Raw genomic sequence first — 60,948 nt, forward strand, 5'->3', positions numbered from 1 at the left:
AACATCCTTTTTGTCCAGTATGTGTTGCTGGGAATATCTGCACGCAGGGTCAGGACTTGCTGTAGATACTGATGTTTATATCTAGCTTTTATATATTCATTTGGTCTCCTGCAGATTGGGACGGGCCCAGCAGCAATGGGTCCAGCTGATTCTTCTTTGTATCATCGCTTACCCTGACCAGTCATGTTTGTTGTTTAGGTTATCCACATAAGAAGATAACCACTATGTGAAATGCCCGGCAGTGACCCTGGATAGCTGAGTCTTCCATAGAACTCAGCCTTTTTCCTACTGACACTATAGAAAACCACATTGACTATAAATCTCTATAATGCGTTCTTAATTCCTTGCTGTTTCTTTTCTTTCTTTCTTTTTTTTTTTAAATATATTTTTCCTTGCCATTTCTTAAGCAGGCTGTGCTAACTATTTTGGAATCAGGGTCATAATTACAAACTTTACTTTCATGAGCTGAGACCTGAAGAGCTTATCAAGGGCGTACAAGCAACCACGCGCTTCTCCGCTAACTAACTGAGGCAGCTAAAGGTCGCTAGCTCCGTACGTCCCTCACGTGTGCGCACGCACCTGGTCCTTTTTCTTCCTCCTCGTCACTGTCACTGCAGCCTGCCTTCCCCAGCCTTCCTCTTAGTTCATAACCTCTCTCTTTGTAGTATTTCATGCACGTACTCATTGCTGCTCTGTGTAATTATTCCTCATCCTGCCAACCGTCAGTTCTGTCACATCTTGATGCTAGGATTCTCTTTCTTCCAGCACCCTGCCTCACTAATCTGAACTGTTTAGCACATAGTACTTTAAGAGAGAAATAAATGGACCTCACTGGAACTAGCAGCATAGAGTAGTCCCTACATGTAGGGACTCTTGGCTGGCCACTGGCCTTTTGTGCTTCTCAGTTTATACTCAGAGCTAAATTAAGTCAGGCTTGAGTTTCTAATAGATGAAGTAGAGGGGGGAGTATTTTGATTCTTAAGAAGATTGACAGTAGGGCTCATCCTTTGTTTTTGTTTTTCTTTATTTTATAGTGTCTTCTCCAGTGCCTTTCTAGTGCTTTGAATGTGTCAACTGCCTTAACGTTTGTTCATGTGATGGTATTAGTTAAGTTCATGAATAACTGAACTATCTCACCCTAGATTTAGACAACTAGTGTATTAAGTCATAAGTCATATGATTTTTCTAGAACAAGGGTTGGCAAACTTTCTTAAAGAACTGAATATTCCTGGCTGAGCAGACTATGATGTCTCAGTGGCAACACCCAATTCTTGGTTTTGGCAGGAAAGCAGACACGGATGTGTAAGAGACAAGTGTGACAAGAGACTGGTAAAAACCTGTTTACAACGGCGTTAATTATTTTCATAACTACAAGATTGTACTGTTTTCATTGCCTTAGCACCCAAGTATAGCTTACTCTGTGGAACATACCAAGATGTAGTAAAGCCACATGGAATGGCCTCTGCAGAAACTCTGCTGCATTTATTACTTTAGAATAAAAATTGACAGCATCTCAGAAATGACTTGCCAGTGACACTTGCCTTCTACCTTCTGTCTTGAGGACAGCAAGTAAGATGTTCAAGCTGACCACACTTCGTTGATTCTGATAGGATCAGGAAACCTAGAAAACAACTCCCAAAAGAGCAGAAGCAGACTTTGCTCACTACTCAGAAATCCTAGGTTTAGGTGCAAGTGTCTTTGGGACAGTTACAGGAATGTCGATGACTAGTTAGGTCTGTCTTCTGCTGAATTGCCTGAGGATGTGGCCCTCATTATACTAGGCTAAGCAACTCTGGGCATACTCAACACAAAGAGAGTGCTGACAAAAAGTGACATAAGAGCCCAGAGGCATGGCTCCTGGGGTGGCAGCTCCTCCTGACCATCAGAGTCCAAACCCCTGACCCACATAGCTAAGAGAACTAACCCCTACAAGGTGTCCTCTGAACTCCATGAACGTGCTGTGGTGTGCACACATGAATGCACATACACACATGCACACACACAGAGGGAAGAATACTGAAAAGAAGAAGCGATTTGGAAGTTTTAAGGTGAGGAATATGGAGAGAACGGGTAGGTGGGAAGGATAAAGATGAATGAGCACCCAGCAGGTGACATAGGCTGCTGGAGAAATGAGAGAGGAGCTTTAGGAAGCTCAGCGTCTTCACACTTAAAATGTTCCGTACCATTTCTACACAGACTCACTATTAGAGAGGGCAGGGTACTTTTGTCATTGTGCTTATAAGTGGTTCAAAGTGAAAATTGGCCATCTGTCACCTTGTGCAAAATTTTTCACAGATGCCAACCCCTGTTCTGGAGGTAGCATGGTTGAATGCAAGTATCCAGATCGTTGGGTGTGATCAACCTTGGTTGTACAGTGTTGCCTAGTTTTAATTAACCTTAAATAGTACATAATACCTCAGTTACATAAGCAGTGTATATGTTATGTTGTTAGCAGGTAAAAGTGGTTTTCATTTCTTGTTCTGTCCATTCTTGCAGCTTTAAAAGTTACGTATCATTAGGTCTATAGAGTTGTGACTCCAGACTTATGGCATTAACTATAGTATCTTATTTTGAAATCTTATTTTGTTTACTTCAGCATACCTCATCTCAGAACTAGAAGCTGCCAGAATGCTCTGTGTGAATGCTCCTCCAAAAAAAGCTCAAGAAGGAGGCGGTAGTGAGGTCTTTCAAGAGTTGAAAGGCATATGTATTGCTCTAGGAATGTCCAAACCTCCAGCCAATATAACTATGTTCCAATTCTTCAGCGGGATTGAGAAAAAAGTAAGACCTTTAGTACCGATTGTAGCGTATTAAAGGCATAGTCCTACGTTTGTTTGAAATGAAACATTAAGTTTATTTCTCTTAATGGGAACCTAATGTACATATTAATAAGAAATGTTACTAAATGAGTTTTGGGTTTTAAATCCTAGTACCTTAAAGAGAAATCAATATTTTAGTCGTCTTTTTGGTTTTGTTATTTTTAAACATTGACATGTTTCTTTTTCAAAAATGAAACTTTATACTTTGGTTTAAAGCTGAAGTAAGCTAGATATAAAGTAAAAATAACTAACATTCTTAAGGCCTTTATAAAATGATTCAACTTTGAGGCGATTTTTATAGTTTTTATCATTATTACTCTGCTTCCCCTTACTGACTGGACAGAAAAGGACATTAATAAATTCTGTTTTCTAATCCAGTTGCTTTGGGTCTGTATAAACTCAATTTGCTGCCTACTAACATAAGTTAGTGTGTGAAAAATGTAATTCTTTTTATACCACACATTATCAACAGAATACTGACATATATATTTATATAAACAATTAGGAGCAAGCAATTTTGATTTAAAAAATGGATGAGTAAAAGAAACTGGTATTTGTTGTATAAAGTTATTTCCTGTCTGAATATCTGCGGGACTCAGTTTCACTGTGGGGTGAACGCTGTGGGGCACAACAGTGTGTCTGTAGTCCGTACTCTCTGTGTTCCTCCATCCATTCAGCTAGTGCTCATTTGGTGCCCACTGGTGTCAGGCACTGTTCCAGGTCCATTGAAGGATCCGTGCTTCTCTAGTTATGGAGGAGTGGGACAAGCCAGTGTCTTATCTCATGGGTCTTTACATTTATGTTTCAACCCCACCTGCACCTTTGCCTCCTCTGGCAGGAGTCTTCTTTTGATGGCAAGAGATGATGGGAATTGGGAAATGAGGAAGATAAATATGACTTAAAAAAATTTTTTTTAATTCATTCATTTGTTTTTGTGTCAGTTAAAGGAAACATTAGCAAAAGTTCCACCTAATCATGTGGGAAAGCCGCTATTGAAGAAGCCGATGGGACCAGCCCACTGGGTGAGTTGTGACCCTCCTGCGTCAGCTTCCTAAGGAACCATCATTAACGTCAGGGCTTGACTGTCTGCCGTCATAGCCCAGGTTGGCCTCTAACTGGCGGCAGTCCTCTTGGCTCAGCCAAGTACTGTGTTTACATCCGACTTAAATTACATTTTTCTGATACATGGTTTGCTACATAGACATCCTTGAAATCATTTTGGGGAACCTCCAGAATTATGGAGAAAAACTATTTGTGTACGATTCGAAGTACTTACCTCATAATTGGTACATATTTCATGTACTTATTGAATAAATGAGGTTTGGTATGAATGAAGCGTTTTTCTAATTGCCAGATGGATTCAAACTTGACTGAGCCGAACCAGCTTCACACAGTGAATTATGGGAAAGCTAAACAAGAATTTTTACTTTATATTTAGTATTGTTTTGAGACTAACTTTTCTGTCCTGTCACTTTCATCAACATTAGCCGGTAGGAAGGACCATGTGTGGTGAACGCTGGGGAATCACTTGTGTAAACAGCAGTTTCTGCTTTAGGAACATGGGATGAGACACATGTGTGAATCCTAATCACTTTGTTAAATTTTGTTTCAGGAAAAGATAGAAGCCATTAACCAAGCCATAACCAATGAGTATGAAGTTCGGCGGAAGCTGCTAATCAAACGTTTGGATGTCACTGTCCAGTCCTTTGGCTGGTCTGACCGAGCTAAGGTAGGCTGAAACAACTGTAGACATAGTCCCTAATCACCTGACAGGAAAGCTTCCAAGTGACCCTGGCCACGCCTTCATTCCCGGCTGCTGCGTCAGCAACTCTAGCAGCTGTATTTGTACAGGATAATTCCTAAGTACAGGAAGCAGTACAGAGTGGAAAACTTTTCCCTACCATTTGGAACTCAATAACCTTCTTAATACGTCTTTAATGTTTTTCACTTGTATGGTTCCCTGCACCATTCTGAGTATTTACGTTTGTGTTTGAACACTTTTGTTTCAACAGAGTCAGACAGAAAAATTAGCTAAGGTTTACCAGCCAAAGCGTTCAGTCTTGTCTCCTAAAGGTAATATTTCCGTTGCTCATCTTTTGGCTGCCAGACAAGACTTGTCAAAGATTTTAAGGACAAGCAGTGGGTCCATAAGAGAGAAGACTGCCTGTGCCATCAATAAGGTGACTAGAGCACTTTTGATTTTCTTGAACATGCATTTGTCTGTCAGTAGAATGAGAGGTTTCAATTGTCTTTCTTATCCCATAGGTGTTGATGGGCAGGGTGCCCGACAGAGGTGGTAGACCCAATGAAATTGAACCTCCACCCCCAGAGATGCCACCATGGCAGAAAAGACAAGATGGCCCCCAGCAGCAAGCAGGAGGCCGAGGAGGAGGGAGAGGTGGTTATGAACATTCCTCATATGGAGGACGAGGAGGTCATGAACAAGGAGGGAGAGGTGGACGTGGTGGCTATGACCATGGCGGCCGAGGGGGAGGAAGAGGAAATAAGCATCAAGGAGGCTGGACAGATGGAGGGAGTGGAAGTGGAGGTGGCTACCAGGATGGCGGTTATCGAGATTCGGGTTTCCAGCCCGGTGGCTATCATGGTGGCCACAGCGGTGGCTATCAAGGTGGTGGCTATGGTGGTTTCCAAACATCTTCATATACAGGAAGTGCATACCAGGGTGGTGGGTACCAGCAGGACAATAGATACCAAGATGGTGGGCACCATGGCGATCGAGGCAGCAGTGGTCGTGGGGGAAGAGGTGGCCGAGGAGGCCGGGGTGGACGTGGAGGCCAGGGAGGAGGCTGGGGAGGAAGAGGGAGCCAGGCTTATCACCAAGGGGGTCAGTTTGAGCAGCACTTCCAACATGGAGGCTATCAGTATAGTCATTCTGGATTTGGACAAGGAAGACACTATACTAGTTGAGGCTACAGAAACGTATAACTTACTAGAGCTCAAGTAATAGAAACTTAGCTTCTGAACCCTGAACCCAACATCTGTTTCAAATGAATGTAAGACCACAGGTGTCAGGCACACTCCTGCTTGGGACAGCCATTTGCCGGTCTTCATTCAGTTCTCTCTTTTTATTATTAAACAGTTTTGCATAACACTGTTTATTTAAGAAACATATCTCTTCTTTCTATGAAAAACAAATTTAAAAGGCATTTTAAATTGCCTTTAATTGACCGGTAGACTAATCCAGTTAGAAGATACATGCTTTTTTGAAGAAATTACTTGAATAAAATAGTTTTCACGTTTTCAATATGCAAGTTTTGAAAATGAGGATTTGCCTAGACTTTTTTTATCTTTACTGCTGGGAACCTTCCTCATATTAACAACTCATGTGTGTTCTCCGTAAACTTCTGCTGTCTGTTCTCCGAGCATAGCTCTGCCCCTGGTTGGCACTTTCTTCAGAGAGGTTTGGTCACATTTCTCTGTGACAGCCCTGTGGGTTCGTTCCTATTGCATGAGCTCTGTTGCAGATAGCACATTCAGTAGCCTTACCCTGTTGATGGAATAGTGTACCATATGCTCCTCCAAACACCATGACCACGGCCAAAACCCATAAAAATGAAAAAGCAAACTAAGTTGTGACCCTGTAGTACCTGTAGGCACTTAGTTAACTATAGCAGCTCAAACAGACCTGCATCCATCCGAGACAAAGTCCCTCCTCCAACCTTGTTTTTACTTGAAATTTGCTAGAAGAAATGGCAAGCAGAAATCTGTCTTATGCACGAGTTCATGCCACTGGCTCAGCAAATACAAGTTAAGTTTGCTTTAGGCAAGAGACCTTTTTGTGATGGAAGTGCACTACAAAGTCAGGTCGAGTGCTGCTCAGTGCGGGAGGCCCTTCATTATTGCTGCAGAAGACAAAAGCCTGGCTCAGTCACTCTCCACAGTTTTTCCTTTACTGAAATCACACGATGCTTGCTGCCAGATTTTTGTACATGTAAACACTGTCAAGCTGTGAAAGAAAATGGCAGGAGGTGTGTTTTGTGTGAGAGGTGAGCAATAAAGTATCTGTACATCCTCTCCTTGCTGTGAGAGTTTTATTTCAGCTGTTTTTCACACTAAATTGTTCTGGATATTTGTGCCTGGCTAATGGACTAAGGCTTCTGTTCCCAAAGAGTAGTTCCTGAAGTTAAAGGTAGCCCTGTTTCTGAAAGCTAAAACGAACTGGGGGTGGGCAGGGGGAGCTGTCTCTGAATTGACCTTATTTATCACAATATGGCTAGAAAGCTTCCTCTGACTGTCCACTGGGTGTAGCTGTTGCTACACGTTTTAGACAAGATACACCAGTGCCCCTCCCTATTCTTTAAGAGGGTTTGGTTTTTCATTCTTCCTAAAAACAAGAGACTTGGTTTTAGTTTTTGTTTTGTTTTGTTTTTAAAGAGGAACTAAAAATTATAAAGATATTTATTAGAAGAAAAAATGTCAGAACTTCTTTAAAGTTTAGCGTGGTGTATATGATATGTGTGAATGGGGTGCTAAGGTCAGAGGACAATTTTCAGGAGTTGAGGGAATCAAACTTGGGTAGAAGTCAGGCCTGGGTAGCAAGTACCCTTACTCTGAGCCATCTCACAGCCCCTAAATGGGATTTAAAAAAAAAAAAAAAAAATATTCCTTATCAAAAGTACTTTACTATTGAAATAATGATTTTCTGATAATTAAAACTATCCTCAAGACCACCACGGCCCTTTTATTAATTTTAGCAAACTTTAGCTAGCCTTTATGATTATAAGATGTTGCATGTGCTTTATTAAATGAATTAGAGTGTAACCTTTCCCTGAAGCAGCAGTGAACACACAGGGTTATTGTGTGTAGGTGGTTCCTATAGAAATGAGAGTTGTCACAGCCACCTCTTGAAATAATACCTTAGGTGGACATTTGCTATAATTGCTTTCATAACCCAGGGCTGTACAGTATTCCTACTAGACTTGCTCTTGACAAGTAGAATTTTGATTTATTCTTACTAGGCTGCTTTCTCAAATATGGTCGTGTGTGAGGATAAATGGTGGATTTCTCTACAATGGACCTAAATTTACACCCTTGTGTTTCACTTAAACTAGACATTGTTCTATGCATCAAGAGGCCATAAAATAATTTAGTTTCTACCCTTCACCATAAATTCTCTAGATAAGATAGCCTAACCACCAACTTTACTGTATTAGCATTCTTGTTTTTACGCAGAGTGTTTCTTTGATCAATGGCGTATTCGGGTTTTGCTTGTGTTCTTTGGGGTTGGAATCTCAGTCTATTGTTCAGGCTGTCCTCAGACTCTTGTGTTCACCTCAACCTCCCAAATACATTGGTCTATAGGCAAGTGCTACAACCACGTCTGCCTGATCTTATAGACACTCTTAAACTTGTCGTGGGTCAGTAGTCATTTACCGGAATAAGGTAGATGGGGATTTCCTCAACAATCAAGATGGTAGTTAGCTTGTTTGTTTTTGTTTTTAACATGAAATCCTAGGGCATCTGGAACAGACTTGGTAGACCTCCAAGGCTTGTTCCACCTGAGATCAAGAGCTAAAACTAGGAGTCAGTGCTGAGAACTCTTAAGACCTGCCACCAGACCTGGTCTTTTATGCTGTATCACCAACTTGGCTGATGACCACCTCTACCAGACACAGATTCTAGCTGAGGGAAAGACTTGAGACCATTTCTACGTGCATGGAACTGATTTCCATTGGCCAAGTCACCTTTCTCCTTAAGCATTACATGTTTTTATTTTTGTTGTATGGATTCTTCCTGGACTCTGTTCGTGTCTTTTTAACAATAGATTTTAAATGAATGTGAATCACTCACCAACTTACCTATGGTGTCTGGTTGTAGGTTTTGTTTGCTGTTTTGATACAAGGTCTTCCGTAGCCAGAGCTAATCTAGAACTTTACTGTTTAACCCAGGGTGACCTTGTACTGACTCTCTTCCATCTAATTCAAATGCCGAGGTTCCCAGGCATGCACTACATCCTCCTGCCTTGTAAAGGATCATTGGGTTTACCTAAGTAGAAAAACACATTCACGCTGTGCTCCTTACCTCATACAGTGCTCTGCTCTGTAAGACTTCTCCCTGGTTTCCTTATCATTTTATTTCTCATTAGCATGATTATAATTAGAAACACCCATTCTCCTGTTCAGTGACACAGCAATAAAACTGGTATGCACCAATATGGAACCCGTATACTTCATCTAATTCATGGGCTAGAGTAGGGAATAGGTTAGGAGGCACAGCCTGAAATCCAACAGACTGGAGCTTGATGCACTTGTGTAACAGAACTGGGAACACTACAGACTTGGGCAATAGATGGCAAAATGCAAATTTGTTAAAAAGATGCTGGGTGTGACTCTTGTTGTTTGGCTTGACTGACTGCTTCTGTGTCCCTCCTATGTAATGATGGACGCCTGCATCAGGCAGATGGGAACGGGAGCAGCTGACACCTCTAGTGTTAAAAGTGTGTGTGTAGCCCTTGGCAACAGCTGCCATTGCCCACTCCAGGTGGAGGCTTGTTACCAGGATCTTTCACCCCCCAAGAGCAGCTCCCAGGCCTGGGCTATCTGAAACCCTTGGCCCTAGAACAACACTCTAGAACTTTCCTAGTGACCACAGCCTGCTGTTTCTCTGGTTCCTCACAACCTTCTGACCTTCAGCCTCACCTTTTCCATCCTTATTGCTGCTTCTGCTGTTGTCGGCCCCCTGACAAAGACTCACTCTACTGGTGGCTCAACCTTGCCTCTACCCCTCAAGCTGCTTCCTTGGCTAGATGCGCTGGCTGCTCTTCTGCTTCTTTCTTCATGATGGCAGCTCAGATGGTTCTACTAAAAGCAACATCATTTAGGAAGTCTTTTGTTGAGTGACCCTGCCACATTGGGAGAAGGAGCACAGGAATGTCTCTGCCTAGCTCAGTAAGCTGAAGGCCTTTCTCACATGGCCACGAAAAGGGTGCTTGTACCCAGGCCATCAGGAAGTGATCCCCTCTGCCTGAGGGGAAGATGATAAAGAGCCATCTAGAGTTCTCCAAGGTATGCAGTAGGAAAAGCCCGATGCAAACTATTTGAAGAAACCATGGCTGTGGTTGCACCTTCAGAAACTGGAACAAACAGCTGTAACTGCCCTGTGCAGTATTCAAAACAGCAAGCCCAAGTGGGCTGCCTAGTTTAACTGACACTTATTTTTGTTCAAGGCTTCTAGGACAGAAAAGAGGAGTTCAACATCTGTCAACAAGGGGGTCAAAATTCCCCACTCCCCAAATGTCCACTTATTTACAAACAGGAAAATGATTACCAGAAGGAATGCTTATATTAGTAATCATACCATTAGCAATAGTGGTCACAACACATTTTTTCTTAATATTTTTTAATTTTTTACATACACATTTATATTATACATATATAAGATAAACTATGTAGAGCAAGAAGAACCACAAAACAATTAAGAATTATATTAATGTTACATTCATAGTATTTTGGCTATTTGTATTTAGCCACCTTGAAGAAAACATTTTCCTATTTTGGTGAGTCTAAAATTCTGAATGTAGGTCACTATCTGTCATATCTCATCTCTTTTTGACACTTAAACTTGTTTATACTTAAAACATCTATCTAGATCTAAAAACATCTTGACCTCTAAACAACTAAGCTTAACTGTAAAACTAAACTATCTCGTCTTCTGCCCCATCAGAGACTTGAGAAGGAATAGAATTAAGCACCTGAGTATACAGAGAGTGCAAGTTAGCAGCTTCTCAAATGAGAAGATGACAGAGACAGTTTGCTGCCTGAACAGTCACTCAAAATTTTCTATTAACATTGGAGCATCATCTTCAGCCTTCTGCCCCAATATATCTGACATACATATTTGTGAGGCAGGAACTATTGGGAACTTGCTTACCCTGTCTTGGCAGAGTTTGGCTGTTAACTCTCCCTGCATCCAAGGTTGCCTATTTTTTTATGGTTTTTTTGAGGCAGGGTTTCTCTGTGTAGCCTTGGCTGTCCTAGACTCATTTAGTAGACTAGGCTGGCCTCGAACTCACAGGGATCCGCCTGCCTCTGCCTCCTGAGTGCTAGGATTAAGGGTGTGTGCCACCATGCCCGGCTCAAGCTTGCCTATTTTAAGCAGGATTCTGTCAGTGGTTGAATTGAGGACATTTTGCCCAGTGGCTGGTGTGCTATATTTGAACCTCCATAAGGAGGTTCTTTGATGTTCACCATCTTTTTTGAAGTAGCCTGGGTGTTGCTAGGAGTTAACCTGTCTTGCTGTCAAAGAATCCTTAAAACATTAAAAACATCTATAATTGCCACATTCTGTAGGACTCTGAGGCTTTTGAAGACCTTATCTAACTATTTTACCTTATCTGTCTATAGAATCATACCTATCTGTTACATCTAGAATGTATATTCTTGTGATATATGTAAACTAATAATTGACATGACCATGATTTGATCAAGTGACAACTTGTCTAACTTACTTATCCAAAACAGCCTGCAATAGCACTTTCAGGGTATTGGAAGTAAACCTTGTATTCTACTTGAGTGGTATGGGTACATTATTCATATTAGAGTAGAAATATGGACTGGAGAGATGGCTCAGAGGTTAAAGCACTGACTGCTCTTCCAGAGGTCCTGTGTTCAATTCCCAGCAACCACATGATGGCTCACAACCATCTATAATGAGATCTGGTGCCCTCTTCTGGTGTGCAGGTATACATGCAGGCAGAACACTGTATAATAAATAAATAAAAAATAATAATCTTTAGAGTAGAAATATATATATATTTGTGTGTGTGTGAAAAAGAATCTTAAATCACACCACATTTTTAACAATGCCTTCATGATGTCCTTAACACCTGCTGAGTGACCACCCACAGGGTAGGTTGAGCCTCCCTCTCCTGTCTCAAAAGTGATTTATTGTAATAAAAATGTAATAGTTCAGAGATGCGTTTCATCTGAACTCTCAAAAAAAGGCTTGGAAAGGCTTGGGATTGGCTGGGACAAGGATCCAAAGACTTTTCATTGGGTTACATATGTCAATACTTAGGATTCACTACCAAATTCTCTTAGAAATGAGGGGAAACATAATGGATCAGATATATAATCTTGAGGAATCATGGTTTATAGGACAGGTGGAAGAGAGTTAGGGAAGGAGGAAGACCACAGTGACATGCTAGTCTAGGTTTAATGGAAAGTACAGTTTTTACTATTTATTAAGGTTATTGAGCTCAACCTTAACCTGTCCACTGTAGTTGGGTGATAGATACACAGCCCAGAGCAGCCTCTTTCCTCAGTACACTGTATCCTAGCCTGACACAGAAATAAATTGTAACTAAACAGAGTAAATCCTTATAGTTCAGCGACTCTTAGCCAATCACAGTTTGTATCAGTGAAAGGCAAGGGTCTTTCCAGCCAGTCAGACCTCCCTGTGTCTCTCCCTTGTCTCTAGTTGTAAATACGACCTGTACTTGTGTTGGTGGCCAGGAGCATTGTGCATTCTGCACCATTTGTCTGGAATGCTTTGGAATTCTACACACACACACACACACACACACACACACACACACACACACACACATTAATAAAGTAGCTAAACACAAGCAGCTTTGTGATAAGCATTTCAAAAACAAGGAAAGGAGTACGTTGCAGGCGGAGAGACTCCTTATTGATTCAGGTTATAAAATCCCTTAAGTATTTCTAGAATTTTGGGGACTTTTGTTTTTGTTTTTGTTTTATAATCATCTGAACAAAGCTGAAATACGGCTTTTTGCCTGCTCATGGCTGTGAGTTCAGTCCTCGGCACTAGCATTATTAGCTGCTGCATCGGATGGTGTGGGTCCAGTGCCTTACTGTTGTGTACTTGTTGGTTGCTTATATCAAGCTGAGTAACATGAAAATAAATGCTTTATGTTATGGATTTCTGTGTTTGACTTCTGTTTACTGTAGTTCAGGGCCTGAAAAGACCTGGCATCATACAAATGGTTTCTATCTGCCAGAGATGCAATGTCTCTCTATCTAGTGAACAGAATAGTTGCAATGGTTATGGTTGTGATGCACTTGCCCTGTAGGACAGTATATTCATTGTCAGTGGTGTAGCAAGATACCCTAAAACTTAGTACATTGAATGAAGCAGTAAGTGTTTATTACTGATGTGGTTTGTGTGGGTTGGGAACCCATCAAAGCTACTTAAATTCTTGGAGAAATCTGAAGAACAATTTTTCTGTGTTCTGCAGCTGTTTGTTTTCTGTGAGATGTCAGATGTTTGTGCTTCCTCAGCCAACAGCATGATTTCTGGTATGCTCTGGGTGCTTGTCCTGTTTTAATTATGAGCTTTTACCCAAAAGTACAAGCGAGAAGGATTAATATTGTCTGTTCTGTTTGTTGGCTTGTTAAATAACACAGCCACTGAGTCTGTGTCTACCAGAGCAACTTCTGTGCACACCCTCCTGCAGGACTCTCTCATCAATACCTGACTTGTGGCCATCCTCTCCCCTGGCTCGAGACTGAAGCTCGCTCGGATTTTTGCATTATGCTCATTGCTACTCTAAAGCTGATTTGTAGTAAAGAGAAGTGTGTCTTTTCCCTGAAACTGTTTAGAAATAGGCATTTCCAGAAAAGTCCTTAAACGTTTTATCTGGAGTCAACATTTTAAAATTGTGTCATATTGCTTATCACACTGTGAAATAGAAACATTTTTTTTTTTTTTTTTAATTAGAGCATTTAAAAGTACTTTCATCGAGGCATACCAGCTACCTGGTAGTCTTAGCTCTGGGAAAATAACAACGTGCTGATGTTGATGCTTCTTCTATAAATAGTCTACAGGTGACTCCCACATAACCATAAAGCCATTGTCAAATTGAAGGGAATTAGGATTCACTCACTCTTTCATGGTATAACATAAAGTTCACATTTAAAATTTCCTAGGTACTATAGAAAGTATGACGTTTTGACCCAGAATATAACTATGGTTCCTAACACTGCATTTGAATAAGGCATTTGATTATAACTGCACCACCCCCACCCTTTTCCCCCCTGATTTTGTTAGATTTTATTTTTGAAGTGTTCAGGCCAGTTGCTTATCAAAATGCCCAAGTGTTGTTTTCCCCGGGTTCCTCTAGATGCACTCCTGACACTTACATTCCAGTGTGACCACCACTACCATCCAGAAGACAAGGTGTAGGTCGTGTGAGGTGCCCGTGTGCTCCCTAGTATTACCGAGCTCGGTCTGGTGCAGCCAGACGAGGCCGTTTCCTGTGCTTACCTACCCACCTTCTGTAATTCTAAAACTCAGCCCGCCCTTGGCGCATGGCACACTTTAATTTTGAAGGCTAATTTCTATTTTCCTCCTATCTCACTGGGAGAAGCTAAACCCTCTTAGCCTTTTAAACATATTTATGCTTCACACTGTTTACATGGGCACAATATATAGATTGTTCTCTAAACTAATTTACGTTTTACCCATTCAGTTCCTTGTCTTGGCCACCAAATTTCAAATGGGAAGAATAGACAGTTTTAGAGGAAAAAAAATATGAGAGAATAAAAAGCTCCTTTAGGCGCTTTCATTTCTTTTTTAAAAATATATTTTATTACTTTATTCATATTACATCTCAATTGATACATCCCTTGTATCCTTCCATTCCTCCCTTCCCATTTTCCCCTTCCTCCTCTCCCCTATGATTGACTGAAGGGGACTTCCTCCCCCTGTATATGCTCATAGGGTATCAAGTCTCTTCTTGGTAGCCTGCTATCCTTCCTCTGAGTGCCACCAGGTCTCCCCATCAAGAGGACATGGTCATATATGGAGCACCAGAGTTTGTGTGCATTTATATTTCTTAAAGTAATGTTTGACACAGATTTCAATTAAATAATGATTCTCTGAAGTAGTTGAAAGTGATGAAATGTCTTTCCCCCCTTTTTTCCAAGACGATTTTTCTGTGTAGCCCTGACCGTCCTGGGACTCACTTTGCAGAGCAGGCTGGCCTCGAACTCAGAGATCCACCTGCCTCTGTCCCCTGAGTGCTGGGATTTAAGGCGTGCATCACCACTGCTGCAGCGAGGTGATGAAATGTCTTTTTGCCGAAGAAACTGAGGCTCCTGTAAATGTATCTGGTGTGACCTGTGTCCCATGACTTCAGACAGCAGCGATGGGCTAAGTCCAGTGTAACTTGTATTCCAAAGGTATGCCTTAGAGATAGATACAGTTTGATGAGTTTTATCGTGGTCAATCCACAACCTTACTGCATTGGTTTTGACAGCCATACTGTGATTCTCTGAGGAACGCATCAGATTCCCATCACTAGTTAACAGTTTGGTGCTCCTAACTGGCATCCTACAGGACCCCAGGGTCTGCCTTTCATCATTTTCTAACAAAGCTCTCAGACCATTTAAAGGATGCTAATGTGGGGATCTGAGGACATTGCTGAGGAGGCAGACCTTCAACAAAAGGCTTCAAATGCAATTGTAGCTGCTCTGGCTTAAGTGGATAAATGAGGAATCAATGGAAGTAGCTTACATACCCTGCCCTACCTAATTTACTGTGAAGAGTTTGGCTTTGCCCTTCCCTTTAAAGGTGATAGTGGTAGGGTACAGTATAGTGCTGTCAAGTATGGAGCCAGCCTGGGCTACCTTGAAAGATATCAGCCATCCTCCACTACACCGTGAGACCCTGTCTCCCTAGTTACACATAGAATGACCCCTCCACCAAAAAAAGTAAAAACCGAGAGTTGGGGAATAAGAGCACTGCCTGCTCTTCCAGAGGAACTAGGTTCAATTCCCAGTACCTACACGGCAGCTTTCTAACTCCAGTTTCCAGTTCCCGGGGATCCAACGTCCTCTTCTGGCCTTCACGGTACTGCATGCATGTTGTGCACTTTGAGTACATGCACAACACCCATATACATAAAGTAAGGTTTTTCTTTAAAAAGAAGAAAATCAAGGTGACAGCATACTACAAAACAGAGGTCTGAAGGAATCAAACAAGATTGTTTGTTTTGTTTTGTCATGGGCTTGTCTATTTTACTGACGCTGAAAAGCAGATGAATTTAAGTCATCATTAATCAGCATTAGTTGTAAGTCAATGGTATTACCAAAATTGTAAAGCGGCTTCATTATGGACTAAAATTCCTCTTCAGCAGACTAATGATAGTTGTGTTTGTATACGCAGGGGATGCACAGGCATACACATGCTGCATACACATATACAATACACACTGTGTTTCTTTTTCTTTGTGTTTATTTTTCACTGAAGGAACATTTTGTTTCCTTATCTTGGGAAGACTGGAAATACAAAATTCTTTCTACATATGAAAACTCATAATATTCCAACCAAATGGAAAGTAAAATAACTCCCTTGGAAAGAAATATAAAAAGTCCAACATTCCTTTACAGATTTCTTTCTGAACTTTTTTTTCCAGAATGGTTTCCCCTACTTATGTTACCATTTTGTTTTAATTTGTTCACATGTATGCTGCTGTATTTATGAGTAGTAACAAATGGTGTAAATACATAGATCCAACAACACTGCCCTTTGACATGCTTGGTGAGTTTGCATCTAGTTTAATTACGGCCCCTCCAATTAACAACTTCACGTAAAACTTCACTATTTCCAATCTGGATCAGTTCTCGCTCCAGAACCTTCGAGGCACACTATACCAACTCTACCAAGGTTGGTTTACGACACTAGGACCACTTAGCCTTCGTGTCCTCATGCTCTCAGTGTCTAAGGGCCAGAGGAGAACTGTCAGTTGAGCTATATCAAAGTGACCTTCCCAAACGAAGCCGCAATCAGCATTATGTGGGGTACCAGGATGTTGGCCCTCAGATGTGGACTGGGTACCTCTGTGGGATATTTTCTGACAGGACATTTGGCAGCCAATGGTCCTCTCAATGACAGACTCAATCACCTCAATTTTTCTTTTATTTTTATTGTTACTTTTTTAAAGATAGAATTGTACTAAGCTGCCCAGCTGACTCAGACATGAGGTCCTCCCACCTCATGTGCTGCACCCAGGGATATCAGGTGTCCAATACCAGCTTGGCTCTGCCTCTGTTTCTGAGCATCATGAATCTAGTAAATGAATCTATTTCTATTTCTTCAAAGGAAGGCATTTAAATTATTAATATTTCAAAGGTGTGAGTGGAGTATCAATTCATGGTTGAGGTTTATGATGATTTTTTCTTTCTGTGGATGACACGTTTGCATTCTGAACTTATGTAAGACAAGTTTTAAGATTACTGTCATTTTTCCAAACTGGTTGTTTTCTTTTCCACCTAGTAATTCAGTAGTTTTGTTTTTTTCTAAATTTTATCCCTGGGAACTTGATTTGATTTCTTAATTAACATTCTATTTTGGGAATCTTCAGAAAGATTGGAAACCCAATTATGTGGTCAAGTATAAACATTTTTATTCACCATAGCTACTATGAATATTAGGGGAGCTTTTGGGGATGTGGTTCCCCTTAGTGATACAGGACTGGACAGACATACGTGATACACGCACACATGGCATGGCATGCCACAGCCACAGTGTGGTGGAACACTATAAACACTCCTTGCAGCTTAATCATAGGCAGAGGGATCACTGCCATCCAAGATCTGAAGAATGTCCTTGCCCCTCAGTAAAACTTCAAGTCCTAGTCCCACCAAAAAGGCACGCAAAAAGAGCTCAAACTCAGGTTCTAATGAGACACCCCTGCACACGTGTGCACATGCACGCATATACACACACACACTTTATAAAAATAATATTGTCTAGAAGAGCTGTTTTGGATTTGAAGAGTGAGTGTCATGCACGTGCACCAAAGCTTTCATCCCCTGTGTATAAAAGGCTCTAGAGAGATGTGAGAAATGGCTGACAACCTTAACAGTTTTCGTGGCACCTCAGTAGAGGCAGAGTGCAGGAAATAAATAGTTCAGAGTCAGGGTAAATCCTCTGTTCTGCAGTCCAGTCATGGAGGTCCTGGGATGACGTGAGGCCGTGAGCATCTCCAGATTTCTTTTCCAGACTGCTTCCAGAGCTGGCAAGTGCCCCTCAGTGCTTCTCGTTCTCCTCCCCAAAGCAGATACGGTTGCCTTTGGTTTCCCCAGCTTGATCTCAGCCATCCTGCAATACAAACCAGAACGTGCTGCAAAGGAGGATGTCATTTAACAAAAGCGTTCCTAGAGCGCTGCTTGCCAAGTGACTATGAGGGAGACCTCGAATGATCAGCACCTCATAGCCTCCTTAGAGGAGGCAATGAAAAGGGCATAGAGGCAGCCAGGCGAGACCTGAGCCTGGAGTCCCCGCTACTCATCCTCGGGGGTAAGAAGAGGACCCCTTGAGCCCAGGAGTTGGAGATGAGCCCAGGGCAACATGGTGTGACTGTCTTGAAAAAATAATTTAAAACAAAAGCAAGAAAAGGAAAGTTAGCAGGGACCAGAGAGATGGGTACAGTGTTTCAAAGTGCTTGCTGCAGTCATGAGATGCAGAGTCTGCACGTTAGCACCTCTGTAACAAGCTCCATGTCCTGGGCTCCCCTGGACCACAGGCCTGAGATGATGGTGGGAGAGACAGAGGATTGGATTGCTGGAGCGAACTTCCAGCCTAGCAGAGGAAAACATTAGCCTGGACTCAGAGAGAGACTCCTGAATTTAAGACAGAGAGAAAGAAAGAAAGAAAGAAAGAAAGAAAGAAAGAAAGAAAGAAAGAAAGAAAAAGAAAGAAAAAGGAGGAGGGAACAGTAATAGAGGAAGGCAACACCCATGTCTGACCTCAGCACATGCATGCAGCCGCATGTGCGTAGGCACAGATATCCTATCCACAGACACATACATGAGCTTATTCAGACACATACAAACAAATCATAAAGCAAACTGCCCACTCAGCACATGGAGCCCTTACCCTCACATAGAGCTTATAAACAACACTCAAGGTGTTCCCGTAGACGCTGCACAAAACCTTAGTCCCGCTCTCAGAACCCTTGTCCAAATGTTTCCATCTCAGAAATTCATGCTATGAAATACATACGGGCACTAAGAAAATTTGCACGAAAAATTACATATGGATACGTGCATATACTTATGTGTGTGCACTGTATGTTCATACAGTGTGAATTTGATTTTTTAAAATTTGTTTTATCTTAGGAGCATTCGGTGATCCTAAATCTGTCTTCTTAATCCACCATGGACTGTCGGCTAATACATGATCTCCTTAATTTTGAATCAATTTATAATTTCACCATATTCTAACATACTATGTGCGTGCTACTTTACTTTGGGTGACCTGAATGTGATTCTTGGGTGACAGAGCCCACTTTATAAAACCTTGCAGCCTTCACATCTTGGATCCTCACCCCCTCTTTTTTTTTTTTTTTTTTCTGATACTCTCAAGAGTCTCTGTTTTAGCCCAGATGAGAATCTAATTGTCCTCTACTTACAAGTCCTCCCTGAGTCTGAGTCCTGGCCCTAGCTCAGAAAATGAAGCAAACCTGCCGTGCACTGGTGTGTATTTAAATATATGCAGCAGTTAAAGGTCCCGGATGTACCATTGCAATACAGACATGAGCTTGTTGCATTTCAGAATCCTGTTTTGGTTTTATGCATAGTGAAACAGGTAAGAGGGGCAAGAAATCATCTTGCTCATAAAACTAGCCAGTAGCAACTCTAAAAAAATACATCTTGACTTCCGGTCACAGTGCCTTTGACATCATGAGGCTGTTTTCCAGAACTACAGTGCCCATATCAGCATCCTCAGCTGCCTCCTTCTGATGGCACTTGTGGCTTTTTACATCACTGACCTCACCATCCTGTTTGGCTTCATCTTCCTCATCATCCTGGTCAGGTTCAAACGCAGTGCCTCGGTCGACCACAGCCACACCAGCTTGTACTGTGGGCTTCTCATTTTCCCACTTGGCAAAGCCTTTGTCCTTTGCTGCTTTGTTATGGAACTTGGACTTCATTTTGGGGAAGGTATGGGACCCCGAGTCTCCCCAGCCACCCTCTGACCACACAGGTTCTGTCTGGGTGGCTTGACTCGTGGTGGCTCGCTGGAGCTTCACGGAGATCTTACGGGAAGAGCCTGTCACCAGTGTGATGGCTCTGCTGTCCAGGTCCCGGTGTCCAGCAGTGACCCCAGGAAACTCAAACACCTCATCCTGCACTAGGAGGGAAAGGAGAAGGATTATTATTTGATGTCAGTCTGTTCAGGAGCAAACCATCACAGTTAGTATGGGACACCAGCGATCTGATACGCAAGGTCCCCGAGGAAGAGACTAGGCTAGAATTAAACTAGCAGCAGGTAAGCTGCATGTGAGTCAGACCAAAGAGCAAAAGAATTAAGGGTTTAGCATCCCAACTACTCAAAGGACGCAAGTACCATTGCTCTTTATAGGATTCAGATGCTAAGTAGGTACAGGACACAGATGAAGGACAGGTATGGAGAGGTGCTCAGAGAAACACTGGTGAAGAACACAGAGATCATTACCTGGGGGCAAGGCTGGGCTTCCAGGCAGTGACCCAGGATTGCTGCCCAAGGAGGGTGCCCGAGCAAGTCTCCTGCAGGCCAGAACCAAGAGGTCTTTGCATTGTTTGTGACAGTTGGCTCCACAGTCTGAAAAGACCCCAAAGGAGCCATGCGTGAGTGGGAAGCACGTGTCTGCCCCAGCTTCCAGAGTGGCAAGGGAGGGGCCAGCCTCCCCTGCACCCATCTGAATTTCAGAGATGAATCTGGGAAGCTCGGAGCCTTTTTTCTGGCACAAATTTAACTCTTCAGCTTTCATTGTCCCAAGAGACCAAAGTTCTCAACAAGGCCAAGAGTATTTATGCTTTAATCAGACAGATTTGAGCTCCACCCAAAATGTCCATTTCAGAACTGGTATTTACCTTTGCATTTGTAGCCTTGTTTGATTATGCCCCAGAGCTGAAACAGAAGACAAAGGAATGTCAATGGAAGAGAAACCTAAAAGGAAAACAAAACCCCAGAGAAGGAAGTCCTGCTAAGTTTGATGACTGACAGCTCACAAACAGGATGTAGCTGCTCTGGACACCCTTCCTGTCAGAGAGGAGCCTTCTCCCTGCCCCCTCCAGCTGTGGCGATAACTTCCCTTTTCTTTCTTGGAGCCAAATGGTAGTTGGGATGGGAAATTAGAGTTGGTAAATTGGTCTGTTGACTAGACAAATGTTTAGGAAAATGGACCAGTGGTTCTTCTGTCTTTCTTTTTAATCATACCGCTGTTTTGGGCAGGAAAGGAGGCAACCCAAGAATGCACTTACTAATTTGGATTTTGCCAGGTAAAGATGTGGGGGCATATGATCTTATGCACTGTGTCTGCACAAGGCTGTGAGAGGTGTCGAAAAGGCTCCAACTCTGCCAACCAAGGACATGGTTACTTCCACGACGTTAGTAAGTAGGAAGATTGCTAGATAAAGATGATGGGGGGTGAGGGGAGGGCATTGTGATGGACTTGGCTGCTGCATAGGACCTCCACACACTGAATTAAAAATCAGAACGCAGCCACCTGTTCTAGCACTCCACACCACAGTGCTGAAACTAAGCTTTTCTTTTCTTTCTTTTTTTTTTTTCTGACCTTCCCAGGAACCAGAAGAAACAACAGCCAAATTCTTCCCAAAGGGCCACTTTCAATTTGTTACCTACACCTCAATTCATAAACAGGAAAGGTGAAAGGAACTGGTGTTATCAGTTGTTTTTCTTTTCTGTTTAGACAGGATCTCACTATGTAGCTCAGGATGCTCTTGAATTCCCAATCCTCCTGCCTCAGCATCCCAAGAGCTGAAGCTACAAACACGTGCCGGCACACCTGGGCATTTTTCTATGGTTCTTTTCCCCACCTTTCATGTAAGGGGAGGGACCACTCTGCTATTGCTTTGGCTTCCCTCTGTCTATACAGTCAACCTTTTCTGCCCAGCTCACTGGAAAACTTACTCTGTTTTGTGGAATGACGTGTTGCCTGTTTTTAGAATCTTAAATGGCAATATCTAAGATCTTTAGTTGGAACGGTAATGCTGTTCTTTGACATGACAAATGCCTTAAGTTCAACAAGGAGGGTTTCTGCAAGCTGCTCTGGGCGCAGTCTTGGTTGTGGTGTAACATCTTGGCAGACATGAAGACTTTCTAAAGAGCCCATGTTCCCTTGCCTTTATCCCTCAAGCTATTGAATGAAGCAATGGTCCCCAAGGAGTTGGAGCTTCCAGCAATCTCATGCCTGGAGACAAAAAGGCTCAAGTCCCAGGCCAGGAAGAGGAGGGGTTTGTCTCTCTCAGTGAGAGTTCCCACAATTCTGACAGCTTCTCAGGCCACCTTGCAGGAAAGACTGGAGCTGAGACAAAGGCAGGTCAAAATTGGGACAAACCACACTTCAATAAGGACGTCCTGATCATGTATCATCCGTGCTCCATGTAAGCATAAGCCTGAAGTGTCAGACTCGATGGAATCTCGCTGTACTTCTTTATTTGTTCTTCTTCCCAATGTGGCCACAGCTATTTGTCTAACTGGCAACTTGACATCAGGTGACTAAGCTGAGCTTGGTAGGGCCGCTGGGTCCCAAGTTGTGACCATAGAAACTCCAGTAACAGTGGGGGCTTTGCCCTTCTGGTAACTGATTCTTAACACTGTGAGGAAAGTGTCCCTACCCTTTCCTTTCTTCTGTCTTCTCATAGCACTTGTCCATGGGCAGCAGGCACACCAGCACATTCAGTACTACACTTTAGTTTAGTGGACTTAAACTGGAAAAGCTCCCTACCTTGGTCATGGGTTAGTTTAGGTTGTTTGCTTAATAGTGATTCTGAAAGGAGCTCGGCCAATGGCCTCCCACCGGAGGCTGGTGGGAGCACTGTTCATAATATCTTATAGTAAACAAGCCCCCAGAGCATGGACATATGGCCCTGATAGGAAAAGTAGCTGCCAATGCAGAGTGACATAAGAGCAAGGGGGTGGCTGCCCATTCTTCTCCTACAGACAAGGAAATCTCACCAGGGGACCCCAGAGATGCCCTTGTTCCTTCACAGTCTTTAGGTCTTTCAGAATACATTAAGATGCAAATGCCTTCTGGTAGGGCTATGGTTTGCCACAACCAACTGGCATGTCAGCTCCCAGTAAAGGGCCACTGAAAGCTAAATGGGGGCCAAAAAGGGAAGTGGGTGGTCAGGGTAGTTACATCTTCTCAAGAGCCTGCAAAGCTTCTAAATCGTCTACCTAGGTTCTGTCATATAATCAGTGAAGATGATGATCCAGGAAATAGATATCTTCTAAGTCTCAACCCAGGAAACATTAATGGCATACTTAACCCTGTTTCTGGGTTGTTTGTTTGTGAACAAAGCCACTAGGGTAGGATCAGAAGGAGATTTAAGAAAGGGCAAACTTGTTTATTTAAAAAAAAAAAAGAGGAAACACACAGGATATATATTTATATATCATCCTGAGTAAGGTAGCCTAGACTCCAAAAGGCACATATGGGATGTATTCAATTACACATGGATATGAGCTGTTAAGTCAATGATAACCAAGCTTTAGTCCATAGAGCCACAGAGGTTAGGTACAGAGTAAGGGGCTATGGGGGACAGATAGACTTCCCCAATAGGATAAAATAGATAATAATGGATGAATTGGGGGTGGGGAGTTAGAAGGGGAGAATCAAATGGTAGTGGGGAGACACAGCTAAAATTAAGGGCCATTTGAGGGGCAGTAGGGAACCATAATATAGTAGACACTTACACACACACACACAAACACACACACACACACACACACACAATGAAATTGACCTAAATAAAATCATAATATATCAGATGAGACACAGCTCCAACTGGATATCACTTGTCACCAAATAAAGCTGCCAGTACCAGGAATAGATTATCACTAACAACCCAGGCTGTTGCCAAGACTACAGGTTGCTCTCCACAAACTGGTGGCAAGGTCCTACTGCTGAAGACAACACCTATATAACTCACTGAACATGGAGAAGTCAAGCTGGTGCTTGCACAGAGCCTTCACCCCTGTGTGCTACTGTCTTTGGTACCAGAGTTTACTCTTCATGCTACCAAAGGAGAAATTTAAACACCAACCCAGCTACAAACCCTTTGATCTATGATAGTATCCTGCTACACATGCTAGTGCAATAGTGGCACAAAACCTGCAGAAGTAACCAAATAATATCTGATTTTACTTAAGTCCCACTCCACGAGATGGAACCCACTTCCAACACTGCTTGGGTGATCAAGAACCCGAGACTAGCTGGGCCAGAGACCTAGGGGGAAAGCAAACACTACTGTGCTGCCAAAGGAACATAGCAATAAAACGACTCCTAATGACATTATGCTATATTTATAGATAAGTGCCTTGCTCAGCCATCATTAGAAAAGCGTCTCCCTGCAGCAGACAGGCAACAAAACTGAGACCCACAGCCAGACAATATGCAAAGAGTGAGAGACTTTGGAACACTCAGCCCTAAATTGGATTTCTCCATCAATTCCCTCCTCTCCAGGCTCAGGGAACCCTGAAGACTGTAAAGGGAAGGTGCAAAAAGTATAAAAGCCAGAGAGGATGAAGGACACCAAGGGAAAAGGCCCTTTAAATGAACAGGATCAACACATGTAGGAAGCCACTGAGGCCGTGTGCACATGGCCTGCACAGGTGCTTTGGATATATACTATGGCTTCCAATTTAGTGTTTTCATGGAATTCCTGAGGGTGTAAACAAGTGGGGCTTTATATGTATTGCTTGTGTTTTGGAGGGCTCTTTCTCTTCTGTTTGTTTTGTCCTATTCCAATGTGTTAGTTTTGTTTTATCTTATTTTATTTTATTATTATCTTTTAGAAGACTGTTTTCTAATGAGAGAAAGAAAGGGCATGGATTTAGGTGGGCAGCTAGGTGAGGAGGAGCTGGGAGGAATAGAGGTAGAGGAAACCATAATCAGGGTATATTATGTGAGAAAAAAAATCTATTGTCAAAAAAAAAAAAGAGAGGGAGGAGAAGAAGAGGCATTCTTTTCTGGTGTGGTGGTCCATGTGTCTAATCCCAGAATTCAGAAGGAAGGAAGAAGGGTCCCAAGTTCAGGGCCATCTTGGACTATTGAGTGCGACCCATCCCCACCACACATAAAGATAGAGCACCCTAATACATAGGTGCAGTACCTTATCAGCATCACTGAAGAGCTGCCGGAAAAAGATATAACCAATCAAGAGTCTTTTCAGGACATGGTTAACTGAGCTCCTTAAAACCCAGGAAAAAACACTGCAAAGAAAAAGGCGCTGAGTCAATGTGCCAGCTAAAGGCAGCTGAAGGCAGCCTCACTTAGGTGAGTGGGTCAGTGTGCCAGCCAACGACAGCTGAAGGCAGCCTCACTTGGGTGAGCCTCATTTTCCAGGCTCCTTTGATTTCAGAACATGGGCTGCTATGTATGATGCTTGAAATTCTTTATAATATAAAGAACACTGGGCTGAGAGTTAGGAGAGCTGTCTAGGGTACCTAGCCCTGCTGCCAATGGCTTGTGTGACCTTGGGGAACTAACTTACTTAACTTCTCAAGCCTTTGGTCTCTTCTTCTAGAAAACACAGGGATTACCAACAGGCTTTCAGCTCTGGCAACCTGATTCTGAAATACACGCTCTGCCTTCCCTGCCCTTAAAAATAGAATTTATTTCAAAAGCAGATGGCACAGGCACTAGAAAATGCTTCCTGGCTTTCTCACAGATCCTTTCAAGGATATATGTTCAGAGTTGTATTTATAAATCCCTTGAAGATCAATGGGCCCTTGGGTATTATGTGAGTAAAGATCAAGTCAAGCTGTGCTAGTGAAATTAACTATATTTTGAAAAATAAAAAGGGCTATAAAAATTAAACGCTACTTTCAGGCAACCTCTAACAGGGCCAAGAGAATACTTCCAAAATGTTTATGCTGCTTCTTCTTTTTCTCATTCTCTTGATACTTTCAGACTTGTAACATGCCTGGTATTTTTTTTATCTTCCCAACAACTTGACAGGTAAGCAGGGTACTAAACATCTTATACAAATAGGAAAATGGACATAAAGATAGCCATTGACTGAGGCCCACAACATGGAGTTAAGAGGTGGCAACAGTGAGGTTCAAAGCCAAGGTCCTAGACTCCCAGAGTTCTGTCCTTCACATCAGGTGCATCGGAGCATAGCGTCAGCACTGGTGTTAAGGTGAGTGGGGTAAGGTGTGCAATCCCGAGAACAAGCACCTTCCTGCGTCTGTGAAACCAGCATCCACACACACCGCCCCCCCCCAAAGAACAAGGCAAGCCAGATAACATTGTGGACTGAATAGATACATCCAGTCCCTCTTACACCACTACAGGACAAAAAGAGTCCCGACTTTCACCTTTCACACGTGTCTTAGCAGGTCCTCTCAACCTAATCTGTTGATTTGAACTCTCTCTCTCTCTCTCTCTCTCTCTCTCTCTCTCTCTCTCTCTCTCTCTCTCTCTCTCTCTTTCTCTCTCTCTCCACACACACACACACACACACACACACACACACACACACACACACACGTTATATGTATATGGGAGTGGAGTACATGGCTTCATTCCACTTGCATTTTCAGATTTATCTACTTCTGCAAATCCCAATGAGAATAGAGAAACAAGAGACACATGAATGAGGAAATGCATTTGTTGTAAGATAGCGTAGTCTGGTAAAGAGGTCAGTGAAGATGCTAACAGAAAAGGAACTTGTCTGTCCATGGATTGGTAAGGCAAGTTGGCTAGGGTGGTCTCAGGGCTGCTGTCAGCATCTGGAACGGCCTTGAAAGGGAAACCTGCCTCCTACTTACCAATTCTCAGAAACATGTAGGCCCTTAGGCTTGCAAAGACAGTCCTTCAAATGGCATAGGAAAAGTGTAATTGACAGGCACTGGAGTGTGGCTGCTGAATAAAACCAGCAGTTGAGCTCTGGCAGTTATCACACCTGGGTGCTAGGCCACTCTCACCTTAAATTGCTCATTTCTCTTTTAATTGAGTAGCAGATGGAAGTTAATCAGAGCCCAAGAATCCGGGAAGGAGAGGATCAAAAGCTGGCTCCTCTTTAGAGTGTCAGGGCAGGTGGACAGCAGTGGTTCTCTCCCTTGCTAACGCTGCAACCTTTAATACAGCTCCTCCTGCTTGGTGAGCCACCCCCAGCCTAAAATTATGGCCGTGGCTTCTTCATAACTGTAATTTTGTATCTGTTGTGAATCATAAAGTAAATATCTGTGTTTTCTGATGGCCTTAGGTGACCCCTAAGGGGTCACACCCCACAGGCTGAGAACCGCTGGTATACAGTCTTCCTGTGTTCCAGTGGTGAAGACTGAGCACAGTCCAGTCTCAGAGTCCCTTTGTTTGGGTTCACGCTCTTTCGATTAGAACTTTGCAGTCCTGGAGGCCATGGCGTAGCCATTCTACACCTCTCTGTCTTTATAGGCAAAATGGAAAGAAAATGCCTGCCTCAAAGGGCATGTTGTGGGGATTCCTGGCATCACTGTCCAGAGACTTTGTTACTGTCAAGTATTAAGTAAATGTTATTTATTATCATGACTGCCTTATCCCAAAGGGTTCCCCCTCCTCCCCTTAAGTTGGAAAGTATTGAACCATGCATGATTGATGCAGTGACTAACATCATGTTGAATGAGTGCTAGATGGAATTGGCTAAGATAAATGTTCCTCTTTACAACAACCATTACCAATAGCAGTGATAAATGCCAGGCTCTCTGGGATGATATCTTCCCCTGGCAGAGGCTAGTAGTAGAAGTCTCTCTCTCTCTCTCTCTCTCTCTCTCTCTCTCTCTCTCTCTCTCTCTCTCTCTCTCTCTCTCCCCCTCCCTCCCTCCCTCCGTCCCTCTCCAGATAACAGGGCTCAGCAAGCCTTCCCTGTCCTGGTTGGATGCACACCTGGAGCACCAGTTTGGCTTTTATTTCATCTTTCATTTCAGGGAGTGATCACACATTTTATTTTTGACTTAAAGAAGGAAGTGAACTCTATTTAGTAAATCATTTCCCTACCTTTCCAAAGTCCTGCAAAAATGAAAAAAAAAAAATTGGAAATCTGACTTACAAATCCCGCACAGTGTTCGCAGAAGGTCGGTTTGAGATAGTTCATCTCCTGAAAATTATGGATAAATCCTGGTCCCATTTTGCAGTGTAGCTGGGATTTAGCTCTTAGGAAATAAGCCATCATTTCATCTTTGCTAATTAGGCCATCCCTGTTAAGAAGGGCAAAGAGGGATCTTTAAATACGGTAGTTATCACACCCTAGTACCCACCTTCCAAACCTTTATGACCAAAAGCAAATGAGAAATAGTCACTTTTCTTGAATATCTAAAAGGAGGCTGAGTCTCAAAGGATACAAAGTATTCAAAGCTTTCTCCAGTAAGTAGATGGTGTGTGTGTGTGTGTGTGTGTGTGTGTGTGTGTATGTGTGTGTGTGTGTGTGCGCATTCACATGTATGAACAAACATGGCCTGTGTACTCTGGCTCAGAGAAGTATCCTTTTTACTCAATATAAGCTTCCAGAAGGACAACTGTCTAGTGCTTGACTAGCAGTAAGTTGAAACTGATGTCACTCTCAACTTTAGTCAGCCTAATTTATTGCAGGCTGCTCCCCCAGTGATTCTTGCGTCTGTGTCCTCCAGACCCTCTGCTCAGCTAGAGCAAATCCTCCAGGTCTCCTCTACACCTCTACACAGAAGGAATTTCCTCTTTAACCTACCTACCTATTTTCAGGTCGCCACACACCTTGTTTGTCACATGTCTATCAATAAGGACAAAACACATGTGACAGGGGCACATGCCATGTGCTGGGCACAGAGATCTGGCCTTTCCTGCCCACCTCAGGCTCCCCTAATCTTTTCCTCTTGCCTCTTCCTTTGGCATCAGAAGGATGCTTCCACCCTTGCTCTCAAGCCTCCATAGACTTCTGCTCAATCTTCTCACCTGTTTCTCCTGTTTGCAAAGAGGCCCAAGGCTTTCCTTCTCCCCAGATCTCTTTCCTTGATCATGCTGGCCTACCCAGCATTGGTCATTCTCTCTTACCAACTCCCAGAGTTGTCATTAACATCAGTCGTTAGCACTTTATTCTATCACTCTACGCCACCCAGTTAAGTTCCTCACACTGCCATTGTGCTGAAAGTGTCTCTGAGGACAATCCTCCATGGCCTCCTCTCATTCAGTGAGATCGCTGACCTCACAGCAGTGTGTGGCATGGGACATATTTATTGGCTGACATCCTTTCCTCTATAGCGTGTGCAAGCCCGTGATGCTCTGCTTTCCTCTTTCCTCTCCTGCCCTCTCCTCTCTCTCTCTCTCTCTCTCTCTCTCTCTCTCTCTCTCTCTCTCTCTCTCTCTCTCCCTCTCTCCTACAGAATCCACTTGTTATTTTCATCTTTCACAAGTAGGAAAGGAAGTCCTGCAGGCTCACATCCTAAGTTGTGAGCTCATCACACCCTAAATTTCCCACCAAAGAGGAATATTGCTCTACACTCCAGCAACCAGCTAATGCTGCTGGGTGGAAAACATAACGTGCTCCTCCAGCCAACTGTTCGCACACACGTTGTATTACATCTTCAGTGACTTGCTAGGCATCTCTTCCTGGATAGCTTGTTTCCCTCTCAAAATCGACACAGACTCACAGGCTCTGCTTAATCTTCTCACCTGCTCCCGTTTGCAGAGATGCCCAAGATAGGTTCCCCTGTTGCTATTAATGATGTCATAATTGAACTCCAGACTTAAGATCCTTTTTTCATCTCATTTGCAAAATAATTTGAATCATACTTAAAATTTATAAAATTAAGTCATCTAGTATCCTGCCCGTCCTACAAAGACAATTATCCTGCACACATATACATAAATTACATCCACAGAAGTCTAATTTGGAAGAAATTCATTGAAAAAGACACACACAGGAGAGAGCGAGAGAGAGCGAGAGAGAGCGAGAGAGACAGACAGAGAGTTACAGAGAGACAGAGAGTTACAGAGAGACAAACAGAGACAGACAGAGACAGAGACACACACAGAGAGACAGACAGACAGACAGACACGGGGAGAAATAGAGACAGAGACAGAACAGAACAGATAGGAGATAGATGGGTGGACACATAGATAGAAGATAGATGATAGATGACAGAATGATAGGGAGTTAGAGAGTTGACATATGTAGAATCACTGAGCCACACACACCCAGGGCTCCACTCACTGTACTATAAAGAGCAACTGAAGCTCACCCATTAGGCAGCCACCTGGTTCAGGTCTTTTCACGAGTCAACAGATAGAGAAAGGAGGAGCTTGCTGCCTAGCACACATCCCATCTTACATCATACAGATCTCCTGCTAGAGCCAGGGGATACAGTTCCAACACAAGTGGAACAAAGCACTCAGAGATCACGGAGCTGAACAAACTCCCGTGCCTGCCTACCGTGTGTCCTCCTTTACATTAGGAATTCCAAGAACCAAGATGTATGCAGAGCCACCAGCTAGAGGGTCCTTAGCACATGAATTACTAGGAAGAGGAATGCTGGCCAGATGTTAGGAGCACCAGACTCAGATCAGTGGAGGGAAATTCTACACAGCAGCTCTCCACCTGAGCTTTATCCTTGGCCCTCTTTTAATAGGTTTTGGTTTGTTTGTTTGTTTGTTTTGTTTTGTTTGTTTGTTTGTTTGTTTTTTGAGATATGATGTCACTGATTAAGTTGTTCAGGCTGACCTTGAATTCTTACTCTATAGCACAAACCAGCATCGAGCTTGTGATCTTCCTGCCTCAGCTTCCCTGGTAGCTGGGACCACAGGCCTTTGCCATCAGGTTTCTCACTCCTATTTGTCTTGATGGGGCTTTCAGAGTTGGTTGTTAATCATAAATATTGAAAGAAACTGAGAAGTGATTTATTTGAAGATGGACATGTGTTCAACAGAGATGTGGCATGTCCATGACTGCACCCAACTGGTCATGCTTAGGGACACTCAGAAAAACAAGCAGTGAAAAGCCAGTCTGCTCCATCAGAACAGTGGGGTGACGCTTGTCAGGATGCAGACTGTAGGTTGCCTGGCCACAAACACCCCAGATAATCTTCTTTCTTAAGTCAGATCCATTAAAACCAACACAATTAAACTTACTGATCTTTGTCTAGCACACAGAAGGAATCCAGGAAGGGAAAATTGGCAGCTATGCTCTCAAAGTCCTCTTGGGAGATGTATCCATCATGGTCATGATCGTAGTTTCGAAACACAGACTGCAAAGGATGGACAAGCATTTAGTATTTGCTCCAAACATGCATAAATCAGGCACTGAACTTGTGAAACACAAAAAGTGGATTATCCATTCAATGGAAGAATCTAGCATCTGGTGGGAGATCACCAGACTCAAAGCCTAGTTAACACTATAAAAGGGTTAGTGGTTTGTGGAGGACTTTGAGATTGGGATTTGGATAAAAAAAGATTTCCTGTAGAAAGAAAAGTCCAAACTGAAACCTCAGGACTTAATAGGTATTATTCTGGTGAGTCTATTGATTATGATACCATGAAAATGGAAAATAAAGCCTTAGGAATTCAACTTACCTCAAAATTTGAAAATATATGTTGAATTTTATCCTCATCACAATCCCAGTAAGAAGTTTTAAAGTTTATATTTGGAGGGAGGAAATATTTTCAAATTAACAAGTAGGTTCTAAAGTTCAAATAAAAGTCAATGTAGAAGATGGTTTGCTTCAAATGATAAAATGAGAGAGAGAGAACACTCTCTTTCAGAAATCAACTGTGCTAAGGTGCTACTTATCAACAGATGTGACAGCTTGTACCAGGGAGTCCTGGACACATGCAATATCAAAAAGCATCTTTCTGAGCTGGGCACAGTGGCACAAGCCTGTAAACCCAGCACTCAGGGAGGCAAAGGCAGGTAGGTATCTGTGAGTTCGAGGCCAACCTGGTCTGCAAAGCAAGTTCAGGGCAATCAAGAGTACACAGAGAAACCCTTCCTCAGAAATAAATAAATAAATAAATAAATAGCATCTTTCTGAGCCCATCTTATCCTGCAGCCTGATTCCCCTGCTCCAATGAGACTCTCAGTTTCCCTCTTGCTCCCTTCACCTCTCTCCCCTTCACCATCTTATTCCCACCAGCCCCACCCTAACTCCTTGGCCAAAGACTGGCCTGGTTTGGATTAAAATTCCTACTATCAGCTTAGTCAAGTAACAGGCAATTTCATTCATAAACTTGCACTAACTTTTTTTGGGTAAAATTCTTGTACTCTATAAAATGCATGGACATTCAACGACAAATAGCAGGCACTTCAAAACAGTTAACCTCTAAGCCATTTCGATAATGAATAACTATTGGGACGATGAGAATGTTGTTCACACACCTTGGAATTTCATTTAACTGTGAAAAACACAGAACTTTGAAATTTCAGGAAAATGGATCTGGAAAATATTATTTTAAATGAGGTGACCTAGACCCCCAAAAGAAAAAAATACCTACATTCTCTCTCACATGTGCAGATATTAGCTTTGAGTGCTTGTGTATAGTCTATGTGAGCGTGGATGTAAGCTGTGAAACTAGAATAGAAAGCATGTGAGGGAAATGGAGTATTAGGAGAACAAAAGACATATGAGACACAAAAGCAGAAAGGAGGCTACTGGGAGTTGGGAGGACACAGGACACGGGGACTGGGGACAAGAGGAAGACTGGAGAAGCAACAACTCCACAATGAAAGCTGATAGGAAACATGCTCATTTTAAAAGATGCAAGAAAATGAAAGAGAGAAGGAAGGTGGAGGGAGGGGGGATGGAGAGAGGGGGGAGGGAGGGAGGGAGGGAGGGAGGAAGGGAGGGAGGGAAGCGCTCTTCATTTTTCATTTTCAGGAATCAGATCACCCTGATGTGCAGTGCCTTCCTTGTGGCCTCTCTTCATCTTTGCCCTGGACCACATTGTCTTCTTTGCCCTCAGCAAGAGTCCTGTCCACATCACCTTTGTGGTTGTTGTTGGCTTGCTTAGATTTTCTGTTTCTTTGTTTGTTTGTTTACTTGCTTGCTTGCTTAATGCTTATTTTTATTTTTAAAGTGGATGTATGCCTGTGTGTCTATGTTCATGCACATACATTCAGGTGTCCACAAAGCCATATAGTGCACTTAGATCTCCTTGCAAGGTTTAAAGTTGGTTATTAGCCACTCAATGTGCTTGCAGGGAACCAAATTCAGGCCTGCAAAGAGCAGGGAGTCCTTTTAACTTCTGAACAAACGTTCCAGCACCTAGCTTACTTGTTTTTGAGATGGGGTCCTAGATCTGGTAGCTTTGGTTGCCTCAAATTCTCCTTCCTCAGCCTCCCAAGTCTTAGGGTTACAAGGGTGAGCTACCACATCCAAATCTGTTTTGCTTTCTACAGGGAGAACCTTGGAAGAGCCTTGACTTAGATTGAGGACTTTTTGGTCCTCAGTAACATCCTGTGGCTGTGCCATAAACCCTTATAATGTGTGGCAGGTGTAACAATCCAACTTACAGGACAGTCTCCTGCTCTGAAGTAAGCACCTTATCTGATGTGGGTTTTCCATTTGTAATTCTAATTCCCAAAGTCCTTCAAGCTGATGGCAGTGACAGAGGTGGCAAATGCCCAAGAGGGGAGTCAAAAGGACCTGAGAATACCTGGGCAAATAAGACATAGACAAGAGAGAGAAAGGATCTTTCTGGTAAATTCTCTTGGGGCCAAAGCAGGAAGCAACGAGTGTCAATCGTTCCTAGATTGATCCTATTGCCTAAGTTCTCTTTTCATGGATATCATCTGCTTTCTGGACAATCATAGAATATTCAGGAGTGGGAAAAGGGCTTTCTAGAACTCTTTGCTTATTCTCTTTTAATTACTTACCTCAACCAACTTCCTTATGTGTTTGTTGATGATTGTAGGGTCTGGCTTTGGTATTACCCCTGAAGCCCACTCCAGGGGCACCACAGGCTTATTAGGCGTCGTGGGGGAGGTAGGCTGCTAAAAGAACACATACACACACACACACACATTTTTCAATATTAACTGGACCTTGATCCACCAAGAGAGAAAATTAGATATACAAATATCAGTAAAGACTTAAGTTTTTTGGTTTTTTTCTTACTTGAGATAGTGTCCACCCAGTAGGTATGAAACAACATAGACCAGGCTGGTCTCAAATTTGTATAGATCCTCTTGCCTCTCTGCCCTGAGGCTATCATATCCAGCTTCACACATTTATAAACCAGTATCTTTTGTTAATAGAATCTAATCAGTAACTAAAGACATGCCTCACCTGGGCATTCTGAGACAAAGTTCCTTGCTATGTATCCCTGGAATGTGTAATTCCATTGCCTTAGCCCGAGTGTGAGTCTTCTAAGTGTGCACCAACACACATGTCTAAGAACATATTCTGATAGTGCACTTTGTTTAGTAGCAGCCTACATTCTATTCTTTTAAATAGGTAGAAAAAAAATTGTACTCCTGAACTACCCAACTAGCTCATCCAAATTCTCTAACTATATAAATATCACCAAACCATTCCTAAAGGTTTACATGATAATGTACCATAGACTTTTACATACATACAGATATATATACATACATACATACATACATACATACATACATACACACACACACAGATTACAGTTATCAAGTTATCAGCTTTGGTAGCACATTTCTGTCATTCCAGCATCTGGAAGATTGAGGCAGAACAAGAGTTTGAGGTCAGCCCAGGTTTTTGTAGCAAGACCCTGTCTCAAAACAAAAGTTATCTAATTGTATCTATTTTAAATAGTTTTTATTAGTTTTTATTGCACCGAATGTATACAGCAACTCGTAACCAACCTGTTGCTGAGTTCCTGTTCTTTCACCTTTTCATTTTGGTTAATGTGCTAATTACTTTTTATTATTGTGTGAATTCTTGGGCCTCCCTGTCCTCTCTGGAGCCTTGGACTTCTTGACAGGTTATTACAATAATTTTGTCTGCGTGGGGAATTAGGTGGCAATAATGAATGATGCGAGCAGGATATACAACCCACTTGGGAACCCAGCCAAGGCTGTGGTGTGGTTTATGTACTCTCCTCTTTGGGGCTTTCCTACAGTGGCAGTGTTTTCACTGATATACACAGGCACACCTATTCTAGGAGGCTCTTTATTTAATATGAACTGGGGAAAATTTTTTGCAAGAGGAATCAAGGAGGGACCATAACTCATTCAAAGCTCAAACAGTGTAGAGGAGGGTGCCACTGGTGGGCTACTAACAAGACCAACATAATACAATCTAGATAGATTCATGCACATACTTAAACTTTTGCATCCTTCCCTTTATACACCATGGCTCTGTGTGTATACATGTGTGTGTACATCTGTGCAAGTATGTGTTTCATGTGTAGGTAGACTCTAGAAGTCAGTGCTAAGTGTCTTCTTCAATCACTCTTAGTCACATAATTTTTGAAATGGATTTAAAATTTGTTGAACTACTTTTATGGGGATGGAGGGTACTTTGTTCAGTTCCTCTTGATTTTTTTGTTTGTTTTGTTTAGTTAATTTTTATATGTGTGTGTATGAGTGTTTGGACCTGTGTGCATCAATGTGCCTATGTGTGGAGACCAAAAGAAGGCATTGAATCGCCTACAGCCGCAGTTACAGGTAGTTGTGAGGCATCATGTGGGTGCAACTGAGTCTTGCCCCCTGCAATAACAGCAATTGCTCTTAACCACTGAGCCACCTCTAGAACCCGTTTATTTACTAATTTTTAATAAAGCCTGGAAAGGTATAAGGGATCTTGACATAAACCTTATCTAAGGCAGGATCCTAAGCAGAAAGAAAACTTTTTCTTGGTATATAAAAGGTTTTTAAAAATCAATAATAAAACAGCAGAAGGACGATAGTTGTCCTCTTCCTTAACATTTGATGTGAAGAAATTATCCCTTTGGGGATATGTTGACCCGTTGACCAAATGGGATTAATACAGACTTCAAAGTTCTTCAGTCTTTAGAACACAAAACATCATCAAAATGACCAGTGACTATGAATGGCAAACAGAGGTGTTCACACTGAGAAAAAAACAGTACATACCGATTTGGAATTTCTAGGTTCCAGCACTAGTGACAGCTTATATATATCGTCTTCTGTGTGGTAGAGGTCCAGAGAGAGCTGTGGCAAAGTTAGAAAACAGGAGTGATTATGATGGACCACATATCTTTTCTCTTTTGTGGCGGCATGTTTCTAGACAGGGTTTCTCTGTCTCGCTTTGGAGACCAGGCTGGCCTCGAACTCATAGCAATCTGCCTCTGCCTCCAGGAGTGCTGGGATTACTGGTGTATGCCATCATGTCTGGCTTTGACCACATTTCTTTATATATATTTTCAAATTGAATGTTTAAGTCTCATGCCCGGTAATCTGGATGGGGGTAAAAGAGTAAAAAGATGCAGTGGCACTCAGAGGTGAGAAATAAAAGTTTGAAAAGAAAAAGTTAATTCTGGTGAGGTCATGAGCATCAAGAAAAATACAGCAGACCCCATTCCCTTGCAGTGTTGGTTGGAAAGCTCTTAAATGTTCAGTCATGAGACAGAGATAAGAGATTCTAGAATTTTATAGTGTGGAGGCTGGACAGATGTGTAGCACAAGACCTGAGTAAAGGACCATGGAAATAAAGGATAAATATAAGCCGTGATTCTATTGTTTTTGTAGCACCGTTCAGAGTCTTGGTGGTATCAAAGGATAGAAAGTGGTTCAAGAGTCATTTTGTCCTTAATAGTCTGGCAGTTAACAGAACTCAAACAAATAAACAACAACAACAACAAACTGTGTTCACATCAGTGTATGCTAAGTATGAAGTGAGCCACCCTACTCCAAATGTTACAGGAATTATTCTGGGAAAGAGAAGAGTAAATTCAAAAAGCAGAGGGGCTACCATTCAAACCCGAGTTTGCCATTGGTGAACTCTGGTGCACTGAACAAGTGATTTGTGCTCCAGCACTCAGATTCTGCATCTGTAAAATGCGAAGAGCTATACAAGTCTCCACCAAACTCGACTTTAATGAGGATCAAATGAAAGAATACATTCAAGATACTTCACGAGGAGGCAGCACACAGGACTGCCTGATGAATGTTATGAGATTGTTATCGATGTATGTGTATTTATTACGATTATTACACACCGGGATCCCTGGAGACTGATGAGATCAGGAAAGACTCAGGAGGTAGCTGTGAGCTGGAAGAAACTAGAGGAAAAGGAGGCAAGTACAGACAGGGACAACCGCTCACACTGAGGTTGGAGAGCACATACAATGTGTGAACACTATCATGTGTGAACCCTATCATGTGTGAACACTGTCATGTGTGCCCCACTCACCTAAAGCAAGGCAGGAGGTTTACAGTAAACCCGAACAACTCCCACCCATGCCCTTCAATGCTGAGAGGATCGATGAATCACACCACTTCATCAACAATGAACACAGTCAAGGGCTGCTGGCCTTCAGACACGACACATTCCTATAAGTTGTTTTAGTTGGTTTAAAAATAAATCTTCATCATTTGTGAATATGGAGCAAAGAAGAAAAGACAGAAGGGATAAAAAGAGAACTAGAGACAAATCATAGTTTTCAAGAATTTTTTTTTGTTATTACTCCTTGGAAAATGAAGTTGACACCATATAATCTCCAAGCATTCATTCATTTGACAAGTGTTTTGTCAACCATATGATATGTGCCAAAGGTCAGTCACATCACTGTCCTAGCAGCCACTCTGTATTTCATATTTAAATCAAAGATTTTATAACCTGAAGTTCTTTCCTAAGATGAATAAAGTTGACTTGCTATAAAATAGTCCCAAGATCTTACCAGGTTTTGAAAGTCCTGCTTGCTAAGAATGAACAATGTCTTTACTGTCTCTAAAGATTATTCATTTGTATCACAAAAAAAAAAATGCCTCTAAGAACTAGCCAATTATTTAAGAGTGAAATAGCATACACAAAAGAGATACTGACGGACACATTGGTACCCATGATGGTTGGTACTACATACTCTTTAGGGCCTAGAATCAACAAAGAGAGAAATCTCCAGGTAGGGGGAAGTATATTTGTCCTTTTTGCCTCAGTTGCAATTAGAGGCCTTTCGTGGAGGCTCTTCCATAAATAAAGAGAGAATGCCAGGTGCAGTCTTCCTTTCAAATTCCTTGTTATCACGACTTAGTTCTTGCTTTGATTGACAAGCATGTTCTCCTCCTCCTGACCTTTCTCCAAGTACCAGCATCCTTGGATGATGCAATAGCAGCTCCAAGATGTTAAGAAATGCCCAAAACCTCTACAAAGTCCACAAGATACTCTTGCAAGTACCCTTGCTGGGTATTTTCCCATGACAGATGGGCATATAACTGACCCAGTGATGTACATAATTTTGTCTTCTCCAAATGTCTTCTTTCTACTTATCAATGCTTATCAAAGTAAGCAGTTAAGCTTCTTGATTTCTCCTTGATCATCAATAACTTCCACTAGGGACCTCGATGGAGATTTAAGTGAGCTAATATGTATCCTTCCCACTGGCTTTCCTTAGGTCACAGATGCATGCTTTGCATCTATGCATTGCAGCAGCCACATGTAATGGTGCTTATTTGTGAATAGAAAACTGTCCCTGGAGCCACTACCACTTCTGCCTTGCCACTCACAACCCTGTTTCCTCTCTCAAATCTCCGTGGAGACCAAAGGACCTTTCCTGTCTACTTCCCACTTTTAAATATTATGACCAGCTTTTGCCTCACATATTTGCCTCCGATGGTTCTGGGCAATAGTCTGATCCATTGTTTACTGCATTTACCCTCCAATCCTGTCAGCACAGATGGCTCTAGGGTTAGCCTTCATGTTAAGATTTGCTTATTATAAAATAAAACACACTTGATCACCAAATTATTTACACTCATTTATTTAGCAAGTCGTCTTCTTTCTTTTTTCTCTTCCTCCTCCTCCTCCTTTTTCTTCTCTCTATTTTCTTTAAAAAAAAAAAAAAGGAGTCTGTAAAAACATAGGGGCTTTCCAGCTATTTGCATGTGCTCAAAATGGTAAAAGTAACTGATAGGGGCTAAAAATACCATGAAAAGAACTTGTCTGTTTCATATGTCATGAAACAGAGGCATCAGCTTTGAGACCTCCCCATTATATGAGCCAGGATCTCAAGGGGAGATGCCTTCTTCAGATCTCTTGTGAGAGGGAGGACTATCTAAATCCCAGCAGTTGTATGCTATGTTCCTCTCCTCTTCGCTTACTCATGCTGTTCAAAGGGACAAAGGACACAATGGAGAAAGTGACATGGTCTTTGCCTCATAAATTTTATTCTCTAATAAGTCATAGAAAGAGTTGGAGAAAAATATTGTTTAATTTTTAGTGACCTAAAAAAAATTATATGTTAGTAATATATGCCCATGGTAGAGAGCAAATGTCCACCCAAGGCCAATCATCCAATGTTAATTTACATCTTAAAATCCCCCCAAAGGCCCATATGTTAAAAGCTTGTTCAGTGGCTCTGCATTACTGTGAGGGGTGGGACATTAAGAGGTGAAGGCCAGTGAAAGGTCTTTAAATCACGAGAGCATGCCTCCAAGGGAACTGTGGGACCTCAGCGGTGCACTCCTCTCTTTCCACTTCCCAGGCATGAAATGAGTGATCTTGCTTTGCCATGTGGTACCCCGCTGATAAACAGCCTTACCACAAGACCAGTGCAAAGAGGCCAAATGGTAACAGGCCGAGCCAAAATAAGCCCTTTCTTTCAATAAATTGATTTATACCAGGAATTTGTTATAGTGACAGAAGCTGACTAATACTTCACCCCAGGGAGAAAGTTTCCCAACCTTGTATCAGAAGTTTGCCATTTTTAGGCTTTGGGGACATTTGTAAATCTCAGTTCCTTCATTTTTTTGAGAAAGGAGGGACAGAGGTGATGTGACATGTTCTGTTTTTATTTCCCTAGGATTCATTACAGGGTCCATGTGAGAATTGACCAGGGAGGTAGATGGGAAAGGGCCGTGTGAGTCGGTGATCATGGAAAGTCCCAGCCCTTGTAGGCAGCCTGAGGCACAGAATAGGTGTTTAATAATTGTTCATTAGCGTGAGTTCTCACTTTCTGTTTTTCAGTGTTCCAAAGCACATATTGGTCACTAAAGAACACAGTCATTTCAGGCAAAATTTTGACTTGGAGAACACTCGCTCTCCTACCTCAGACAGCTGCAGTGGTGTGGTCCTGATCCAAACACATACGTGCTTCATGCAGTGGACGCTAGACTCTAGTGAGCACATAAGCTTCCTCGCGGCTCAGGTTGAGGATGGTACCGTCCCAGAGGTCAGAAAACAATGCATGTGACTTTGTCACTAACAGAAAGTCTCCTCGATTGTGGGGAGAGAAGAAGATAGTAGATGTAAGTAGAAAGTGGCTAAGGAGTCATGACTCCTCTGCAGGCCTGTCTTATGCGGGGGAGTCGGTGGGCCATGGCTAATACCACAGAAATGCTTCCTGACCTTCCTGGCTTTGCCAGTCTGTATTTCTAGAATCATACAAATTGACACCTCATAAATGAGCACAGAAGCATTATGAAAAAGGCAGAATCAGGACTGATTAGCACAGGGGCAAGGCTCAGATCAAGACTTTCCATGGAGGATCCATGCCAGCACTCTGGGATACACAGCACTGCGCTTAAGGATGGCGCTAAGAAGCTTCTACCTGCTCCCTCTGTGTCCCTCTGCCGTCATTTCTTCTCTTTCATTTTTCCTAGCCAAAAGGACTTGTTTCTTCGCTTTAATTTTAAAATTCAAGTTTCTATTTGTACCATTGAACTTTCATTAAAACTTTTCAGACTTTTCTGAAACACTTTTTTGATGATGTTGCTTTCAGGTTTTGCTTCTTGTTTTTGTTTGTTTCTTTGTTTGGAGATTGAACCAAGGCCTTATGCATGCTGGGCAAGCATCATTTCATGGACAGACCTTTTCCTTCTTGGTCCACTTAAAACTCAAACTTAATTTCCCTACTTTATCATAGTCTTTTAGGTGTTTGAGATGCGGCCGAAATGTAGGCACCGGCCTCACTGGCCTCATGAAGTTCTACTCATGGCTAAGAATGCAGCCTGGATACAGACACTTGAAACTGAGGGTTCATCCTGGCACTTCTCTTCAGACATCACCTGTCTGTCCTGTGGTTTGTGTCTGCTTGTGGCTACAACTCTGAGCACTGATTCATGGAAACTTATTTACATGGCAAATCATTAATCAATGCAGGTGCCTGAATTATTGTGAGGTGGTTCCCCAGTGGAGAATATCTTTTTATTTATTGTTTAATCACACAAACCCAAGAGGCCTATGTGTTAGCCACTTCAACTTTATACCTAAGAGTACAGCGCATGCTATCACTCTACTCAGGGGCATGTCCTTTGATAACAATGACTTGCTCTGGGGACAGTGTACCTGAAGGCTGGGAACCAGAGCCTATTCCAATGCAGCAGTCCTGCGCCATGTCAGCTGTCACAACTTAAGGGGACTCATTGCTTTCATTTTCCATGGCCATAGAAAGAAAACATCAGCTCATCATGGCAGCCAGGTCTCAGAGTCTCCATGGTTAGGAACCCGAACAGAGAAGTTATACCTTCACTTGTTTAAGCAAGGGTAGGAGAATTTGTTTATCTTGCTTCCTCCTCACACACACACACAAATGTCTTCTTCTATCCACTCTTGTGTCTAAAAACTCTAGACCTGAAGACCATCTAAACAGCCTGCCACCAGTGCCAAGATAAACCAGCACATAACACTTAGAGAGGTGGTGGGTGAACAGCTCTTATTTGACACTCATAACTTCTAAACACAGCCTTTGCCATCTCTTTTGAGTTCTTAACTGGGCCAGGTGCTGGGCATGGTAATTAAAGCACACAGAGAGGGAGAGATGTTACTGTAATGCTGAGCAATGCCTTCTTCGGTGAAGGAAAATGTAAAGCCCAAGGGTGACACGGGACAGAAGACAAAGACAAAGAACAAAGACAAAGACAAAGAAGGACAAAAATCTTTACAAAGTGGCACATGATGGCCCACAGATAGAATCCTAGCACTTGAGAGACTAAGGCCGGGGGGAACACATGTTCAAGACTAGCCTGTGCTAAACTGAAAGATCCAGTGTAAATCAAACAAGGAAAAAAAAAAAACTGAAAACAAACCCAAACTGAACTAAACAAAAGCAAAAGGCAAGAAGGTATCAGCAAGAAGGCTCAGCAGGCAAAGGTTGCACACACTTAGCAACCTGAGTTCCAGCCTTGAATCTATATACAGGTGGAAAAACGAAAAACAACTTCTTGAAGTTCTCTTTCTCTCCCTCCCTCCTCCCCTCCCTCTCTCTCTTCCACGCTCTCTCTTTCCCTCTCCCTATGCCACATACATATAATACAAAATAAAATGTTTCAAATTATCTTATTTGTGTGTAATAATTTAAATGTATATGTAAAAAATAAATATAATAAAAATTACAAAACGAAGCTTTAAATTAAGAATAAAGATGGAGTCTTTGAATTCTCATTCAAAAGAGAAGCAGAGGACATAAGAAAGGGGCTGAAAGCTGGCCAAGTGTGATGAAAGAGGGCAAAGGGCTAAAGCAGCTCCTAGGGAGTAAAGACCATAGGAGGGGCTTATGTGGGCAGAGACTAGGTTCCTTCAAAAGAAGGAAAATGCACTTCTACAAGGCTACAGTGTTACAGTGTGCTCCCGATGGGTGTTAAGTTTCCATTTTCCTCATCCTTTGAGACTAAACTCCTTATTATCATGTCCTGTTTTCCCCAAAGTGAATTGTCACAATGTCTCTTTCTATGGCACTGGATATTAGGGACAGAAGTACTGTTCAGCACACACAGGCCCTGGGACTCACTGTGAGTAGGACAGATGTGCTGTTCAGCACACACAGGCCCTGGGACTCACTGTGAGTAGGACAGATGTGCTGTTCAGCACACACTGGGCCTGGGACTCACTGTGAGTAGGTTGATCAAATCCATGTTTGGTTCCAAGTGGTGAGAGGCGTTCTGCAGGGAGACCAGTTCACTTAGGGTAACGGAAAGCTGGTGCATTTTCACAATGTTCACTTTGTTCTCTTCCATCCAGTCTGGGAAAATGACATGGACCGCTATCAAGTCTTTCAAGTGCACGCCAAGGATGGGGATTTTGAAGCCATCACAGTCAGCAAAGGCCTTGCGGTAATTGCAATAATTGCCATTGGAGGAGACCAACTCGGTCATTTCATTCCAGTTCTGGGAAGAGATGGAAAAGCAGAATTTGCAAACAACAACTTTCTCCCCTGTCCACTCCCAGATTCTGGAATATGTGGCTTGGAATGGCTCAGCTGAGGGGAGGGATATCGGCTGAATGAAGGTTGATACAGAAAACTATTAACCAACAGGAAGACAATGAGAAAGTGAACTGGGCCTGGCTCTCACTTGGACAACGTGCTCCGTCTCTCAGCAGCACAGAAATGGCTTGTGTCTCTGCTTACCTGTGTGCTACTAAATGGCATCACACATGCTTAGAATTCTGAAAGCCATGAGAAAGTACAATTCACAAAGGCAAGCGTGCAGTATTTTACAATGCCCTCATGTTCCCAAGAAAGTTGCATTGTACATGTCACTTGAAGGTTGATCTGGATAGGAATCGGATAGGAAAAGTTTTGCTGAGCTGGAGGTTTAGACTCCACATTAACTAAAACTGATCTGTCAGTTTCTTTTCCTACACAAGAAAGAGTTTAAATGTGTGTGTGTGTGTGTGTGTGTGTGTGTGTGTGTGTGTGTGTGTGTGTGTGCTTGCATGTATGTGTGTGTGTTATGACTTTATGTATATGCGTGCTCTGTCTGTTTGTATGTGTGTGCAGCACATGTATGCCTGGCCTGGGCTCTGTAGATATTAGAAAAGGCTGTCAGATCCCTCGGACTGGAATACAGACCGTTGTGAGCCACTGCGCAGTTACTAGAAATCAAATCCACATCGTCTGGAAGGTCAACAGAGCTCTTAACAGCTGAGCTGTCTTTCCGTCCCTCTAATATGTAATTTTTAAAGGATATAGTAAAATTGAAAACTCAAGCTTTTTATTTTATATAACTTAAATTTTCTTTTTGCCTTTTATTTGGCATTTAGTGCGAAGCTTAAGGAAAAAATAGAACCCATAGTGGTCCCATTATACTTGGAATGAGGGCCGAGTTTGAGGCCAAATGGTGCTTCTTGAGGTTATTCATCTGTGTTTATTTGGATACTCTCTGCTGGTTAGTGTACAATAACTAGGCTTTATGATAAATCCCCTTTCCAGTAGCATCCCACATGACTATGAGCTCTTTCTCCCTCCAGGACTTAGGATGGTCTGTGCTTTAACCTCATGGGGATTCCACCCATTTTGTTTGTAAACAGTTTAGGAACAGAAGGTTAAGCCAATCAACACACTGTATTTTTCAATGTTATGGGTTCAGGATAACCATCATATGACCTGAGATGGTGAGGTATATGCCGAAAAAGGTCTTTAATTAATGAAGGGAGAGTGAAAATGAGAAGTCTTTCATGGATAAGAGTAGTTCCCCAAAGTCCAGTCAGGACAGAAGGCAGGCTAATAAGCCAAGCAAGCAAATAATACCAAACAAACAAACCAGAACAAAGGCACCTATAGATAAGTCCTTGTTATTCAGAAGGTAAGCAATTCAGCCAGACTCTGGTAAGTCCATACCTGGAGTTCACCGTGCCACTGGACTGCCAGGGTAATCAATCAATAGATTGCTTTAGTATTTAAACAATTTAAATGGTCTCCATCTTCACCTTCTTTAAGACAAAACAGAACATACCCTCCTCCTATGGTAGCCAAGTGTTAATATAAGGGAGATGTTCCTTTCTGCTCAGTAAGAAGGTTATTTGACTTGGTCTGTGAGTAAATGGCACAGAGAATATTGATTTGTGAACTGGCTTTTAAAGGCATATGCTTTTGTTTGTGGCAACTCAGTTATGAGGCTGAAGATTTCTACATAAGACCTTCTCCTTGCCTTTCCTTTGCATCTCCCATGTGCCACAGTGTTGTGAGTACCACGCACCAGTGAACTCACTGCAGAAGCACCGGGCACTTAGCTTATTCATCTGGTGTCTTCCACATTAACAGAGTGCCAATCACATAGCAAGTACAAAACAAATGTTTGATGATATTTACAATATATTCATCTTTGGTTAGTACTTTTCCATTTTGCATTATTTATTTACTGGGGAAGGGATGTACATGGCTCAGCATATGTAAGCAAATCAGAAGATAATTGTTGGGAATATGTTTTTTCCCTCCACCATGTAGGTTCCAGGATCAAACCCAGGTCACCAGCGTTGGCGGTATCTCACCAGCCTGGCAAGAACATTCTAATTATAACACTTACCGCCAGCAGCAATCTGGTTTTATGGGAGGACTCGGTCAGTGGGGCTATTCCCTTCTTATTTTGTTCCCTGTGTGTAACTTTGCATTGACTTAAGAGAAAAACATATCAGAATATATCTCAACAATCTACAATGTTAACTCAGATCTCAGACCAATTCCACGGTACCTTTGTAACTTCTGAAGAGAGGTGAGAATGGGTCTCTTTGAGTCGGGAAATAGAACTGTGACTAAGGCCGCCAACCACTGCCATTAAGGTGTTAAAATTCTTTAGTTGAAGGAGTTTCTGGAAAAAAATGTTGACACCAGTACTTGGTAAGGATTTTTAAAAATTGTTTTGAATTTTCCTAGATTACAGGTGAATACAAGCACAATTTTTAATAACAAGAATCTAGGGAGGAAATATATCACTTTACAATGAAATGAAAATTGAATTTTCTAAAAAAAAAAATACCAGCCATTTCACATAAATATACTTAAATACTTCTAACATTGTTGTTTAAAAGCAATTTTGTTATGTAAGAGGAACATGGTTTGTTTGTTAGATATTTATTAATGGTGTAATTGTCTAGTGCTCTCTTTCTTATTGTTACCACCAATGTTCTCAATGACTTCCCTCAACAAAATTAATGAATATACAGAATTCCCAAACCCAAGTCTGATTATGACGAGACGAACCTGTGCTACATTGATGAACTTTGTGATGACTTCTGCTCTTTGCTGAGGACTTGGTTTGCTAAGAACCATCAACTGGACCCACTTAGAGATCCCATTAAATAAAGCAATAGATCTCTCCAGTGTTGGGTTATTCTCCAGGCAGCCGTGAATGACATAGCTCTGATAATCTGTGAACTGGCAAAGAAAGAATGAGAGATTCTGAACTGTAATAGAGCATTCACAGAACCAGACGTTAGACAGTTAGATAAAAGGCATGAGCTAGCCTTTCATAGCAACATGGTGATTTTTTCCCCATTATTCATTTATAAAGGAGTCTTTCAAGTTCAACCTATGCTCCTTTAATGGGCAATTTTACTACATTTCAAAATGTACTCCCACAAACACACAAGCTACAGTGCCTTAGAAGACAGGAAAGAAGAGGGGGAAATTCAGAGAATTCCAGACTTCTGAACCCAGGTCACCAGCGTTGGCGGTACGCATCCTCACCTACTGAGGTGAGGCCATTCACCTCTTCACCTAGGCCATTATCCTGGTAATATTGAGGCAGACATGACCAGTATCTCCCAGACAGAGCTAAGGTTTTCGATTTTCAGTTCTACCAGTGGCACCAAAGAACAAGTGTATTTAGGATACAATGGCACACAACACTAAAGAACAGAAATTGGATGGAATATCATATTCTCAAATAAGAATAGGTTCCTAGTATTTCAAGAAAACAAAGGGGAGATAGGAAAAGATAAAGTAAAGTTCAGAGAGAGAGAGAGAGAGAGAGAGGAACATGTTTCTAGTCAAAATCCTCTTGTTTGCCAGCCATGGTATGATTCACGTTAGGCTCCTTGGGAAGGGAATGACTTGTGACTTCACCTGAGCTCATAGGAAATAGCGAAGTAACCAGCTGTTGGAACCACAGTAAGGAAATGGATAGCAACAAAGAGGTGCCTTGACGAGACTGTGGGTGAGGAAGGAAGGAGAATGGGAGGGCAAAAGAACATAGAAAAGGAATGAGGACCCAACAGATGTGCAGAAAGGAAAATCTAAGTCAGGACTTCTGTCTCCTGGAAAGAGGTCATCTAAAGCTGAGATCTCCTCAAAGCCTACAATTCTTAATTCTCAACCTATTTTCATAGTTAGGCATTTATATAGATACCAAAATAAGTTAACTCACTCCCAATCCCTACCACCATAAATAAAAATCTCAGCAAAACTATTCCCTGGGAGGAGGTCACTCGAACTAAATAAACCATGAATGGTTAAGTCTCTGCTGAATATTTAGAAAAATTGTGCTTTAATTCTATGAAAGGAGACATTGAACATAGTGACAGAAATATAGCCCCTGAGCCATAAACTAAAGACAGGATAATATTTATATTTGGTTAAAAGAGATTGTTCCTGTGAATCGAGGGCACATTTCCAACAGAGCCCAGTGGCAGAGGCTGCCAACACTTGGGAGCATGAACACACAGCTCTTGGGAAAGTTGGCACGGTGCATGTTACCCTTGGAAGAATACCCAACAAGTTCCTTACTGAAATCCTTCTAAAAGATTTATGCTCCAGAAAAGTGAGGTGCTCAGCCAATTCAATGGGCTCCAGATGGTCAAATAAGAGACAGGCCTTCCCCTTTTTCGATACTTTTTTCCTCTGTGTGACTCTCCTCATCCAGTCATAGGAAGGACTGTGAAAGAAGAGCAAGTCTGGTCAGCGTGTTGAAAACGCATTTCACCCAGTGGAAGATATTAACCTACTGACTGTAACTCTTGGTTTACTGCCAGGAGCTTGTGTGAAATACACACCCTGGCCTCCATATTTGAAGAGAAAACCACCCATCCTTTGCCAATAGAACACAGACTTGGGAGTTGTTTTTTCTAGGCAGAGTAGGTTTGTCCTGATCCATCGTGAATCTCTTACTATGTATTCCTTGTGACCAAGCAAGGTCTAAGATATAAAGAAGAGATCAGGGATAAACCTATAAATTCAGAAGTTTATTGGCATAAATATGGTGATTCGGGGCACCTGGAAACAGCCATGGTGGTGGTTATCACACTTGCGTATCACATGGATTATCTGAAAAACTCATTATGATGACAAAGGCCTGGATCTCACTTCCAGAGACACTGATTTATTAGGAATGACTCTGAATGACAGGCATTGTAAAGAAGCACCCCCTGATGAATCCTGGGTCATTTATTATCAATTAGTCTTGAAGAGGCATTCCAGGTAAAGAGAATGCTTAAGACACAGAATGTGTATATTTTATGTAGACCTGTAATCTTAGCACTTGGAAAGCCAAAATGGGAAAGTCATCACAAGTTCAGGACCGCCGAGGCTACATAATGAATGTCAGGCCAGTGTAGGACAGAATATACAGTTGTAATATAGACAACCACACCTAGGGTCATGAGAAAGCTTTCCCTGAGCAAAGTTAGCTTGTCTGTATTACAAACGAGTCTAATTAGTATTAAGTCCCTAATGCAATATCCAGCCAGGACACAACTATGGTTAGCATTTGCGTAGGCTCAGGCGAGCCTCTGCAGTACTGGGGTACAGAGCTCCTCGGACTTGAATGAGAATAGGAATCACATAGGGATCTTATTAAGGTATAGATTCCAATTCAACAGGCTCAGTCAGGACCCAAGACTGTTTGCTGATGGGCTCCTGGGAGACCCTGACTAAATTCAGGTCAGGAACTAAGCACTTGGCATCCATTATGTGCCAAATGTTTTCATGTGCTCTCCTGTGGACTTTTCAAAAGCAGAATAATCCCATAAAGGTGCCATCCCATTTCATAAGCAAACTGCAGATTGGAGAGATAGATTGTATGTATGGAGAGATAGGCAGCTGTGTCCACTGTTGCCAGGCTGTCTTCAAAGAAGGAACTTCCTTCTAGAACAATATAGATTCCAGGCAAGCAAGGCCATCACCAGCCCTTCCTATAGCAAGGAACCCATGAAGATCAAAGGACTTGCTGGCCTTACACGCTGGATATGTCCATGAGGCTGACGTGCTTCTCATAGCCTAGTTGACTAGCGACGTCCCGGAACTCCTCAGTCATACGGATCAAACCAAGATCCAAATTAAACTCTGCAGGAAATTTCAGAATCCAGTACCTGAAAGGTATATAAAGGACTTTCAGCAGCTGGAAGATTTCATTTGGAGACTAACGTACCATTTTATAAGCTGAACAAAACAATGATCCCAGTTCCACGTTTTTAGGTCACGACTCCAGCAATCCTATCTTAGGCGTTTCCATCCTTGCTGTATGCCCTTCCATCAAGGACCACGATCCCGCAAACCTCAACTTCTTCCTGACTTCCTACAGAGCACAGCTGAGGGGAGCCCCCACCCCAATTCATGGCAGTGTATACAATGACGGACTTAAAACACTGAATCCATCGGATCCGTGAGCTGGTTTTACTCTCTACTTGGATCTCTAGTTTCTAAGGTAAATTGTATCCTGCCCACCAGGAACAGAGAAGAACCAATAGAGTGCAGGCTGCTTAGAACAAAACAAGACTCATTGACAATTCCAAAACCCAAGGCTATGAGAAGTGAAATCTGTGAGTGTGTTTACCTCATGAAATAACAGATCTTCAGTCGGAACTCATCACAGCTCTGTCCCCTGGCGTTCCGATACGTAGGCTGGTTAAGGAGACATTCTTACATCTTCCTTTTGCCCATGCCTAGCCTGCACTGTTCCAATAATTTACACGAATACCAGGCAGCTTGAGTTACGGGTTGAGCACATCTAAATCCAAAACCTTGAAATGCAAAAAGCCTCAAACTCTGAAACCTTTGGGGAGTTAACAATACAAGGAGAAAACCCTACTCTTGAGCTAACCTGATGCTATAGTTAAATGCGAGCCCATTTAAAATAGTGTATTTTTAGACTTGCATGCCATCCTTGTGGACCTCTTCTTCTGGAAGTACAGCTACCTTGAGATTTGTTAACACCCAAGATACGAAAGGTTTAGGCTTTCAGAATTGTGGATGATGGGAATTGAACCTGGAGACAGTCAAATGGGCGGCACAGAAGAGGGATGTGGGTATGTCAACATGGAGCAGTCAAACCTGAGCTGCTAATGCTCGGGGATATGTTTTTGGCCCTGTGGAGAAGTCAACTACAAGTTAGTTGCACATTCCTGAGTACTTGCCAACCAACAACCCCAAACTATGGTTACAAGCACACTGCAAAGTATACATAATTCAAAGTTGATACTACCTAGAAACACCATTTTAGCTGAAAGGGGTTTTGTATTTACAATTGGTATTTTATGTAACAAGTACTCTAATCTCATTGCTAGTTGGAAATGTCATGTTCAGACATGTCAATATTAAGACTGTGTTATTTGTTCTTAAGTCTATTACTGTTTCTATTTTAACAAATATTCCCACTGTAGCCAGGCACAGTGGGGTATGGAGTGGGTAAAGAAACCAAGGGGGAGAAATGTCAGTCTTTAACTTCCATACCATCTGGATTTTCCTACACTATACCTTGACATGCTTGAATGCCCCTCTTTGTGTTTCATGCATTGGCAAGCACATTAAGAAAAAGAGTGCTGTCTATGAATGAACTGTTTGGGCAATGCATGGATCGTGTGATCAACCCTCTCCTCCTTCCCTTCATCAATAGTGAGAACAATGAGCATCGAGACCTTGCTCACTCCCAAGGCTCTGCCCTCAGGGTGACTGTCTCCCTTCCTTCTCTAGCATCCCCTTATCCCTTGAGGTTGTGGGAGGATGAAAGGAGGAAGTATGAAGTGGACAGGCTCGGTCCCCACATGGCCCAGGCAGCCTTGGCAGCCAATAACGTCTGCACAGACTTTCTAAGTCCCAGGCTCCTCCTTTCCTGGGGGAATTCTGCCTCACTCCCACAGGGCCTCCTTGGTAATATAAGGCAGAGATGTAAGAACACTGAAGCACAGATCTTAGGAATTAAACCTCATACTGTGAGGTTTCTTGTGTTATATCTATGTGCCTTTTCATCATTTTCAGGACCACATTTTACACAAAACCACGAAACAGCTGTTCTTACTACAAAATATGGTTTTCAAAATAGGGTTTTATTTTTAGCCTTGTACAGGTTTTTGGGTTGTTTGTCAATAAAACCAAAAAATTAGCATTAAGTGAAAAATGACAGGGGAAAACAAAACAAAACAAAAACCTTCTAGAACAGTGGTTCTCAATCTGTGGGTTGAGACCTCTTTGCGGATCACATATCAGATATCCTAAATATCTGATATTTATGTTATGATTTATAGCAATAGCAAAATTACTATTATGAAATGACAACAAAATAATTTTATTGTTCGGGGGCATCACTGCAACATGAGGAACTGCATTAAAGGGTTGCAGCATTAGGAAGGTTGAGAATCACTGTTCTAGAATATTCACTGTGTCTTACCAGCAAGGAGAAATGTGACAACTAAGCTAGGCTGTGTTGTCATCACAGAAGAAAAATATTAGGTCTTGAGTCAGTATTAAATGTTCATTCCTTACACTATCAGTCAAAATATTAAGGATAAGTTAGGACTCCCCCCCCCCCAGCCTATTATTCCATTTCATACCTTATTGATGTCTTTAAGTACATCCAAGACACCCAGTCACTACTCAACTATTTTGTCCGTCATCCAGGCACTTCGTCTAATATCTGTAGAGTCCCAAAGCAGCGGGATAACTGACTAAGCCTGCCTGTTTATCTCAGTGTACTGGTTTTAGGTAGACTATCTAAATACAGAACTTGATGAATGACTGAAAACATTACACAACAGTTGAAAAGATATATGCAGAGGAGTTTTTCTGCCAGTTCGGTGGAAGGTAAATACCATCGGTGCATCAGCAGCACTATTCTTGGCAAATAACTGTCATTCAATTCTCCATTGTCATCTGTGGAAAATAAAATAAGGAGTGAAGAGAAGGCAGGGTCAAACCTTCCTTCCTTTAGTAATCACGTGTCAACAATGTCTCATAAGCTCCATCAGATTTCGTAAGATTTGTTTTTAACTGTGTGTATAGGAGTCGGTAAGTGCATATGAAGTCAGAGGCATTAGTGGGAGTAAGAGGAAGTTGTGCGAGATCAGACATGTTTCCGGGAACAGAACTCTGCCCCCTTTAAGGGCGGCATGCACTCTTAACTGCTGAGCCATCTCTCTAGTCCCAAGCCCAATTTCCTTTTTTTTTTCAACTTTCTACTTCAGCTAGTATTTTCTGGCGAACGAAGTAGATGGGTGTCACCATTCTTTTACTTTACAACTGATCAATTTAGCAAATATAAATTCAGGACATCCAGGTCAATTTAAATGGAAAGTAAATAACGATTAAATTGTCAAAATAACTATGGCCTTGCCATATTTGAGGCATACAAGAAATTATGACTATCTGAAATTCACATTAAGTGATCATTTTGCATTTATTTATTTATTTATTTATTTTTCTGTTTATTTACTTATTGGGATGGGGTGCTGCATGTGTGGAGGTCAGAGGACAGCTTTCCAAACAGCTGGTTCACTCCTTCTACCACATGTGCTCTGGGGATCACACTCAGAGCGTCAGGCCGGGCGGTGCTTTTAGTTGAGCCACCTTGCTGGCCGCAGTCATTCTGTATTTTATCCAATACTCCCACTCTGACCCACTTCCAGTTTTTAATCAATTAAACGCATCAAATTGCTAAGTTGAGTAAACAAAATTCTCTTGTGTGACTCCAAAGCTCGGTGATAAAATAGATGTAGAAACAGCAAAACCAAAGGCTCGTCGCTGTGGTAAGACTCAAGATGTATACAAATGAAGGCTATAGTATGTTGTGCAATGCACACACACACACACAGACACATGTGAGTCACTGTAGCATGCACCACATGCATGAGGACATGCACTGGACAGTGGCATGGTAGAAGTCAGCACCATTTCTGATAGGTTATTAGGGATTGTTAATATCTAGAATGACAACTGATGACTCCAATGACAGAAGAAAATATGGAAGTAGAAAATGACATGAGGAATGTTCCAGAAATAAGTGGATAGTTTGTCTGGAGTATGAATTGTGCACAGTGGAGAGAAAGAAATGTAGAGGCCAGTGAGACTGGAGAGACAGAGGGGGTCTGGTCTCCACACCAAGGCACAGGCACTGAAACCCATCCATAAAGAGCCTGCTTATACACTAAAGCAAGTGGCAGCACCAAGAAGCATGAAGAGACTGAAAAGTAAAAGTTCGTACCAAAAATCTCAATGCATGTCCTCAGCAGTTCATCCAGCGTCGCTGCTTTCCCGAGGCCGCTGGACCCCATGGTGCTTTAGCCGTTGTCAAAAATCCGGAGACATTTCCAGCAGCGGACAGATTATCTCCATATCTGTAACAGCCAATTGTGCTCTCGCCCTCTGATACCCTCTGTTCCTAATTATACTTCAAGAGAACTCTAAAAGAACAAGAAGAAAAGACTAGATTTTAGATGCATCAAGGGACCGCTTTCCTATCTTCCCTGCCCCCACCTCGGATGCCATTGACCATATTTTCTACAAGAAAAGCAACAATCAAGTTGATAGATGATCTCACTTGCCATGAGAATAAAATGCCTGGCTGGAGCAACCCTTGGCATGCACTGTGACTTGAACACAGAGTTGTCCCATCTTAAATGTCATCCCCTTCTGCAGCTGAACAGTTTTTAACATAATAGCCCACACTTTCTTCATATTCTTACATAAGAAGGCATTCAAGAAGCCACTCACTTTACTTAGTTTAGTGCCATTGCAGATATCTTTAGGGACACACGCTTTTTAATACAAGTGTAGTTATCAGCATGATCCTCATTGATAGGTAAATGTTCCACGATCATAAACAACCATTCTAAACTTTTCCTAAGCTTGATAATAGCAGCATTATTACTGTGATGAGTTGTCTTAGTTACTCTTTTATTGTTGTGAGACACAGCATGACCAAAGCAATGTATAAAAGAAACTTTCGTTGGAGTTAGAGTCTATGACATCATGGTGAGGCGCATAGCATCAGGCAGGCATGCTGCTGGAGCAGTAGCTGAGATTACATCCTGATCCACAGTCACAGGCAGAAAAAGAGGCAACTTGGAATGGTGTGACCTTTCAAAAGCTCAAAGTCCACCCCCAGTGACACACCCCCTCTAACAATGTCACACCTCCCAATCATTCCCAACAGTTCCACCAAGTGGGAACATATTCAAACATTCCAACACATGAGCCCATGGGGGCCGTTCTCATCCAAACCACCATAATAGTAAAAAGCATTATTGATCATTTATTGAACAACTGCCTGAAGCTTTAATCTTACCCTACTTTATTGATTAAACCTTCATAATGATGCTATGTGGCAGCAATTATTATTCTCTACTTATGGATAAGCTTGTGGGATTCACAGAGACTCAACAATTTAATCCCAACTACCCTATCTTTCAATGATTGGGTAAGCAAGATGCCCATATTTAAAAAAAAAAAAACACTTCTGGGCTCCCTTGCCCTCATATGACTCCCTCAGATGTGAATAGCGCGAGCTCTCACAATGTTGTCCCTTAATCTAACGTGAAGGTCATTGCTCTTTCACACCATCTCAGAAAGAGGATGTCATGACAATTGTCAGTCATAGAAGTAAGAGAATGTCAAGGGGCAACTGGGGTCGGAAACATCTGAGAGTTGCTTAGGGAATGTGTCCCTGTTGGTGAAACAGTATCACCTTACTTTATAAAGCCAGTGTCCCATCATCAGACTCCTCATAAGCCTGGGAGAAGCACAGAACCTCTCTGCTGTAAAGCGTTATCTGCTTTGCACAGTGGAGTACCTGAGCGGGGCTGTTAGGGTCCTTTCTGGTGAGCTCTTTGATTCAGTGTTTACTTCCCTCTCAGGCTTTGTTTATGTATCTGGTAGTCAGTGAACATCAGCACTGCATTGGACACAAAAGCTGCCAGGAGGAAGGAAGGACTCCTCTGCCCTTGCCTTCCGTGGGCTCACAGTCAGCGGCAGAGAGCGTCCTAACGTTCTGTCATTCTAACATTAGTCATTCTGCAGTCTAGCAAATGCATGGCTGTGTTCATTCAGTGTGATCACCACAGGATGACACTTGGGTGAGTCTGTGCATTAGGCATATAATTCTACATTAAAAAAAAAAAAGGTTTCTAGGTCTCTTGTCCATTCATTCCATATAATCAGGTCTTTGTGCCTAAGGCGCCCCTCTTGGAGGATAGAAAGAATGGCTTAATGAAAACAGCAGGAAGAGGATTCACAAAGCCATACCAAGTCAATGCTCATCTTCCTGGTACCAAAACTATCTTATCAGCAAACCTTTCCAGACCACCCCACTTTTAAAATAAAAACAAAAAAACATTTCTCTCCATGTCACCTCTCACTCGGGATACCTTAACTCTCTTCCTGAATTTATCTTTCTTCCAAATGCCTGAGGGAAAAAACCCTCCATTAAAAATCCACTCAAATAAAGATTTGTTAATTTTTTGAATGAGTGAATTAAGTAAAAATTACCAAGAGTTTGTCTGAGTATGTGCAAATTTGTGTGAGAATTAGAGAGCCCATAAATACTTGAGACATTTTGTTTTGTTTTGTTTTGTTTCCTTTTTCAGTTTGAGTCACTAAGTTAAATTAACTGTAGGAATTTCTGCCAGCCTTTTATATTTAACAGGGTCCACCTATAGTCATAATAAGAATTTCATACCTCTTCTAGGACAGAACTTCCCAGAATTCTCTCTAATCTAACAAAGCTCCATTAGTGCACTGAAAAGTTGAGACTGAACAATTAGCTGAAAATAGTGGTACATGACTGTAAGAGGGTTTTCAAGCCAAACCCCCAAATGATTCCTGAGTTGTCTGGAAGTGTTACGTTCCCCCCGCAAGGGGTTAGAAATGACCCTTTACTAAAAACCTGTCACTGCGTTTGGAACTATATTTGTGAACAGTGAAGAATCTTGTCTGTAATGGGCCAAGTGGTCTGGGATCTTGGGTTACAATCTGTTTCTGCGATCACCACTCCTGTCTGTGTCTCCACTTATCCTCTGTCTCCAGCACATTTACCTGTGATCACATTTCATTCGTGTGGGCCTTATTGTGTCTACAAATGCCCTTTTGAAAACAAAGATTCTGCCTTGCAAAAACAGTGGCATTTATCTCCTAAAATAGATGTCAAGGAAATATGTTGCCTAAAATCTCATCATGCAAAAATATAGCTTCTACTAACATCATGCTGTGATTCTTTTGTTTTGCTGGGTATATTTAAGGTTGTTTCTTATATAATCTTAATTGATTATTTTAAAAAGCACTTACAACCTATTTTCATACAGATAGAGTTGCAGGCCTGAAAAGATTTCAAGAGTAGTTGTCATTCCTGGAATGGCATGGAGGAAGCCGACTGAAGAACTGGTTCATTTGATTCAAATTATAAGTGCTCTGGAAAGCCTGAAGAGAACAGCAGAAAAGAACCCACAATGTAAGTGGAGCCCTAAGGAAGCTACCTGGTGCTGACGCACCCTCAGTGGTATTTTGTAAGGTCTATGAGGTGTTTGAGATTTAGTGTGAACTTCAACCTTAATGTCAAATAAAGGGGAAACATATTCAAGGTAGTTATTTGGTGGCATGGTTCCTTTAATCAGCTGGCAGAGAAAGGGCCCAGATAGTAAAGTGTTTTCGATGTAAACACTGATGACCTGAGTTCAACCCTCTAGATCCAGGTAAAAATTGAGAGAAAGAACTGGCTCCACCAAATTGTCCTCTAACCTCCATATATATGCCATAGCAGGTGGGTCATCTTCACCTCAGAATAATAATAAATATAATTTTTAGTTGCCTTAAAACAATTCATATTGGGGGTTTTAAAAAAAAAAGGTTTTATGCATGTAGCGTAAAATCTTACTTTGGTTGTATATTTAGCTCCATGAATTATGCATTAAGAGTTTCCAAGAACTGACTCCCAAATGTTAGCAAATTCTTAATCATTTTTCTGTCTCAACAACAACAACAACAAAAAGATGAGCAAATACATAGTAGCCATTTTAAATCATCTGAGCAAGAGACGATGGTGTTTGAGCCAGCAAACGATAATGAAGATGGACAAAAGTAGGTGAATACAGAGTGTATATCGAAAATAGACCCAACACGGCTAAGCTATTGATGATGGGGACTTTACGGAATGGGAGAGAATGCCAAGGTTTCTACCTAGATACTGGGCCGCTTTATAGTGCCAATTCCCAAGCTTCCGAGTGAACTGAGTGGGAGAGGAACAGGAACAGAACATTTCATTAAAATTAACGAGTTAATTTTGGCCACTTAGAGTTAGCAATGCCAGTGACATTCAAGGCACTTTGTGCCAATACCTGAATAGCTGTCAGGGACTCCAAGTTGAGACTTAAGAAGGATTGAATGCTGAAAGTTAGCAGAAGGAGCAGAAAGGTGAGACAGTAAGAAGTTAATTCACACATAGTGCTCCTGGCAGGACAGATCCATGCATTAGTGGAGGGACTTAGGGACAAGAAGGCTACCTCTTTTGATGAGGGAGATAGGCTTTTTTATTTTGATGGCTAGATGTTCAGGGAGCTCTGGTCTGGCTATGATAGATTCAGATCTGAGATTTATCAAGAGGAGAAAAGTTACTTGAGACACTAGGAAGAAGACACCAAAAATCTCATTTATAGCAGAAACCTCAAACTCTTTTGGAGCTTGAGACGACACATTCGATATTCTTGGTGCTTCAAGCTATTGTAGCTCCCACTTGTGTAATGCCTCTGAAATTATTTTGAGCTTCTTGGAACACCTTAATATGACATTCTTTCCAACATGAGCAGTTTTGGGTCCCTATTGCTTTGGTCTAGTCACTAGTTTGGTCTATTACAAGTTTGAGCTACAGAACTCTTCCAGGGCTGTCACTGGTCCTAGCTATCATTTCATCCACCTTTTCTTGATTGGGTGACAAGACCATGAAGCCACCAAGGGGAACTGATAGAGATAATAAAGAGAAATTATTTCTCTCTGACCCTTTGAATTGATCCAAGTTATTTCCTCAGACAACTGACAATCTTAGTTACACTTACCATGGTCACCACTTTCCCAATAAGACTTTCCACGTCTCTGTATTACCAGTTACACCTTCTAGTACCCTCATTACCTGTTATTTGTTAATGGGTTAGAAAACCTACAAAGTGGCACAGCTGTTCTCTTCCTACTTCATACTTTCTGGTTAGATTTATTTTGTTGTTGTTGTTACTGTAACTTTGATCTTGTTGATTTAACTTTCAATTCCAGTTCTTTCGAGTTCATCCCTCGGTTCTTTAGATTTCTCTTTGAAAGAATAAAATCTCACACACATACGGATGGCTGAGCCTTAGTCCAAAGGTCATTTAACACTAACAATGAGAATAGCTATAGAAAATAGTGTATTCTTCAACTCTAACATTATTTTCCATTCTTGACTGTGGCAGGCTTGTTTAATAATATTTTCCTAGGTTATGAGCTGTCTGTTCATTTATCATTTCCTTCTTAAAATTTGTACTCAGTTAAGACGATATTAACTAGTATTAATAGGATATTTTGTCCTTCATTTAAAAAAAACAAAGTAGAATAGCATATGAAAATGCCACTTATTGCTGGCACTATAGCATGAAAGTTGCACTGCTGGGGGAATATCTGTGTTGTATTTAACCAATTAATCAAAAAAGCTAAGCATCATTATCTTTGCCATGTAAATAAGAATACACAGGCTTAAAGAGGTTGAACTGATGGCCCAATAGCATATTATCTTCTAATTTCCAAAGCCCAAGTCTAGCCCCCAAAATTTATCTCTGCCCCCCCCGCCATGATTTGAAAACCTTTTAGCATGTTAAGTCCGTTTTCTAGGCACTCCCTGTCCTGACTCCTAAGTATCTATCACTGGCTATATTGTCTATAGATGAATAAGCTTCATTGTTACAGCAGGCTTGGCAATCCAGGGGAACGCTGGTACCAAGCACCAAACAGGAACAGCTCAGAGCTCATCTCACTCACAAGACTTCATTGCATGTGGGGCAGAGATGGAGGTAACAGGAAAATGACAAAGTTCAGCTGTGCAGTTTTTCTTGGTGGCTGGGATTTAATAATAGCTGTCAAACTACCATATTTAGTACAAGCTGGTGCAAATTGAATAAGAAAGTCCAGGGGGAACTCTAGTAATAAACCATGAAACTCCAAAGTTCAACTAAAAGGTGCTTTCCTGGCATTCAGAAGCAGCTGAGCATGAAACAAAGCCATACACACCTCACACACGCTGTGGACACTTGTGGGTGCGGGACATCCAGACAGATGCATTCATCCACACCCAAAACATTTTCGTGTGTGTGTGTGTGTGTGTGTGTGTGTGTGTGTGTGTGTGTGTGTTCATTTCAAGATGCCAATGTTGCTCTCACAGTAATCCTGTTGGTGGCTTTAACACCCTAGAAGGACCTGGTATCAAGTCACTTGAACTAACTGTGACATTCCTTTGATTGTTCCACTTACTTGAGAGTGAGCTGGATGATGGTGGTGCCGGTGGGTGGTGCCGGAGCAGCAGGAGAAAGGCGGCATGGAGAAGGGATTGTGTTTTGCATGTCAGCCACTCCTCCGAATTTTTCATTCTCCACCTGCACACCCTGTCCAAAAATCTACTCTGGGGGCCCCGCCCTTCCCCAGCACTGCAGCACTAAATAAAATGCAGCTAAATTCTTATTACTTCCTTGTTACTAAAACACAGTGACCTCTTGTGCCGTGGATTCTGAGTGATTCCTTGCCCCTCGACTCCCATTTTCCTCACCTTTCCTCAATTCAGGGCCTCCCACATTCTAGGCAACTGCTCTACCACTGGGCCACACACACCACCCAGACTTTAGATTTAACTAAATAGCTACTTAGAGGGGGCGTTGTTTGTTTTCTGAGACAGAGTCTCAGTATACACAAGCTGGCGTTCAGCTTGCTGTGCAGTCCAGGCTATTTTGGGACTCACAATTCTCCTACTCCAGACTTTCAAATCTGGGATTATTAGACACACCCCATCATGGCTAACTCAGTCTTTGGGTTCTGAAAAAGGCACAAAACAAGCCAGGAGTGGTGGTACTATTTGGGACACTGGCTTAAGTTCAGGTGTTTGAGATTAACCTGTTTAATGTGGCTAGATGCCAGTCTCAAACACTGCATAAATAAATGAAAACATTTTTAAAAAATAGATGTAGCGGGCCATAAAATAAGAAAGGCAACCATAAGAGAGAGGAAAAAAATCCTGGGGTGGATGGAAAATAGAAAGAGTAATGGACCATATGTGATAAATCCATATGTAGGAAAGGGAGGGAACCAGCCAGAGTGGGAGAGAGGGGACATGAGCACAACTGAAAACAAAGTACAATGACACATATGCATGAAGATGACACGATGAAACCCATAATGTTATATGCTAACTTAAGAACTTAGTCAAAAAAAGAAGAGGAACTAAAGGGATGGCTCAGTGTTTAAGAGCACTGGTTGTTCTTCCAGAGGGCTTGGGTTCAATTCTCAGCACCTGTATGGCCATTTATAACAAACTCCCCCTGCTGGTTGCCTGATTCCCTCTTTTGGTCTCCATGGGCCCATGTAGGCAAAGCACTCACACATAAAATTAAATTAAATTAAGAAAAGCACAGGGGGACAGAGTGCTTTATTGTTACCAATTATATTAGTAATTATATAATTACTAATTATCAGCAATTTTATTATTGGCCGTGATAAGTTTAAAATGATAAACTTTTTTGATACTGGTTTCATGTGCGCAGACAATAAACTCACCAAAACTTTTAATACGGATTATTTTCCTTCTCCAACCGAAACTGTACTACGTTAGCATATAAGTAAAAACATTTGTTCCTATTTAGAAACCTGTCTGTTTATAGTACTCTTTTATGGGATGGCAAAATCTCAGTTTAAATTGCTTCTGAATCAGGGATTTGGAGCTAGACTTTTTATTGGAACTGACTAAAAGCCAAACATAAGAATCAAAAAAGACGTGTCTTTCTCTGCCTTTGGTTCCTTTTAGACGTCCAACTGGAGCGCTCCCCTTACCGACCCTGCGGCTTGCTTTTTTATTTCAGATGTTCATTCTACCACAAATACTTCTTCTCCTTT

At 42.0% G+C, this 60,948-nt stretch overlaps 2 protein-coding genes across 2 annotated transcripts in view; one reads left to right on the forward strand and one right to left on the reverse strand.

The window, feature by feature from the left end:
- Fam98a (family with sequence similarity 98 member A) overlaps positions 1-6,410 on the forward strand; it is a 14,640-nt gene extending 8,230 nt beyond the window's left edge. Inside the window, exons 4-8 of the mRNA XM_051167083.1 lie at positions 2,597-2,781; positions 3,761-3,841; positions 4,432-4,548; positions 4,832-4,999; positions 5,085-6,410. Coding sequence (XP_051023040.1) covers positions 2,597-2,781; positions 3,761-3,841; positions 4,432-4,548; positions 4,832-4,999; positions 5,085-5,747 — 1,214 coding nt within the window. The 3' untranslated portion in view covers positions 5,748-6,410. The remainder of the gene's footprint in view (positions 1-2,596; positions 2,782-3,760; positions 3,842-4,431; positions 4,549-4,831; positions 5,000-5,084) is intronic.
- An 11,261-nt stretch (positions 6,411-17,671) lies between these two features.
- On the reverse strand, positions 17,672-53,257 carry Rasgrp3 (RAS guanyl releasing protein 3). Its single transcript, XM_051167185.1, has 16 exons — positions 53,045-53,257; positions 51,615-51,717; positions 49,406-49,468; positions 48,810-48,941; positions 47,362-47,509; positions 45,838-46,011; positions 45,329-45,445; positions 42,749-43,024; positions 35,840-35,917; positions 33,641-33,757; positions 30,901-31,016; positions 27,851-27,998; positions 20,666-20,702; positions 20,268-20,393; positions 19,582-19,943; positions 17,672-17,909 (listed from the first exon to the last, which is right to left on the reverse strand). The coding sequence occupies exons 1-16, from the start codon at positions 53,112-53,114 to the stop codon at positions 17,901-17,903; spliced, it is 2,076 nt and encodes a 691-aa protein (XP_051023142.1). The 5' UTR covers positions 53,115-53,257; the 3' UTR covers positions 17,672-17,900.
- Between the last annotated feature and the right edge of the window lie 7,691 nt (positions 53,258-60,948).

Source organism: Acomys russatus, chromosome 1, assembly GCF_903995435.1.
Source record: "Acomys russatus chromosome 1, mAcoRus1.1, whole genome shotgun sequence".
NCBI classification, from domain to species: domain Eukaryota; kingdom Metazoa; phylum Chordata; class Mammalia; order Rodentia; family Muridae; genus Acomys; species Acomys russatus.

Excerpts from the sequence above, each read along its gene's own strand:
- Rasgrp3 (XM_051167185.1), bottom strand. The coding sequence starts at position 53,114 with ATGGGGTCCAGCGGCCTCGGGAAAGCAGCGACGCTGGATGAACTGCTG. Across the intron at positions 47,510-48,809 it reads CTCATGGACATATCCAGCGT|TCCTTCCTATGACTGGATGA; the intron begins GTAAGGCCAGCA and ends CTTCTTTCACAG. Across the intron at positions 31,017-33,640 it reads ACATAAGGAAGTTGGTTGAG|TCTGTGTTTCGAAACTACGA; the intron begins GTAAGTAATTAA and ends CATCCTTTGCAG.